Genomic DNA, 72,089 nt, shown 5'->3' on the forward strand with positions numbered 1-72,089 from the left:
CCCATAGTAGAAGCCGACAACAATCATACAACTGCTAAAGAAGTTGACAATTCAAAAGAAATGGAGCAAAGAGTTTCTGTCTTTGATATTATCAAGCCTTCAACTACTTGATCTTCAGACTTCCAAAGATTGAGTATGGCCATGATAGAAGAAGAAAGCCAATGTCCAACTCTACTGCAACTTGAACTTCAGCTTTCAAGAGGCTATGTATCTTCACATCAAAGAAAGATCGACCATCAACATCTGCTTTTGATCGTCTCAAAATGATAAACGATCAACTTAAAAGGAAGATGAAAACCTTGAAAGAAAGACCATTTTGTGAAGAAAACAACGATGAGAAGATTCACAGTTGTGTCCCTCCACACATGAAGAGGAAATTGTTGTTGGTTCTTGATAGTGAAGAAACTCATCATATTGACAAATACTACAAATGAAGAGGATGATCAAAGTCATGATGAAATAAGAGCTTCTGAAGTTTAAGTAAAAAACTCTTCGTCGCAAGAGCCTAAATTGCATGGTGCTTCTGGCTTGTATAAGCTTAAAAGGTGAACGACCCAAAAAAAAATAATCTCTTATGAACTACGTTATGACTTGATCCCTATCATTGTAAAGGGTATGTAGGTAGCTTGAAAGAAACTTCAAGTTCAGTCTAGCATAAAAAAAAAACATTTAAACTACGTCATGACTTGATCCCTTTCTTTAAGGGTACGTAGGCAACTTAAAGAAATTTAAGTTCAGTCCATAAAAAAAGGGTACCACAATCACCCTATGTATGGTGCTACACAACAGATTGAAGATGTTCATCCCTGTTGGGGGCAACACAACAAATTGAAGATATTCATTCCTTTAAGGAGCTAACACAGTAAATTAAAAGCACACACTTGGAATGACGCTTCGCTTCTTCTTCAAAGTCAAGTTCGGAGGTTTCACCACTTCCTCTTTGAAGTCAAATTTGGATGTTTCGTTTCTTCCTCTTCGAAGTTCAAGTTTGGTGCGACTTCCCTACTTCCCCTAAAAAAATATTATTCCCTACAGCTTTGCTTCTTCTCTAAAAGTTATTGCAGTTTTGCCTCCTCTACAAAGATGTTGGCGCTACTATTTTTTCATCTCAAGTTCGAGGATCAGATTGTTGCTTTGATGGTTGCACCGCTGTTTCTCCATCTCCAAATTTGATGGTTGCACTGCTGCTTGTTTGTTTCCAAGTTCGAAGGTTGCACTATTGCTTTTACAACTCTAACTTCAATGATTACATTGATGCCTCTCCATCTTCAAATTTGATGGTTGCATTGTTGCTTCTCTGTCTCCAAGTTCAAGGGTTGGATTGCATGACCCTCCATCTTCAAGTTCAAAGGCTTCGTCAATGTTCCTCCATCTTCAAGTTTTGAAGCTTCGTCGATTTCCTTTCATCTTCAAGTTTAGAGGCTTCTTCAATGCCCATCTACAAATTCGAAGACTTCGTTGATGCTCTTCCATCTTCAAGTGTAGAGGCTTCATCGATGCTTCTCCATCTTCAAGTTCAGAGGTTTCATCGATGCTCCATCTTTCATGCTCAATTTTGGAGGCTTTGCAATGCCATCTTCATGCTCAAAGTCGCAAAGTCAAGCCTACTGCCAAAGATTCATTGGTGCTTCATCAAACTCAAATGCGAAGCATTCGCCGATGTTTCGTCAAACTTAATTGCGAAGGATTCACCGATACTTCAAGCTCAAGTACAGAGGATTGCTTCGTCAAGCTCAAATGTGAAGGATTCGTCAATATTTCAAACTTAAATGCGAAGGATTCACCGATTCTTCAAGTTCAAGTACAGAAGATTGGTCGATGCTTTATTAAGCTCAGATGCCGATGATTCATCGATGCTTCATCGAACTCATATGCGGAGCATTCGCCGATGTTTCGTCAAACCCAAATGTGGAGAATTTGCCGATGCTTTGTCAAACTCAAGCACAAAGTTCTCGTCGATGCTTTTCCATCTTTAAGGTCAGAGGCTCCGTCGATGTTCCTCCATCTTCAAGTTCAGAGGCTCCATCGATGTTTCTCCATCTTCAAGCTCAAGATCAGCGTACATGGCCTGCTTCCATCTTTAAGTTTAAGATCGATGTGCATGGCTCCGCTTCCATCTTCAAGTATAAGATCGATATGCATGGCTCCACTTCCATCTTCAAGTATAAGATCGATATGCATGGCACTACTTCCCTCTTCAAGTTCAAGATTGATATGTCTGGCTCCGCTCCATCTTCAAGTTTAAGGTCAGTGTGCGTAACTCTGCTCCATTTTCAAGTCCAAGGTCGGTGTGCATGGCTCTGCTCCATCTTCAAGTTCATGGTCAGTGTGCATGGCTCGGCTCCATCTTCAATGTCCCCGTCTACGAAGTCATGACGCAGATTCGCTTCATCTCCAAAGTCGTGGCATGGCTTCGCTTCATCTCCAAACTAATGAGGTGGCTTCGTTTCATCTCCAAAGTATAACATGGCCCACTTCATCTCCAAAGTCTGGTGATAACGGGCAGAAATGCACGTTATCATAGTGCTAAGTTCTTAAACAATGTTGGATTGCATTAATAAAACATGTTAAATTACGTCCATTAAGCATCAATTTCATAATATTGCGGTCGCATGCGTTCATCACATAGGAACAATTGATTTTAGTGTTTTTTATGCAAAATATGCATTGATGCAATGCAAGGCTTTACGATGATTGTGTTTGCAAACATTCGTCCGAGAAGGATTGCCGCAACTTGGTTAGCGCAACATGGTGGGCGCATCTGGGTGAAAGGCTAATTAATCGCGATGGGACAGAAAGCTGATGGCAGTCGAATCCGAATTAAGTTGACAGCCGATAACGATCACAAGTACATTCAGCTTTCCGGTGACAAATATTCGGCGCATCAGTCAGGAGAATTAAAGCCGTTCCATCCGTGCAATCATGAGAGAGAAGCAGCCGTTCACCCTGGATGTTCTATAAATACCAAGGGCGACCTTCAGAAAAGGGGTTGATCAGTTCACCATTCTTTAGTTCGAAGTTTCATACGTCCTTGTTCATAGTTTTCTTTCGTTTTGAGGCAGACGCGAGAGAGGAGGTTGTGCCGATAGATCATTCTGGTAAGCTTGGGAGAGCGTCGAAAGCTTCAAGGACAGAGAGAGGGCCGACGCCTACGGAAGCGGGAACATCTTTAGAACCGAATAGAGATTACAGTGTAAAAGCCTCGGTCAGCAAGGAATTGCTACCAGGTTCTCTACCTTTAACTTCCATTGTTATTTGTACTCCACTCATTTATTGAAATGGAATCTACTTCTCTATATTTGTTCACTCTCTGTTATTTATGCATGAGTAGCTAAATTAGTTGAATGGGTTGAGAAGCATTTAGCTAACACAACTAGGGAATCTTCCCTCTATGAGATTATCTTGTATTATGAGTGCTTCATTCGTCCATTAGAGATACTCGAGAGGGTAGTCTAAGGACAGGATCTAGGCTTGGGAAGATCAAGTTAGAATTTAGGCTCAAGAGAGTCAGATTAGAATGCATAATCAAGAGATAAGAGCTTAGAAATAAGCACTGTTTGCTATTAACGCATCATATGCATCCTAGAGATAGGATATGATTGTGTGCGGTCACCTTGCCTTTATGCATCTTGCATCATCACATAGGACAAGAGTAGAGAATTAGGAATAAGCTCTATGGACACTTTTGCATTCAACACATGTGATAACGGGCAGAAATGCACGTTATCATAGTGCTAAGTTCTTAAACAATGTTGGATTACGTTGATAAAACATGTTAAATTGCATCCATCAAGCATCAATTTCATAATATTGCGGTCGCATGCATTCATTGCATAGGAACAGTTGATTTTAGTGTTTTTATGCAGAATATGCGTTGACGCAATACAAGAATTGCGATCATAAGAAACCATTGGTCGAACACAGTTTCACCGCAAGGCTTTGCGATGATCGTGTTCGCAAATATTCTCCTGAGAAGGATCACCGCAACTTGGTCAGCGCAACATGGTGGGCGCATCTGGGTGAAAGGCTAATTAATCGTGATAGGACAAAAAGCTAATGACAGTCGAATCCGAATTAAGTTGACAGTCGATAATAATCACAAGTACATTCAGCTTTTTGGTGACAATTATTCGGTGCATCAGTCAGGAATTAAAGCCGTCCCATTTGTACAATCATGAGAGAGAAGCTGCCTTTCACCCTAAATGCTCTATAAATACCAAGGGCATCCTTCAGAAAAGGGGTTAACCAGTTCAACAGTTAGAGATTTCATACTTCATTTTACTCGTCTTTATGTATAGTTTTCCTTTCGTTTTAAGGCGGAGTAAGAGAATAGTGGAGACACCAGAGATCGCTCAGGGAAACTCAAGAGAGAACCTTGAGGCGAAGAAGCAGAGAGTGGGCTGACTCTCGCGAGAGCGAGATTATCTTTTGAGCATGAGTAGAAATCAGTGTAAAAGCCTGGGCAGCAAGAGATTGCTTCCAGGCCCCTTTATTCTATACTTGCATTGTTATTTCGTACTTCATCTTCATATTTATACAATGGAAGTTTTATTTCTACATCTGCTCACTCTCTTAGCACGCATGAGTAGCTAAACTAGTCAGATGGGGTGAGAAAAACTAAGCTAACATGACTTAAGAAGTTCATTGCTTGCGATTTTCTTGTTTTATGTTGTGCCAAATACCCTTTAGAGCTACTCGAGAGAGAGTCTAAAGAAAGAACCTAATGACTCGAGAGAGCTAGGTTAGAATCTGGACTTGAGAGAGCAATATTAGAACTGCATAAACAAGAGATAGGGACTTAGAGATAAGCTCTATTTGTCAACCTGCATCGGATGCATCCTAGAGATGGGAATGATATTATGTGGTCGTCTTATTTGTGTGTGTGTCATTTCGTCATCGCATAAATAAGAATAGAAGCTTATGTGTATGTCCTATAGACTTAGCGCATATATCGCATGCGTTCTAGCCTTAGAAGTCGTGCCATTCGCACCGAGAGGTGGTTTATTATTGTATGCATGTTGTATGATCGAATAGCATGAACGCATCCTAGGAAGTGCTAGCCAAAACTTTTCTCAACCCGTTCACCGCATACTCATCGCATTTCCCGTTTATCAACTCTTTTCGAACTCTGCCGCATTTGTTCATTTTTCATCAATGCAAACAACAATCCCAACACTTTATTTATTTATCCGGTTACCACAAAGTCTTCATAAAAATTACCAACTTAACCTATTTTCAAAAGCCCCTGAGTTCGACCCTGGACTTACCAGGAAACTCAGTAGAATTTACACTTGGATTCCGTCGAGGGAACTTGAGTGCACAAAGCAATTTCACCATCACATATCATCCACATTTCCACTTCATAAAAATAAAGCATCAACATGCATCCTAGACTTAGGAGCATCGCATTTGCATTGGAAAATGACTTGCTGTGCATAGTTGTAGCATGATCGCATAGTCTGACACATTCCCAAGTAACGCTAGCTAAAGATCTTCTCAACTCGTTCATCGCATACTCAGTGCATCTATCACACAACTGACTTTTCTCAAATCCGCTGCATTTGTTTTTCTCATTAACGCAATCAACAACAAATCAACAATTTTTTTATTTGGTTACCACAAAGTTTTCATAAAAATTACCAATGCAATCTATTTTTACAAGTCTCTGAGTTTGACCCTGGACTTACCAGGAAACTCAGTGGAATTTACACTTGGATTCTGTTGAGGAAACTTGAGTGCACAACGCAATTTCACCATCACATATCATCCATAATTCACTTCATAAAATCAAGCATCATCTGGCGGGGCTCGCTTCATCTCCAAATTCTGACGAGGCTCACTTAATCTCCCAAGATTGGCATGGCTTACTTAATCTCCCAAGTCTAGCATGGCTTACTTAATCTCCTAAGTCTAGCATGGCTTGCTTCATCTCCCAAGTCTGGCGTGGTTCCACTTCATCTTCACAATTCATGTCAGTGCAACTTTGCTCCTTCTCCAAAAGGTTGGTACAACTTCACCCCCATGTTGATCGAGATATACCAGGGTAGACCTTTCCGGGGTCATCCCTAGGTTGATCGAATGGGAGAGTTGTAAGTCTTTCCAGGGCCCTCATGTTGATTGAGATATAAATAGGTAGACTTTTCCAAGGTCGTCTCTAGGTTGGTTGAATGGGCAAGTTGTAAGTCTTTTTGGGCCCCCCCATGATGACCAGAAAGCACAAGCATGAGCAATGATATAATAGATCGACCTTTCAGTGGTCGTCCCTAGGTTGATCGAATGGGGGAGTTGTATGCCTTTCCAGGGCCCCCATGATGATCAAGAAGCACGAGCACAAGCGGCAATACAATAGTTAGAACTTTCTGGGGCTATCCTAGGTTGATTGGATGGAGGAGTTGCAAGCCTTTCTGGGACCCCCCATGACGACCAGGAAGCACAAGCACGAGTGACGATACAATAGGTAGACCTTTATGGGGTCATCCTTATATATACCAAGGAATCAAACCACGTGGGCGGGCATTTCTACAAACAAAAAAAAAGGGGAAAAACATTGATTACAAAAGAAAGTTTGTGATGAAAAAAAAAACCCCACCCTTTAAAGTTATTGGCGGGTCAGTGAGATTAAAAAAATTGATGTTCCCTCAAATGCAAGTTGTGAATCACTTTAATGACTATAAAAAAATGGTAAGAGGGTAAGTTAGTGGGGAAAAAAAGAAAAAAGGAAAAAGAAAGGGAAAAAAAAAGAAGAAAAAGAAAAGAAAAAGAAAAGAAAGAAAAGAAAGAAAGAAAGAAAGAAAAACGAAAGAAAGAAAAAGAAGAAAAAAAGGAAGGACATTAAGTACCATGGAATAGAAAAGAACTATGGTTTATATGTTTCATGAGATGAACTATTAAAACTATAGGTTATAAATATAGTATGATAAGTTGGTTATCATTTATATTTATAATAATATTAATTATTGGATAATTAATTCTTTTTCTTTAATAACCAAATGAGTGGGTAGTTATTAGATTTTCATGGTAACCGTGAGTTAAAAGGAAAATTATTTTCCTAATTTTATTAAGTTTTGTCAAAAATTTGTTTTGAGATTTTCTCTCGCAAAAAGAAAACTCACGGCGCTGGTCAAATAAATATGGATTTACTATGCGACAACGTGTTTTAGTAAACGATCGTGTAGTGTTTTGTAGGCGACAGACACCGATCTAAACAATGAGCTAAATGATCGCATAGCTTTTGCTAGATGATCGCTTAGCTTTAGCTAAACGATTGGGCATTGACCTATGTGATAGGTTCCTGTCTTCTCCCACTTGCCTAATCGTGTACACGATTGTTCATTCCTTCTTCGTCTGCCTCAAAGCAAGTCCGAACAAAGCCCACCCTCTGGATTCTCACACCGAGAATACCAAGGTAACCTTCTTGGTGGTGTCATACTCAACTCGACACCGTCAAGGTTCTGTGGAGGTAGTTCGTGTTGTTGAGGAGTTCGTGACTAAGGCGATCGTAGAGGACGATTACGCGGTGTTCGTGCTGGGGAGCGGTCGTGTTGTTCGAGTGTTCAAGATTGTTATGTTCGAATGTTTGTGAGCAAGGAGCATGGAGACGAGTCTACAAATGTTCGTAGAGTATTCTCCTTGTTGATTTGTAGTTGTTCATGCTGTAATTTCTATATTGATTGTATAACCGCATGTTTCTATATGACTATAATTTGTAATGCTCATTCATGATTGTAATTTGGAATGATCTTATTTCCGCTGCTCATGGAAATATCGAGTTCGATTTCCTTCAGTCAATACCCTAGTGTGTTTTGATAACTAAATTTCTCAGAAGGGTAATAGTCAGTCTCGAACCATTTTATATTACAGTTTGTCCCGCTTGCTTTTGTGTTATCAAGTTTTGGCATTGTTGTCAGGGTTCGATGTTCTTACTTTATTTTAATATTGAGAAAACTTTGTCTAATATAATCTCTTTTAGGTATATATTACTATATTTTATTTTATCTTACTAGTTTTTTTTTCTAATGGATGTGACGTAGTAAGGGGCTAACCTTGTTTCTTTTGATTTAGAGATTGATAGAACTTTTAGGATAAACTTAAGGGCAAACAAGACCTAACCTAAAACCATGACAGAGCAACATGTGGAACCAAGAACAATCATAGGTTATTTCTAGCCAACAATTCCAATCACTCGGCCTGGAATCATGTATGCACTGATTGATACAAATAACTTTAAGCTCAACATTTCATGCATCCAGATGGCGAGAGATTGTGCGATTAAAGGGCATCTAATTCCAATCACTCAGCCTGGAATCATGCATGCACTTATTGATACAAATAATTTTGAGCTCAAACTTGGTCTCATGTATCCAGATGACAAGAGATTGTGTGATTAAAGGGCATCTATTTGAGGACCCCCATAAGCACTTATGCTCATTTCTGGAAATTTGCAACACAATAAAAATAAATAGGACATCATCTGATATTATATGCATATGTTTATTACCTTTTTTCTTGTAGGACAAAGCTGAGGATGGAGCATCACCACCTGAGATAATCTAACCCAGACATTCTTGAATAAATTTTTTTCACCACTAAAGACGATGGGGATGAGGATGAAGATGGGCACCTGCAGGAAAAACGAATGGAGTAATTGTTCGAGGTATGAGAGAGGTACAAGGAGCTCCTGTGAAAGATTCCACAACATTGATACCTAGACTGGCTACGAATCTAGTTGTTTTACAACAAATGGTCCAGTATGACCAAATCTATCTTTGATGTAGCCACATGAGGTTCTATCTTCTTCAAAATGGTTGAGGCAGCCTGAGCATTGCTAAAGGCCATCGCTGCCACAAGTTACAATTGGCAATAAGAGAGAGCTACTTTGATGGCGCAAGCCTTACAAGCTTGGTGAGTGTAAGGAAAATACCTCCTAGGTGCAAGTATAACTGTCAGCAAGTAATATAAAACTAAAGTATTCCAAGTATCGAACCCAAGAGAACGGCTAACAAAGCTTCAAATTCATTTAAGTACAAAATGAGAAATAAGTATGCAACTGAGAGGTAATCAAGTTTAAAAGATTTGATTAGGGTTTTATTTGTAAAAAGAAAAGTGAAGCAAGTAGCGAATTGAAATTCAAAATAAATGAAATGATAAAAAGTGACTATCTATTGTGCCTGTAACTGCCACTCTTTAAGCACAATGTGATAGGCCACATGCACTTAGAGTTGTCCTCGCAACCAATTTTTACAAATGATAAGTAATAAAAATCCAAGTTAAGTTCTTTTTTTTTTTTTTTTTATCATTTTCCAAAGATTGTAAGGAGGCTACACAAATGAAAAGCACTTGAAAAGTGCGTTCTTAGGCTTAGATTTTAGACGGTATTGTTACATCAATGAGTTTTTTTATGCCTTATTTATTCATTTTGTATGAAACAAGCAATTAAAGCAGAATAAGCCAAATATGATGTAAAAAGTCCAAAATACCCCTTAGGAAGGTCAAACTTTGACCTAGGGGAACCAAAGAAGTCAAAAAGGTGTCAAAAAATGGGAAGGAAAGCTAATGACAAGCTGCGGCACCATGCTTGATGCCAAAAACCCAAGAGGGCAAGGTAGAACAGTGTTGCAATGCTTCAACTATCATAGAGCGCTACATTTTCATGCACCCCGCGGTGGCCACTTATAGTGTTGCAGCGCTACATTGATTTCTACTTATTTTAGGTTAGTTTTTCCATCATTTGAAAGGAAGTTTTACTTAGGATCACTGAGGGCTTTCCACAGAGGTCAAGAGGTTGACACTCAGAGGAATTCATAGAGCCAAAACGATGGGACTAAGTGGAGGAGATCAAGAGGATTGGGTAGAGCACAGTGCCACGATGGATCACAAGATGCAGTCACAACCTTCTAGATGGAAGAATGCAAAGTAACTAGAAAATGCAAAAATTATGCCTAGGTTGCACCCAACATGCGGCCATAACTTCCAAAAAAAGAAGGTTTCCAGATTTTTCAAGATTTTCAATTCGACTTAAATCAAATAAAGTCTTCATTATTTTTGTCCAAACTGATAAGGAAAGGGTTACAAATAGTTTTTATGGAAACCTCAACTCATGAAAATCTATAAAAAGTGACATTTTCTTCCCTAAATCATCAAGCCTCATTCTCAGAAGAAACACTTTTATTTTATGCATTTTCTTTTCTTTTTCTATATGAACACTTTAGAAAATTATTGCTTTGATCCTCTCTTAGTTTGTAGAACCTTTCTCAAGTACTTGCTTCGTAAGAACAAGTGCAAAAGATTTGTGCATCTCGAAAGATATTGAACCTAGCTAGATCAATGAGCAAATTGGACAGCTTTCTTTAGTTTTTCTTTCTAACTTCTGTACTTCTAAAACACTTAACTTCCACAACAATACCTTCCAACGTATTTCTAACTTCTCTCTTTTATGTGTTATGCAAGCCCAAACTAATACTACCTGTTCGCACGAGATTTCAAGCGAAATTGTCTCGTGGAACTTGAATTTGAGTTGGTGTTGATGTTGATGTTGATTTGATGCGATGTTGTTTGATCTTTAGTACTTGATCCTCTGATTCTCTATCAGATGAATGTGTACACTTAATCTATAAATGTGGGGCGTGTGGATGTTCTTGAGCTTCGAGTCTTGGAAGAATGCTTGTATCTTCGAAGAACTTCAGTCTTCAGAATGCTTGTATCTTCAAAGGACTTCAGTCTTCAAGCGTGGTTAAAATGCTTGTATCTTCAAAGGACTTCAGTCTTCAGAATGCTTGTATCTTCAAAGGACTTCAATCTTCAGAATGTTTGTATCTTCAAAGGACTTCAATCTTTAGAATGCTTGTATCTTCAAAGGACTCCAGTCCTCAGAATGCATCTTCAAAAGACTTCAGTCTTCAAGCGTGGTCAACTTCAGGAGTCAAGAAGTCTTCTGATTGTAGAGAATTTCCTCTAAGCTCCCTGGAGTGTAGAATTATTAACCCCCACAAATGAGGAAAACTTCTCTATTTATAGAATTCTTAGGTGGGTTTCATCGGCTTAGGCTTAGTTGGTCCATGGACTTGGCCCTTGGGCCCAACTAATTGGATTTGGGTCTTATTTGATATTTGGGTTAAATTAAGCATATTTTTTTTGGCTCAATTGGACTTTTAAACCAAATAATAATATCAAATTGGGTCAAATTAATCTTATCTGATTCAACGGTCATGATAAAACCACGTGTGTCATCAAAATTTGTCTTCAATTTCAATTTGGGACACATGTCACCTCCTAGTTGGTCCTAAATTTGATAATTTGGAATTTCGTCATTAATTTAGTGAATAACGTGGCAATTTGTGATTGGTCCAAAATTTCTCGTTCAACAAATGTTCTTTCAAGATTTATGCACATATATGGGTGGATGAATCTCAAAAGATATAAAGTTGGAATCAAAATTCAAATATATTTGTTTTTGAATTTGACCTCAATTGATATGTCAAACAAACTATGAATTTAGTATATAAGTTTAACTCGAATTTGGGATAAATTTTGGAATATGGTCAGATTTTAATTTAAGATTTTACTCCAATTTGATTTGGATTTGAGATAAAGTTTGGGATATGCCCAAATTTTAATAAAAGATCAATTGAGATTTCTTTTCTTATCCACAATTTATTTTGATTGAAGATAACTCAAGTTTGTACAACTTGAATTTGGAACAAAATTTGGAATATGACCTAATTTTAATTTGAGATGAATTTTAGATCTTTCCCACAAGTTGATTTGGAAATAGGGATAAGAACCTAAATTTGGATGAGTTTGATATAAAATTTGGAAGATGCCCAAATTTGAATTTTACATCAATTTGAGATTTTATTCAATTTAGTTTGACGTGAGGATAAAAATATAAATTTGGATGATTTAGATTTGGGATAAATTTTGGAATATGTCCAAATTTTAATTTGAGATTTTATATATAGTTTAATATCAAATTGAACAATTTGATTTTGAATAAAATTTGGAATATAGCCAAATTTTAATTTAAGGAAAATTTGTGAGTTTTATCTCCAATTTAATTTGGTTAAGAGATAAAAAAGCTTAGAATTTTGAATTTAGTATGAAATTTAGAATATGGTCAAATTTTTAATTCAAGATAAAAAATTCAAATTTTATCCCCAATTTAATTTGATTTTGAATAAAATTTGGAATATGTCCAAATATTTTCAAGATAAATTTGAGGACAAAATCTAATAAAATTAAATTAAATAGAAAATTTGTTTAATTTAATTTGAAATTATAATAGAATCAAATTAGGAAATCTAATAAAAATCTAATATTTTAAACCAAATTTTTATTTGATTTGAATTTTCTAATTTGTTACGGAACCTGGGAAGCTCTATAAATAGGGACCTAAACCTCTCCATTATCCTCATCTCCTCCTCTTCTTCTACATTTTCTTTTATCTCCTTTTCCACTCCTTCTTCCAACGATTTTTTTTTCTTTTTTCTTTTTTTAAAAAAAGAATCTTTTCTTTCTTTTTTTTCATTATTTTTTTCTTTCATTAATATCAATCCTCCACTAGATGTATCTTATACATCATACCGATTATATCATATATAATCAAAATACCTCTTGTCAATTTGAACATTTCAAATCAACACCAAGAACTGATCCTCAACTGAATCCATTGAGCTACCAAGGGGGCCTTATGGACCTGTAGCTCGAAGCTCCAACGATACGTGAATAACTGACTAAACTCCACTAAAGACCGACAGTTGAACTCTCCTTACCACAGATATATTATGTGTCCATCTTAACCAATCAACAGTGCGACAACCGTTCATAGATCGCTCGTAAGTACAACTGGGTCAATAACCGATATGCCCCTATAGTTACATCTGTCTCCTTAAGTATCACTAATCCCTCTAATAAACATAAGTCATAGTCTTACTATGACTGAGTCTTCTCAAAGCTGTTGGCCACTATGTTCAAGCACCGGAACCAGCCTTTAAGGGAGCAATCTCTCTATATTCTTGCTTTGGGAAATGAGTGAATTCCATCTTGTGGATTGAGTTCCCAGCTCCCAAATTGAGTTGGCAATCTGGCCACTCTTACCCATACTAATCAAAGGACCGCCCTCAAAGGCAGGAGTGCCCAAAACACTCAGGATTGAAGTCGTGTCACCTATGGTCGTTTAGGTGAGATGTAAATCTCTAGTATCAACGACGTTATATACAGAGTCTAGTCATCTCGTGGTCCAGGTCTTATACAAACTCTTTGTATAGGATACACCCGCTCGCACGTCTCCACATGAATGGTCAGGATCTACCATCTGTAGTAGTTTACAACACTTGCAAACCTCTACAAAGTGGGCCGTATCCGTAGTGTCACCAGGATCAGGTATCTCACCTTAATCCTTATACTACAGACCTATTTAGGTTATTACTTAAGGCACGATCCACTTGTATATCACATATACATGCTTAAGTTCACATAAGATAACCGAGGAGCTTTGTTTATTGGATATGAGTAAATGCCAGAATTAAATAACACTTGTTTTATTCATTAAACAATATGTATCTTTACAAAACAACGAGACTCCGAGAGAATTAGGACACCAATCCCAATATTGACTTCATCCAATAGACCGATAGTTTCAATTGATTAACCATTCGACCGATTAACTTGATTACATAAGCCAAGAAGCCTAATGTTCAAGTATCCTTTTTCGAGCTTAATATTTTCTCACACCCAATTATTAACCCAATTCTCGTTGTAATTAACTAACACGTGTGTCACTAAGGTTCTTCATTATAAACCTTTATTGCTTTTCTATCATTCTCATGCCTAATTGAACAATAGCTTTGAAGCAACTCTTATCAAAGAGTACCTCTAAACGGAAGCAAGATCGTTCCAAAATTCATTTGACAGAAATACCGCAACCACGATCAAACAAACAAGTTATGCATTTAACAACAAATTGCGACATGCTTAGAACAAAACTTAAATACAAAGGAACAAGAGACATACCAGTTGAAGAACTCTTATTCTCTTTAAATCTTGCTCTCGTCAAGTTAGCAACTTTCGCTGTCGCTGAGATCGTCAGGTCTATCGTCCACAAAATCTCGCTGTCGTCTACCACCAAACGAACTTCTCACGAACTGGCAGCAAAGAGGACACAACCACTTGGAACCTTGGTATTCTCGGAGTGAGAATCCAAGAGGTGTGGGCTCTGTTGGATTTGGTAGAGGGAAGGAGGAAGGAATGATCGTTTACCACGACCAAGCAAGTGGGAGATATCTAAAGTCTATCGATAGACGGGTGCTTGATCATTTAGCAAAAGGTGCACGATCGTTTAGTAAAAAGGGTCTGATCGTTTAGACAATCGTTTAGTAAAATCGCTTGGGCACGCGATAGTTTAGAAAAGTCTATGTGATCGTTTAGGTAATCCGCGCGTGTACATGATCATTCAGGACAACTTGAGCTATCGTGTAGGCTTTCGTTTACTAGACGATGGGCAGTGTACTAAATCGGGGAGCGATTATCTGATCTCTTTGCAAAATGAAAACCATTTTCATTTTATCCTTCAGTTATGAAAACTAATTGCAACCTCCCACTATCTCATTTGGTTACGGAGAAAAAATCGCGAACAATTATCTTATAATTGTTTAATTAGAAATAAATATAATCATATTATATTTATAACCTATAGTTTAATATCACATCATATGCAACATATAAACCATAATTCTTTTCTCCTTCACTAGATATAAATCATATATATCTCATTTTCATCCAATTAATGTATCTCATACATCATGTCAACTATATCATATATAATCGACCAGTTTAATCATTATCATATATAATCAAACTCCCTCTTGTCAATTTGAACACCCAAAAACTGATTTTCAACTTAAATCCATTGAGCTACCAATGAGACCTTATGGACCTGTGACTTGAAGCTCCAACGATACTTGGATATGGACCTGCGGCTTCGTTATGATGGTGTCAAATGACATAATCTTGTAATCATTATATTTTTGTTATATTCAGAAAAATAAAATTAAAAGTTATAGAATAATATTTTTCAAGTACTATCATGCGACCAAATTAATATTAAACCTTAAAAAACAAGAAAATCATTTTTAATTAATTAAAAATATTGAAAAAGTATCCCAATTCCAATTTCCAAACAAGTATCCATCTAAGAAAACAAAATTCGATTTCAGTTCCTTCGTCGAAGTCGATTTGTATGTGTGCTTTGGCTCTGTTTCTTGCGCGCTCTGTGATCCCAACGGCAACATGGACGATGAATTGCTAGAGCTTCAGAGACAGTTCGAATTTGCGCAACAAGCCAAATCAAGCATTCGACTATCGGAAAGAAACGTTGTGGAATTGGTCCAAAAGCTTCAAGAGCTTCGTATCCTCGATTTCGAGCTCCTCCACACCGTCACCGGCAAAGAATATATCACTCCTGTACGACTATGTTTCTCTAATCGCATATAATTTTATTCAATCATACACTTGTTAATCGCATAATGCAAACAATTTTATTACAGATATATCTGATTATGTTAAACTGATGAATGCAATTGAAATTTCGTTAACTTGTCCAAATTGTACATTTTGAAGCTGCTTGGTCTGATTTTGCTCCCTCTTCGTAAGAAGCTTACTTCTTGAAATGTGGGATATATGCCAGTATCGACTTGGGATATATTAGGTTTTGAACAATGTGTTTTGCTGAAATGGAAATCTTCAAATTTCTTGTGTAATTTCTTTTAGCTGGAAGGAGAGATTATCGCAACTCAATTCTAGTTCATTTTGGACTGCAACTTCTTTTGTTCTAATGGCTTTTAGTACAAAATAGGAGCACCTGCGGCGTGAAATATTGGCTGAGATTGAGAAGTTAGGACGCATTTCTTTGATAGATCTTGCGGATACTATTGGTGTGGATCTATACTATATCGAGAAGCAAGCTGAACAGATTATATCAGATGATCCACGACTTACATTGATTCAAGGGGAAATAATATCTCAATCTTATTGGGATTCTGTGGCGGAAGAAATAAATGAGCGGCTTCAGGAGTCTAGTCAAATTGCTTTGGCTGAAATTGCTGCAGAGTTGCAAGTTGGTTCTGAATTGCTTGCATCGATGTTGGATCAACGGCTTGGGACGCTGGTAATTTCTGTTCTGCTATTATGATCAGCCAAATTTAGGATAAAAGTAAAAAAAAAATTCCCTGTGGTTTTGTGAATTTAGGTAAAAGGTAGGCTCGAAGGTGGTCAGCTATATACCCCAGCATATGTTGCACGAGTTTCTGCCATGGTTCGTGGTGCCACCAGAGCTATTACTGTTCCGACAAATTTAACTGTCATATGGAGCTCTTTACAGCAAATCTTGCAAGGCATTGACGGAGCTAGTGGCATAGCTGTTGATGGTTCATTTTTCCAGTCCCTTTTTAATGCAATTGTCAAGGAAAATGAGATTCTTGGATCACTTCGCGCTGGTGTTCATTGGACACCAAATGTATGCAATTTGACTTTCAATTTGTACATTTGCGTTTTTTATGGGAAATTTTCATAGATAAAAAAATGTTACAGAAATAACAAAAAAAAAAAAAAAAATAAATAATAAACACTGATAGACTTCTATCAGCGTCTATTGGTGATAGACTTCTATAAATTTTATCATTGATAGACACCGATAGACTTCTATCGGCCTCTATAAAAAAAGATTAAAATTTTGCTATTTTGTATAAATAGTTTCCCTTATTTTTCTATTTTTCAAAATCCCCATTTTTTTTTATCGAATGCTTATTTGCAGTTCAGTTATCTTCATATTTTTTCATGAGAAAAGCATGTGCTAGCTGATTGTCTGCTAATCATGGTAGTTATTTTTAATTACAATGGGGGGAAAAAAAACTAAAGTAGTTGGCAAGAAAGGAGATGAAAAAGAAAGAATCTGGGTTTATAAGAGAATAGATACGGCAGTAGTCATATATAGATTTCTTCAGTTCCTCATCTATATTTGAAAATCTAATGCAGTTGTTTGGTTAATGTGGAATTATAATGCAGATATTTTCCATTGCTCAAAAAGAATCCATAGATTCTTTCTTCTCACAGGTACAGAGCTCTTATTATTCTACTGTATTTATGTTGTGGAATTATGAGTATGAATTTCTTTCTCATTTCTAGAATCAATTTTGTGTATCAATTCATTTGAAAGGAAACATGGACTTCCTTTATGATACTCTTAAATATGAAGCTTGCGTAAATATTTGATTTTCATCCTGCTTCTATATGAATTTCTTTAATTACTCTCCTTAGTTTAGGTCAACTGGTCAATTAGTTAACTATTTTATAATCTCTTTTAGCTTTGAAGTGGAAGCCTTTATTTTTCCTTCTCTTTTTGGTAATTTTATGCTATTTATATGTTTGTCATTCTTAATAATAAAACACATGCATGGAGGTTATATATATTTTATGGTCAGTCGAGTGCCTAACCTTGCACATCACAGAATATACATTAAATCTTTGTAACTTATATACATATATTATAGTCAGTCCTAGTATCCTAATATTATTTAGATTTTAGATAAAAAGGTAGGTTATTTTATAATATGGGCGCTGTAATGACCACGAACTTTAGAAGGAAGGTTATGATTTGGTGGGCCAGGCAAAATGCAAATGAGTGGGCAGGATACAAATGTTAGGAACCAATGTAATATGGGCTACCTTTGTCCCACATCGGTTAGAATGGGATGACCAATGTGGTACTTAAATGCTTTGCTCTCTCACATCAAACTCATGGAAAAACTGAAGGGTTTGAAGTTCTATATTACATTATTAGTATTGTGAAGCGGAACAAAGAATCTTTTAGGAATGTGATTGATATGAAGCATAATATTCTTCAGCAGATCGTGCATATTGTTGAAGTTGAAGAGCAATGGCTTATTTCACCTAAGGTAATTGATGAAAAAACAAGGTTAAAAGCTTCTTTGCCGAAGTTAACCATTAGCGAGCAGTGGATTTTGAGGCAAAAGTGTAAGATAAAAAGGCTAAAAGAGAGGGATGAAAACACCTCCTTTTTTCATAGATGGTTTTTGGCAATGAAAAGTTGAGCCTTTATTGCTACTCTTGAAAGCGAGTCTGTGGAGTTGTTATCCTTTGAAAAAGAAGTAGAAAAAAAGATTAATGGTTTCTACCAGAATTTATATAAGACAGATAATGGGCCTTAGTTTACGGTGGATGGGATTGATTGGGATCAAGCGGTGAGTTTGGAGAGTTCCTTTGAAGAGGAAGATATCCGTTAAGCGATCAAAGAAATGGGCATCCTCAAATCCCCTGGTCTAGATGGGATGACATGGGAGTTTATAAAAAAAGAAATTGGAAAAATTTGAAGGCTGACTTAATCTAAGTGTTCCATGAATTTTTTGAAAATGACATCATCAATAAATGAGCTAACAACCAGGGTTGCCGAAATAAAAAGAAAAAATGCTCTCCCCTCTCTCCTCCCTTTCTCCCTCCCCCCGTGCCCTCCTTTCCGACCACCCCACCGGAGCTCATCATGCCCTCCCATGCCTTCCTTCCCTTTGACCGCCTCCCTCACCCTCTTCCTTTTGCTCACCCTCCAGCCCCTTCCCTCCTCCCGTTCTTCTTTTGTACCCTGTTTTTGCCCTGTTTCCAGCCATGGCCTTTAAATCCTGCCGCATCCTTGACCACACCTTCCTTATGGGGCAAGAAGGATCCGACTTCCTTTTAAAATATTTAAAGAAAGGACAGTCCATTCTTCTCTCCTTAACCTCAACTAAATGGCTCTTTGAGAGTTTTCGTACTTCTATATGGTTCCACCTTTGAATTCTTCTTATTAAAGGAAAGAGTTGATCAAAGCTTCATAAGGCTGGCCAAATTTCGTGCAAAGGAGAAATGGTTTGTAGAATGTGCTGTTTGGCCAATCACAGGAGGAAGAAAGAATATCTATGTCCCATTCGGCATTGAAAAAGCAGGTTGGCAAGATTTTAAGGATGTGATCGAAGGCTGCATCCAAAATTTCAGAGCACCCCCTGATTTCCAAGTTAGTTCTCCTTCACTTTGTCCCTCCCCTATTCAGAGGCCGGCCAGTAGTAACAGTCCTGCTCTCCCCTCTTGTGGTAATTCCTCTTCCGAACCTTTAGAAGCTCCCTGCTCCCCTTAACTTCTCCCCTTTCACCTTCCCCTGTTCCACCCTCAAAGAATCAAAGTAACCGCTCTTTCTGGACGAAGAAGAATTGTGATGTTTTGCCTGAAGATTTTAGTAATTTATGGATTATTTCAAGACTTCTTGCATCAAATGGGTGGAAGGAAATTGCCAAAGAACGAAGTGTCTAGGCACCAACGTTGTCATCAACCCTCTGTTTGCAGACAAGGCCCTCGTCAAACTCAGCCAAGGAGACCTCACCGAAAAAGTGCCAATACAGGGCAAATGGATTAAGTATGGCCCTTTTCATCTTCTACTGGAAAAATGGAATCCCCTTAGTCATGGAAGACCCTCAGTAATGCAAGGTTATGGGGGATGGATTGCAATAAAAAATCTTCCCCTAGATTATTGGTGTAGAAGTGCCTTTGAGCAATTGGGCTTATTTTGGTGGACTAACTGCAATTGCTTCAGAAACTCTTAATCTCATCAGCTGTTTAGAAGCTAAAATTCAAGTCAGGAAAAATCTATGTAGATTCATGCCAGCCACCATTGAAATTAAGGATGAAATTCGTGGAAGTTTTTACTTAAATTTTGGTGATATTACTTGCTGTCATCAGCCTACAAAACTACCTTTTAAAGTTCTGTTTAAGGACTTCTCCAACCCAATAGATTTAGTTCGAATACAAGAAGTCCTGAAGGATGAAGGTGTCACTTCCCAAATTGATTTAATTGATTTATCCGATTGGTCTTTCCTATTGTCAACCAAGTCCAAGCCAAAGTTCTCAAGAAGTCCAAATGCAAGAGCGGAAAAGAAGGAGTTCCATAAGCCACAGACTTTGAATTTCAATAGGGGAGAATCAGGGGAAGACGAAAAGTCACCACCTTTGGGTTTAATTAGTAATAACCCAGAATTTCAAAAGTCTTCATCCTTGAAAGAGGAGTTAAACCGCCCTTTTAAGCCCTGACGAGGGAAATCTATCAAGGATGGAAGTTGAAAAGTCCCCCTCCCCTGCCTTGTAGCTGCAGTCCTCCGAGAGGAATTTTTTTAAACTAAAGGAAGTTGAAAAGTCTTCTGACTTAAATGCACCACCAGCGAAGGCACCTAGTGTTAGTACTAAGGCCCCTCGTGTTCCACGGCCCGACTTTAACTCGCCTTCTGCCATTAAGAAGAAAGAGAAGGGATTCCCAGCTGACCTCTCCCTTTTTGAAACTGAAAAGACACTCGCGCCAAAAAGAAAAAAGAAAACAAAGTTATTTTTCCCTTGCAATGTGGTGCTCCCTTCAGCCTCTTCCTCTTCTGAGCATGCCTTAACCACATCCGAAACCCAAGCGACCTTCAAGCCTTTTTCTTCTCCCGTCCCCTGCCTCAGCACATAACCATATCTCCCCCTTTTAAACCAACCCCACCCCCCCCCCCCCCCCGTCCTAACAGAGCAGCCGATTCCTCTGCCTATGCGTCCCACAAGCCTCCTCCTCCCTTTAGTACTAAACCACCTCCTAAACCCTACAAAGCAAACCATAAGCGGCTGCATAGAGCACGCCACCCCTCTTGCCTCTTCAAAACTTTTCCCAAGCATTTTATCAAAAGAAAGTATCTAAAGGAACATTCCAAAAGCCTTGGCTTCACCCCCAAATCAGTGTCTGGTTAGCTCCAAGAAGCCAGGAATCCTTCATTTCCAGAACACCCTCTTTTTACAAGGTCAGAAAGTCAAATTTCTCTCCTCCCATCCAACCTGGAGGGGCCATTCCTAAAAGGAACTCCCAATTTTCCCCCAGAAGCTTCAGTAATCAAAGAGAAGGATAGCCCTCTTGACTTCCCTTTCAGTATTAGTAGTAAGGAAACTGATTGGATCAACAATTCAAGAGATCAAGAAGAGCCAAAAACAGAAGCATCCTTGCTTGTTGACCAAAATACTCTGTTTCAAACAGAGGAGGACATTATTTTTTAGGTAAAAGCCCTTAGTCCTACCCACCCAACCCCCCATCAACCCCTTCTGACCTCCCAACACATCTATTGAGTATAGTCACTAATTGCAACCTAATTCTGGATTGAATTTTGGTTGGCCCTGAACCCTGATTTCGAAAAAGATGAAGATAGTATCCTGGAATACAAGAGGCCTCAAAGATAGTAATAAAAGGCTGGTCCTTAAACGATTCCTAAAGAAAATTAACCCCTCAATAGTGCTAGTTCAAGAATCCAAAAAAGAAAATTTTGATGCAAGTTTTATTAAATCTATTTGGAGTTCCAAAGATGTCGGATGGGATTTTGTTGAATCTTTTGGTGCTTCTGGCGGATTGTTGACAATGTGGGACACAAATATGATTTCGGTATTAGAAACCCTCAAAGGTGGTTACTCCCTTTCAATAAAATGTACCACTTTTTGTAAAAAGATTTGTTGGGTCACTAAGGTATATGGGCCAACCGACTACAAAGAAAGAAAATTTATGTGGGAAGAACTACTTTCCTTGGTAGCTTATTGTGAAGAGGCATGGTGCATGGGTGGTGATTTTAATATCAATAAGATGGGCACATGAGAGATTCCCCTTGGGTCGAAGCACTAGAGGTATGAGAAAATTTAATAAGTTCATTGAGCAAGCAAAACTCATGGAAATTCGGTTGAGTAATGGGAACTTCACTTGGTCAAGGGAAGGTGTCACTGTTTCAGGATCCTTAATAGACCGGCCCGAATTTTTTCAGATCACTACGCAATTTTACTAGAAGCCGGTTCTTTCAGCTGGGGTCCCTCATCTTTCAAGTTTTGCAATAGTTGGTTACTCAACAAAGAGTGCATCCAAATTATAGAGAAAGCATGGTTTGACAGTAAAGCGCATGGATGGGCTGGATTTGTACTAAATCAGAAGCTGAAAGAAGTCAAAACAGCAGTAAAGGTGTGGCATTACAGCAATAAGGAAGAACTAAAAAAGAAAGAGGAGAGGCTGCTAGCAGAAATTGAAAAATGGGACACTCTTGCTGAGATTTCCCCCCTTTCCAGCAGTGACTATGCAGTTCGGTCTTCATCAAAATCAGAACTTATGGCCTTATATAGGCGGGAAGAAATCAACCTATTACAGAAAAACAAGTTAAATTGGCTCAAGCAAGGAGATGAGAATACAAGCTTTTTCCATAGATTCTTGGTAGCAAAAAAGAGGAAAAACTTTATAAATGAGTTAGTTGATGAGCAAGGAGTGCCAACAAAGTCGAGTGCAGAAATTGAAAGCCTAATAATCAATTATTACAGCAGTCTTTTTCTAAAATCCCCAGGGCAGAGGCATCTTCCAATAAACTTAGATTGGTCTTGTGTGAATTTGAATTAGAATCTTTTCTTGCAAACTAATTTTTCAGCCACAGAAATCTTCTCAGCTATAAAAGCCCTTGGCAAAAGCAAAGCTCCAGGCCCCGATGGCTTCACTTCAGAATTCTTGCTGAAATTTTGGTCTCTTCTAAAGTCAAGCTTCCAAGATACCTTTGATGACTTCTACAAGAATGGTAAGATCAATGCTTGCATAAAGAACAACTTCATATGTTTGATCCAAAAGAAGAAAGTAGCAATTAAGGTCAGTGATTACAGACCCATTAGCTTAACCTCCTTAATATACAAAGTCATTGCTAAGGTGCTAGCTGAGAGATTGAAAGGGATTATGCCCAACATTATTGCTCCCTCCCAATGCATTCATAGAAGGAAGACAAATTTTGGATCCCATCCTTATAGCCAATGAATTTGTTGGAGAGTATACAAAAAAGAAGAAGGGAAGGATCCTTAAACTTGATATGGAGAAAGCATTTGACCGAGTTAATTGGGAAAAGCAAAGCTCCAGGCCCCGATGGCTTCACTTCAGAATTCTTGCTAAAATTTTGGTCTCTTCTAAAGTCAAGCTTCCAAGATACCTTTGATGACTTCTACAAGAATGGTAAGATCAATGCTTGCATAAAGGACAACTTCATATGTTTGATCCAAAAGAAGAAAGTAGCAATTAAGGTCAGTGATTACAGACCCATTAGCTTAACCTCCTTAATATACAAAGTCATTGCTAAGGTGCTAGCTGAGAGATTGAAAGGGATTATGCCCAACATTATTGCTCCCTCCCAATGCATTCATAGAAGGAAGACAAATTTTGGATCCCATCCTTATAGCCAATGAATCTGTTGAAGAGTATACAAAAAAGAAGAAGGGAAGGATCCTTAAACTTGATATGGAGAAAGCATTTGACCGAGTTAATTGGGATTTTCTAGAAAAAGTGTTACGGTCCAAGAATTTCAATCAGAAATGGATAGAATGGATCATGGGATGTGTCAAAAACCCACTTTACTCGATCTTCATTAATGGGAGACCAAGGGGAAGAGTGGTTGCTTCAAGAGGGCTAAGGCAAGGTGATCCCCTCTCCCCTTTCCTTTATCTTCTAGTCAGCGAAGTATTGAGTGCTTTAATTTCCAGACTCAACCAATCCGACATTATTGAAGGTTTTTTATAGTAGGTAAAGAGCAAGTTCAAGTCTCCATACTCCAATTCGCGGATGATACCTTACTGTTTTGCAAATATGATAGTTCTATGCTTTTAAAACTTAAACATATATTGGAGTTCTTTGAATGGTGTTCAGGGCAGAAGGTAAATTGGGATAAATCAACCCTCTATGGCATCAATGTGGACGATAGTGACCTCTTTAATACAGCAACATCTTTGAATTGTACGGCTGACCATCTTCCTTTTTATTATCTAGGGTTGCCTCTAGGGGGTTACCCGAAAAAAGCCTCCTTTTGGCAGCCGGTCCTAGACAAAGTACAAGCTAAACTTGACAAGTGGAAGAGATTTAATCTATCTAGGGGAGGAAGAGCCACTCTATGCACTTCAGTCCTCTCAAACCTTCCAATTCATTACTTGGCCATCTTCCTCATGCCCGAAGGAGTAGTATCTAAAATGGAAAGGATAATACGAAGCTTCTTTTGGGAAGGCAACAAGGGCAGCAAGCAAAATCACTTGGTTAAATGGGAATTGGTTAAAAAACCTATAGCAGATGGTGGTCTAGGCCTTGGTGGTTTCAGATCTATGAATACAACACTCCTTGCTAAATGGGGATGGAGATTTTTCAATGAGGAAAACTCTCTTTAGGGCAAAATTATAAGAAGTATTCATGGTAAAGATGCATTTGATTGGCATACAGCAGGAAAAGGTGGTAGAAGCTTGAAAAGTCTATGGATTAGCATCTCAAAGACTTGGCTTAAGGTAGAATCTTTGGCCACTTTCAAGCTTGATAATGGCAGCCGAATTGCTTTCTGGTTAGACACTTGGGAAGGATCTTCCCCTTTCAGCACCCTTTATCCAAGCTTATTCAGAATCACCATACTTCCCAATGGTTCAGTTGCTGATCATTGGGACAGTAGTATAGCTTCTTGGTCCATCACCTTCCGAAGGTTGCTCAAAGATGAAGAAGTGTTGGCCTTCCAAGACTTGTTGGAAAAAATTGTAAGTAGAAGTCCTTCTCACTCTTTTGATAAAAGAGTGTGGTCCATCTCAACCATTGGCCTCTACACCGTTAAATCCCTTAAAGTATACAAACACCATTCTCCCCTTGGAAAAGCCCCTCTTCTCGGCTATTTGGAAAACAACGAGTCCAAGAAGAGTCAACATTCTCATTTGGATTATGCTTTTCGGTCAGCTGAATATAGCTGAAGTTCTTCAAAGAAAACAACCAGCATCCTCCCTTTCTCCCTCAGCTTGCCCTCTGTCTCCAACACAGTGAGGACTCCCTTCACCTCTTCTTTACTTGCCCTTATTCAGATTGGTGCTGGAAAAAACTGCTGTGTTTTTTCAACTTTTCATGGACCTTGTGCAATGATTTCAAAAGCAATGTGTTACAGCTCCTAGCCGGCCCTAATCTCCACAACTCCACCCGTCTGCTATGGTGTAATGCAATAAAAGCCCTCTTGGCAGACCTCCATAACAAAGCTATTAGATGCCAAGACCGTTTTGAAGCCGCCCGCCGTCAAGCCTCCTCTTGGTGCATCCTCTCCGATCCCTTCCTTCCCTATAGTCTTTCAAATTTCAATCTCAACTGGGGGGCCTTCATCTTCACCCCCCCTTCGGACAGCATTAATCACTGCCAGATTTCAGCATTACTCATGTTCCAGCTTTCTCTCTCCCCCCCCCCCCCCTCTTCTTTGAACTTTTTATTTATTTCCATAAATTTTAGGCCACTGTGTTGGCTTTGTTTTTAGATCTTTATTTTCGATTTTACTACGGTTATTGTTCCCTCATTTTGTAATCTTCTTATTGTCTTTCCCAGTTATAGGTTTGAATTGGAAGTGATGAGGGTGCTAAGGGAGTGTCAACCTAGTTAAGACGTCCGGGTGCACCTCCTGATCCTTTTAGAAGCACTTGTATTTCCGTTTTGCTCATTGTATAACTCTCTTGTACTATGAGCCTTAGCTCTTCTCTATATATTAATATAATGAACCGTTTCCTTTTTTTAAAAAAATAAATGAGCTAACAACATTAAGCGTCGGAGGCCCTTTTTTAGTTTTTTGGTGGTATGCCCTTTGAAGGGCAAGCAAAGATTCTTTGGTCTAGTGGGGTCTTTGCTCTTCTTTTGAGACTTTGGTTTGAAAGGAATTCAAGAATCTTCAACAACTATGAGTCCAATGGGGAGGTGTTTTGGGATCCCGGATCCTGTCATTCTTTGTGCTTCTTCTTGGCCTATTAATCTAATTTTTTTTTGTAATTATAGTCTATCTCAAATTGTCATCAGTTGGGCTTCTTTTTTTGTAACAATTTGGGGTGTGGGGATATCTCATATCCCTCTCTTTTTGTAACCAATCTTTTGATAATGAAAGTTTGTTTCTGAAAAGAAAAAAAAACCCCTAAGAAGAAGATTGTCCCGAGAGTCAGTGACTTTCGACCCATAAGCTTGATCTCCCCTTCGTATAAAATCATAGCATATACAGCTAAAGTTCTTGCTGAAAGACCTAAAAAAACCCTTTCTAATACAATAAGTGATTGTCAGGTTGTCTTTGTGAAAGGCAGACAAATATTGGATGCTATCTTGGTGGCGGCTGCAGAGATGGTAGAAGATTGAAAAGCTTCTAACTTTGTCCTAAAGCTTGATTTAGAGAAGGCTTATGATAAGGTTAGCCGAAATTTCCTTGATGCGGTTCTGAAATTGAAAGCCTTTGGTAGAACTTGGAGAAAATGGATTAGGGGTTGTTCAAAGTCCACCAACTTCATTTTGTTCAATGGAAGACCGAGGTGAAATTTTCAACTTCTAGGGGTCTGAGGCAGGGAGATTGATCTCCCTTTCTTTTCACCATTATTGGAGATACTCTTAGTCTAACAATTCAATTTTGTCTTGAGAAAAGGATTTTGAAGGGTTTTATTGTCGTGAAAAACACTGAAGTTATCATTCTTCAGTATGCTGATAAATGATAATACAGTGGTTTTTTACCCAGATGAGACTTCTCTTTTGAGAAATTGGTGGGATATTTTGCATATTTTTTGGGATGGTTCTTGTCCGACGTTGAATGTGGCTAAAATCTCACCTATGGGTTTCAATATGGGTAAGGAGGAAGTTGAACAATAGGTCGAAGCGTTTTAATGTAAAATGGAAGCTTTTCCAATTAATTACCTTGGTATTCCTTTAGGCTGGAATCACCGCAGAAAATCTTTTTGGGATCCGTTGATTCACCAAGGCAGTTGGATGTTTGGAGAGGTTTGAATTTGTCTAAAGGAGGGAGAGTGGCTCTTGTGCAATCAGTTCTGAATAGCTTACCAATTTATCTTTTCTTTCTTCTAAGGTCCTCGAAGTTGGTCATTCATGTGCTGAAGAAAATTCTTAGAATTTTTTTCTGAGTTGGTGGTATGTACAAACCGGGAAGCAATCTTGTTAACTGGGAGTAAACAACCTTGCCTATTCCCCTTGGAGGGTTGGGGGTCGGGCCTCTAACACACTGCAACCCCTCTTTCTCACCAAATGACTGTGGAGATTCAGGCAAAGCAAATCCATTATGCAAAAGGGTTATTGCTAGTATTTATGGGAGGCCCCTTTTGGTTGGGCAACTGTTGAGTTTAAAAAGAAAAGCAGAAATAGTTCGTGGTGGACATTGCTAAGAACTATCTTCTTCCTTTCTTTCTTTTCTTTTTATATTTAATTTTTTTTTTTTAAAGAAAAAAAAAAGAGAAAATTTCAAGATGAATTGTGGGAAAACCATTTGCTTTTGGGAAGACATTAGTGTGGATCAAAACCTCTGAAGGAGAAATTCCCTGACCTGTTTGTTGTCTCTCACAAAAAAGAGGCCTCCATTTAGGATTGTTGGGATAATGATAGACTAGCTTGGAATGGGCCTTTGAAGAGCTCTTTTTGAGAGAGTTAAATAGTTGGGTAGCTTTGGTAGATAGACATAATGTCGTGCAGCTGGGGGAAGGAATGGACAAAATTTTATGGTCCTTAGAGGTATCTGGAAGTTATTCATGTAGATGGCTTTTCAGTCTCTTTCTTATAAAATTCCCACTTTTGATTCGAACCTAATTAGTTCGTTTTGGAAGAACTAATGCCAAGAGTGTCAAAGTTTTTCTTTGGTTGGTGGCCTTCAAAAGTCTAATTATTGATGATAGATTGCAAAGAAAATAAAGAGGTTGGTCTCTTTCCTCGTGAAGGTGTAGGCTGTGTTTAGGAGGAAGTGAATCAATCGACCATTTGTTTCTTCATTGTGTTTTTACCACTCAGGCGTGGAATTTTCTGGAGGGGCTCCTGGGGATTTCTCAAGAAGGTGGATGACTGGCTTTGGGAGGGAATGAATGGCTGGAATTTAAAAGGAAAAGCCAAGGTGGTGGGGAGCTATGTTTTTAGAGCCCTCCTATGGCATCCTTGGAAAGAAAGGAATGCAAAAACCTTTGAAGATAAATCCTTACAGTTTGATATTTTTGTAATTTTCTACGAAATTCAGCTTCTTTGTGGATATTGTTTCATACTAAATTATTTTCCAATTATAATCTATTGATCTCTAGGGAGGTTCCTCTACCCCGGCCCTTAGGTTGTACCTTGCCCCTTTTTGGAATATACTGCTTTGATGTTTCTTATAAAAAAAAGTGCATAATACATATACTATCTTATGTATTAGGTGAGTTCTTATTAATATTTTGCCTAAATTTTCTACTATCTTTCTTTCTGCTTTCATCTTCTCCCTCCAAATCCATATGGAAAGGGATTTTTTTCATCTCTTATCCAAAAACAAAAAATGTACTTCCTCTCATTTTATGCTAGAGCCTATTAGTTACACTTTTGCAAGATTTAATTGTGCCTATAACTCAAAACTTGGAGAAGTTGGGGCTTATGAGAGCTTTGGGAAATATTTTTCCTCAGTAATACTATATGCTCATTTATGTTATTTTATAATTTAATGCAGAATTCTGTTATAAGCTATGATTTTCTGCGAAAACTGGGGATTCCCAACCCCATTCAGTTCTTGCAGGTATTTAATTTCTTTTATCTTGAGTTTGTGTTTTAAAATAATGGAATTTCTGTGCTTACATCATAAACTTATGATAGAGATCTTTCCTCATTCTAGTCCAGATATCCTGATGGAATACCTTTAAGCACTACATTCATTCATCCTTCAATAATTGAAATGTTGGATTCTACCGTTGAAGATATCCTTGAGCGTGGTAGCTGGTAAGGCTTATCTTGTTGTAGATTTGTAATATAGTTAACTTGTCTTTTGTATTTGTTGTTCATAAATATTTGGAAACCATCATGGGTTGGCCTAGTGGTAAAAAAGGAGACATAGTCTCAATAAATGACTAAGAGGTCAAGGGTTCAATCCATGCTGGCTATCTACCTAGGGATTAATTTCTTATGAGTTTCCTTGACACCCAAATATTGTCGGGTCAGATGGGTTGTCCTAGGAGATTAGTCAAGGCACGCATAAGCTAGACCGGGCACTCATGGATGTTAAAAAAAAATAAATATTTGGAACTAATTTCATTTTAAAACATTATTTAGACCTATAAATACCCAAGGGCTGAAAGGAACTTGATAGGAATGTCTTACAATAGATTTTCCTTTATTTATAACTCTTTCTTAATGATTAATTTACCTTTTATGTAAACAGTTATGTGCATGTTTTTGTTAGACCTCCAATTATAAATACATATAAGAGAAAGGGTAGAAAGTGAATTGTACCTAAGATCCTAAATGAAGAAGAGAATAATAGTGTAATGGGGGGAAATAACCATGAGAAGGGACCACCATGAGGCTGTAGGAAGGTAGGATGACAGTGAGGAGGGACCACCATGAAGCTATATAACTAAATAAGGAAGGTTGCAGGAAGGAGGGATTTTAGTAAAAGGCTGAAATAGCTTTTTGGGGAAGGAGAGTCTAACAGCCCTCTCGAATTGGCTGGTATCGATTGTTTTCTTTCTCTTCTACATTGATCTACGTCCTTGTGTGAAGATCGAGTACTTTTTCATTTCCCTTTTTGTACTGGCAATACAAGCCTTTTTCCATATATCATTATATCTACATCAGAGCTTGTGCTCTGTTATTTGTCTTGGTTGTGTTAGGTTTTACTGAGTGCAGGGAACAGATACCTAACAGTTTTCCTTACATGTGTTTTCTAATGGTGCAGGACCAATTCTCTTCTTGTACTTCCTTCGTCATTTGAGCCCCAAGATGCTTCTAAAATTTTGTTATCTTGCCCATCTGTTCAGGTAGCTCTAAAGGTGAGCATAATTGTGAAGTTGTGTTATTGCTCATTTAACAACATGGAGAACTATAAGATTGTTATGTTTCTCTTGCTTTGCAGTCTAATAAAGCTCTCATATTTGGAGATTCATTTATATTCAGCAATATTTTTATCAAGGTATGGCTTTTTCTTTTATAATTTTGTTGTCCTTCAGTTTCATAAAAAGAATCTACGGATTCCTTCCATCTTAATTTGAGTTGTAATTCATTACTAGATGTTAGTTGCTTTTTATTGGTGCAGGGATAAACACCCTTTTAATCATTTTAGCTTGTCTTATTTAGTCTCCAATTGGAAATGTTTCTTGTAATTGCCTAATGACTTTTGGAGTTCTTCCATTCTTCATTAATCGATGAAATGTTTCTTATCTAATAAATAAATAAATAAATAATAATAAAAAAAGATGTTAGTTCTGTACTAGTTTACAATCAGTTAACTAGTCTTGCCAGGATTGCTAGATTATACCATGCTGGAAAAGTGCTTGGGGACTTTGGAGGGTGAGTAAGGTTTGTGGTTGTTACATGATAGCTTCGGAGGTTGATTGTTGAACAAACTTTATCAACCATTTTGAATGATTTGAGCGTTGCATTGTAGATCTCGTCATCGGACTTTAACTTGACCTATATTCTTTCCTTTGTCTCTTATCTCTCTTCTCTGAAAATTAAGGAGTTTGCATTTGTAGCCACATCCCCAAATTATGTGAAATTTGTGGTCAAATTTCCTAGAAGATGATGGATAAATGACTCTTAAAAAGTAACATAAAACTAGTATGGAACATTGAAAGAACTCTTGAACTTAGTTCCATTCTTTTACTTATTTGTTTAAATTGGTATATTACACAATCTTGTATCTTCATACCAGGATCTATATGGTCGCATGGAGAAGGAGATGGAGACCATAAATGTCCCAGGATCTTCTACTGGCATTTCTTCTGTAGATTCACTGAGCAGTAGTAAATTTGGAAATGATCCAAGCATGTCTGCTGAGTCAATTGAAACGGGAAATGATATTGGTAAAACTGGAGAGATCGTGGAGAAAAAGTCAAAGAAAAAGAAGGGTAAATCATTTGGAAATACTCAATCTATAGCTGCCGATGGTGCTCTAGATGACCACGAAACTTCAATGAAATCCAAGAAAAACCAGAGGAAAGCTAAGGCTACATCCAATGTGCAAGTGGCAGAGACTAAAGCAGGGGGTAAAAAGGAATCAGTTAAAGCAAAAGAGAACAATATTAATTACCCTACCGAAGAATGGGTTATTGAGAAGATCAAGACGCTGATACCTGATCTTGAGGAACATGGTTTGAAATTTGTTTTCAGTGGAACTCAAAATTTTGTAGTATTTTGCTTTCATTTTGGTACTTGTTCTGACATACCAAATTATATTAGGCATAGATGATCCTGCAATAATCCTCCAACCTTTGGTAAATCATCTTAGACCTATGCTGAACAATTCATGGAAGGAGAGAAGGAAGGCACTATTTACGGAAAATGCAGAAAAAATGAAACGCTTACTTGACAATACCCAACAGAAACTTGACGAGGTAAATACAGTTATATTGCCCTATGTTGGTGGTATCATATGAATATTTGATTTCAACTTTGCATTCATTCTGTTTTTAACGGGTAATAAGTTTGTGAAGTTTGTGATATATTATTGAAAACCTACACAGAAGAAAATTGTATGTTAAGCGTAAGCTTGCATTTTTCCATGCAGCCTTTCTTAAATTTGCAGCTGTACGAAAAAGCTTTAGATTTATTTGAAGATGACCAGTCAATTTCTGTAAGTAAAAAGTTTGGTAAATAATTTTATAAGAGATGTGAATGTGAACTGGGTATGATCACAAAAGGGATATTGATAATGCTTTTACAGGTCATTTTGCACCGGCATTTGTTAAGAACAACAGCTGCACCAATCGTGGATATGCTTTTTCATAACTTGGTAAAGTTATAAACTCTTTTAATACTTTAATTGGATCCAGAGTGATTGATGAGATAATAATTAGTATTTTCTTTGTGCTGTGGATTTCTAATGTAGGACTTGTACAAAAAGTTGAAGAATGGAATAGAAGTTGCAGAATTGCAGAATTCTGAATCAGTCTCACTTAATACAGGAGAAAGAACTACAATTGTATGAACAAAAACCTTTACATGAATCATGATATAACAATTTGGAAAAGAAAAAAAAAGGACAGATTATCATGTTCTTTCTTTCTTTTAAAACATCTAAGACACTTGAGCTTGTTTTCATGAAACAATATGTTTAGAGTCGTAATTATGTACCTGTGCTTTTTAGGCTAAGAGCTTTCCTGGATCTCTATCAAATAAGGCTGTCACTGCAGCTGAAGCTTTGGAAGGGAAGGTAAGTGATTGATTGCCAAGAAGATAATGGTCGTTGTGACATGTATATTATTATTTTTTATTTGAAATAAAGCAAAACAAAATAAAATAAAAACCTATTGTTGAGAAATTGAGAATGATTTTCAATACTTTGGAAAATTTTTTGTTAGATAATTTGTCATATTTCTTCTTCCACATGGTCTGTCTCTCTGTCTTTTTGTTTTTGCATTTTTTTGCATTTTTTGTTTTTCTTTTTTGTTTTTTTGTTTTAAATGTTCCTTGTATTCTTTCGCTCTTTCTCAATGAAAGTATAGTTTCTCATCAAAGAATACTGATTACTAAAGTCCTTGTCTGTCTTTTTATTTCCTTTTTTCCATCTTGTCTTATCTTCTGTTCCTAGATTTCGACAGCCACCTGCCAACATCTGTGAACTCTGAAATTGAACATTAAATCTCAACAAAATTTTCTATTGTTGTCTAACATCACTGTCACTTTTTTCACTCACATTTGTTTGTTTGTTAGAGAACAATGCGATACCATTTCTTTTCATTCTTTTTTAAGAATTAAATCAAATTATAAACTTCATTTTCAATCAGGTATGTTCATTTTGTTGTACTTGATTTAATTGGAAAACTTCATTTAGTACATAAACTGAATATTCAGTTCAACTTAAGTTGGATTTTGTATTTTATGCCTTTTCAAAATGAATAAATTTTACAACCATATTTATTTTATTTGAAAAGATAAATTAACATGTTTTTTTTTCTAAGTTTCTTCCTGCAGCACTAAAGCTTTATTCCTTTATCGCTAAAGTTGCCACTTGTTTGGTTTTCTGAAATCATTATTTTGGCTTTTCAGCATAGTATTGATTCCAGCAACTGTACTCGTTGTAGATATAGCGTACCTGTTTAATGCAACTTATCTATTGAAGAAGCTGGTGTATCTGTGTTCTAGCATCTAAGTACTAATTAATAATTTGGAAGGACAATGTATGTGAATGTTATGACCCAGAGTTTTAGTGTTCTATTTAACAGCGGGTGGAGACCTTCATAAGTGCACTGGGGGATTTAGTAGAAGAGAGGTAGCCTTTGTATTTATTTAGTATTTACCTCCATAAGAACGTAGTCATTACCACACTTTGCTGAGCATATGAATCTGCATTTGGTTCAGTGGATTGATCTTGAAAAAACTTGACAAGAAATTGGAGAGGACTCTTCTGCATTCATATCGTAAGGTAAGATATTCTGTAAGTCTGATTTTATTGTTCCAAAGTTTGAGACTTTTGGACTCCCATTACTACGAGATTTTATCATTTTACTCAGTTTTTTTCTTTCCAAATAACGATTTCTTTCATAATACAAATGTACAACATTGGTTCTTAAGTAACTAGGACTTAAAATTTCAATTTAGGAAAGAAGTCTATATTAAGGAAAGAATATTACATCTTACTATCTGGAATTATAACAATCATAAAGACCTAACAGCTAAGGTAAAAAAGGCAACTGTAGATTATTTATAATAAAGTTGTTAAAATGAGTTCTCATTCGACACTCTTCCTCAATCACTATTTTTTTTCTTCTTTTTTGTTTTTCAATGGTCAGGAGTTGACATCTCAAGTTTCTGCTGAAATGGATCCAATTGCTCTTCTACCCAAAGTTGTTTCTCTTCTTTACATACAGGTTCGTTAAGCTTGACTATAAAATGAATTAAACTAATTGTTCACATAAATCTCTTTGCTCTTCGGCTTGTTGATCTGGTTTTCTTTTGAATAGATTCATCATAAAGCTCTTCAAGCTCCTGGAAGGGCAATCTCTGTTGCTATTTCTCGCTTGAAGGTATGTTTTCGTAAAAATTGATTAAAAAATGATAAATTTGTTGCCTGGTTCGTAGAATATCCAGCTGTTATCTATTTTTTTTTATCAGAGTAATTGTGCTTGTGGAAATGAAATAGAAAATTATTGTGCTCATATGTTCATTGGGTAAGAAACTTAGAGTCCGATTTATAGACAAGATAGCAAGAATTTCCTGTTGTACTCATGGAAACCAAAATGTCACTATATTTAGCTATTCATGCTGTTGGGCCTTGCTGCAAGAACTACTGTTTGCAGAACTTAGTGTTAGGGCTATGAAAAGCAAGTTTTTTATGACTGAAAATGGGGAATAAGTTGATTTAACTACTGGAATTACACTTTCGAGAGGTAGATTTGAGATCTTTCCTCTTGGTCATGCGACACATGCAAAAGATAGGATAAAGTGACTACAATACAAGTAATTGGTCCATATAGGTTTAAAAATCTTTCTTCAATCATTATGTTAGAGCATAGGTTTTTATCTCCGTACTTAATATTTTCAAATTAGTTGCTGCAATTTTGTAGGTTTGGTTGAGAGCAATATCAACAAGTACTGATGTGAGGCGGCTAGAATTCTAGACTAGACTCAAGCTTTTGAACTAGTTTTGAAAACAATACTTGTTTGGCTTTTTCATTTTTAGGAAACTCTGATCTTTTTTAGACTGAACAAAAAAACAAAAAAACAAAAGGAAAAAAAGGAAAAATAACCAAAAAAAAAAAAAAAAAAAGAGGAGGGAAGGGACAGAAGGCACAAACCCTGGGCTGGGATGAGGGAAACAAATCTTGTTGGGCTTTTTTATTAAGCACTACATTTAGACTAAAGACCGAATTTCATCCAAACAAAATGAATTTTGGAAATAGAGCTATAGTTTTTTTTCTTTATTTCCTTCCGCTACTCCATGTTAGCTAGCATGTAATCCTCAAGGAGTCGTAGATGCTCTCTTCAAATAATTTTGACTGAATTTGAGGGAATTCTTCTCAGCATGAATTTGCTGAGAAGACTAGCTTTCCTTTTATTAATATTTTGGAGAAAATGCAACATAAACTGTGCTGTTGGACTTAGAATTACTCTCTTATTTCCAAAGGAGGTAGACATGCCTATATTCAATCAATTCTCTCTAGTATGCCACTTTACTTGCTTTATTCAAATTACCTTGTAAGGTAGCCAAGTTGATTGAAAAGTCCTTCAAAGAATTTTTCTAGGAAGGTGCAAAGGTTGATGGTAGTATGCACAGTGTCAATTGAGAAAATACCCAGTTAACCCTCCAAATGGGTGGTCTGGGAATTGGTAGTCTTAAGCACATAAATTCAGCATTATTAGCCAAATGGATTTGGCATTACCTCTGTGCGGAACAAGCTCTTTGGAGGAAAATTGCTTAAGCAAAATATTATCCAACCCTTGCCAACTATCAGTGACCTATTTCTTCTACTCCTGATTCAACCAAAGCTCCTTGGAGATCCATTTCATCACTGAATACTTTGGTTAGGAGTCATGCTGTTCTTGTCATTGGTGATGGTCAACGGCAATGCACTCTTTTTTGGCATGATACCTGGTCTCGAGGCGCTGCTCTTGCTTCGCTTTGTTAACCCCTTTTTTTCTTATCCACTATTCCTAGTAACTCAGTGACTAGCATGTGGAACTCTGAAAGAAAATCAGGCTTGGAACCTTGGGCTTTGACTTCATCTTAATGAAGTGGAAATTTCAGAATAACTCACACTGTCTACATTTATCTTTAATCACTTTAAATTCGAGTAAGGCCTCTTGAAGTTGGCCTCTTGATCCATCCAAATACACAGCTTTTGGAGTAGTTGCTCCAGATTAGGGGAAGGGAAAACAATCCTCTGTTTATAGTGTTTGGAAGGACAATTATCGTAAGATAATCTAAGCTTTTTTATGGTAGCTTAGTCATGGTGGCGTAAACACAACGGGTTGCCTTAAAAAACCCTTGTTATATTTCTCTTTCTTCTCCTTGGTGTGTTATGTGCAAAACTCGATCTGAGTCTCATTGCCACCTCTTTAGTACTTCCTGATTTGCTCAAAAGTAATGTAATACTATTTTGGAGAGTTTTGGGTGGTTTATGGTTAGACCTGGAAACATCAGTTGATCTCCTCTCTTTGATTTTTGTGGGACACCCGTTTCCAAAGATGACAAGTAGACTCTTTGGATTGCTCTCGATCGATCCTTTCTTTAGATTCTTGGGCTTGAACAGAATGGATGAATATTCAGTGACAAATCTTCATCTTTTAATAGCTTATTGGATTTGATCTTTTTTTAACTTTATATTGGTGAAAACACATGCATCCTTTTGATTGAAGCTTTCAGTCTTTCTAATTTAGTTTCTAACTGGAGAGATTCTATCATAATCCTGCTAAAAATTCTTCTCCCTTTCTATTTCATATAAATTATTTCTCGCAAAAGGAGAGAGAGATAAAGCTTACCTTTAATTAATAATACTCGGTCAATGATGGACAAAATAATTTGTTACAAAGGCAAATTATGGCATGGAAAAAAAAATCAGAAGAGCATGATTATTAGTGATTGCTCAACGATGCTCTGCATCTTCCAATGCAAATTCCAGTACATTTGGAGAGAGAACGAACAAAAAATATCCAGCTTATTATTCAGACTGTCAGCTCAGCTGCTGCTTTCAACATCTTCCAAAGTATTTGGTTTGTAAATATATGACTTTATGTTCAGTTCATACTTGCTGTTGACTCGTGAAACCTTCACTTTTTGATAGACTAGCCGGCTAGGTTAATCTGTTATCATGCTGTTAGGATACCACCTAACAAGAACACTCAAGAATAACAATGAATGACAAAGAACACTAAAAGATAGATTTGTATTACGATATCAACGAAGAAACTACAATATACCATAGCCTTTTGAGAGGGCAACTCTCTCCCAGAATTTCTTAAAGGAAATCCCATAAAATTCTTCAAACCTTTCTCCCAATCCACTCCCTCTATTTATAACTAAAAGCTCTAACAAATTTACTACCTATTTACTAATATACCCCTTCTAATAGCCATACTAATATTTTACTAATAAAACTACTATTTCCATAACTAGGGGTCTTCCACATGCATAGATTGAATCATTAATTTCATTTGGGACTGCTAAGGCTTCCCCTCTCTGAAGTTATGTGCTAATTTTCAGGATAAACTGGATGATTCGGCATTCAAGATCTTATCAGATTACCAAACTGCAACAGTGACCCTGCTGTCTCTTATTTCAGCTGCTGTCGGTGATGTAAGTAGTATTTTTCCTTCTCAGATTATTGATTTAGCATTTTGACCCTATATGTCTAGACTTGAGCAAAGAGAACAAGAAACTGCCATTGTGAACTAGGAAGACTGAAGTCTTAAGATTTACTAATGTGTTTTTATCCAACATGTAGTAAGCCTCCTGACAATCCAAATCTAGCTGGATACATGCTAGTTACATTAGTGTTAGAGGTCTATAATTCTTTGTTCATTTTATTTTACCATAAAGTCAAACCATACTTGTCAAATGAAAAGGAAAGAGAGGAAAATTATCTGATTTGATAACTATTTGGTTTTTGAAAATTATACCTGTTTTCTCCCAACTTCTTTACAATAGTTTTCATCTTTCATAAGTTCATACTTGAATTTATAGCCAAATCCCAAAAACAATTTTTAAGGCCTTACTTGATAACCATTTGTTTTTTATTTTTGGTTTTTGAAATGTTAACACTATTTTCAATCCACCTATAAGTTTCTTTGTTTTGTTATCTACTTTCTAACAATTTATAAGCTTAATTTTCAAATATCAAATGTTTGTTTCATACTCTCTATGCACTTATATACTTGTCAACGGAGAGAAAAAAAGAGCTTCTACGTTATATATAATTTCAAGTTCTGTTTAACTTCTATTTCTTTATTCTCATTTAAATTATTTTTTCCTCACTACTCGGTGCATTTTTTTTTTTTCACATACTTTTTCTCTATGCTCACTCTTTCACTCACTGTCAACCTTCCCAGCAAATTGTAATATATTTATTATTTCTAAAATAAAAATAAATACATTTATAGAAATTACTTCCTTTTTCACTAAGTGATTGCTTAGGGACCTTAGCGTACGATCTGGGCTGTTTCCCTCTCGACTTTGGATCTTAGCACGCCAAACGTATGTCAATCTTAAAATACTTAAAAAATCCTAAATACAAAATGATTGTGAAGGACATGACATTTTAGTAGAACATAGAAATTTGTTATCAAACATACCTTAAATAATACGTAAATTTGGTTTTGTTTTTGTATTTTTTTCCTAACCATGGTGGTGTGTTCCTGATCTTGTGTCGCTAAAACTATACAATTTAGTGAATAATTTTATGCAATTTGATGAATAATTTTGTAGAAATAATATTAAGATTCAATTATCTTCTCAAAAAATATATATTTATATATATATAGTTCAATAATCTTTTCAGTTTATCTTTTTTCATGTTCTCAAAACAGGAAGCCTTTTCATTTCTTTTAACCTGGGCGTTAGAAATTGCTAAAGAATACACTAATCAGTGTTGCTATACATGTAATCTTTCAGGAAGACGACTGTTCATCTGACAGAATATTGACCAAAAGGGAGTTTTTGGAGAGTCAAATCCCAGCACTTAAAGGGTTGGTTTCATCTACCTAATTACATCATACGATCGATGGTGTCTTGTGGTATCCTATATTGCAAATTTTCAGTAAGTTCTCTAACCTAATACCCTTGGAAACAGAATCACATTGGGTAGCAACACATCGTCTAATGATATCAGAACTCCTTTGACATAATTTTAGGATGACCGACGGTATGTTTTACGTGTATGATAAAGTCGAGAAATTATTGGAATTGGCCTTAAAAATGTGGTTGATCACTCGCTCACTTGTTTGATAAAAGAAACCGCTATAAATAATAACACCATAGCATTTTAAACAATATCATCTATGGCGTTGGTCTAATTTTGAATTTAATAGGCTAATAGGTGATCGTATTTCTTGTTTTTAACCAAGTTTCTTCATATTAATCTGTCTGTAATAGAATGCCAAAAATTTCTGTATTTTGGGGGCAGTTAGCAGTTGCCACTGGTATACTTTCGTGTGAGTAAATAGATGAAATCATACTCTTCTTTAGAAGCTTATAAATTTCGATGGTGTTACTCAAATTAAAGTACGTAGTGGAGTTTGCAGGTGTTATAGTTGTAAATGTGAATTTTATAAAAATTGTATCATTGGAAAAGTTTATATTGGGTGAATATCAATTTGTACTCCTAAATTTTTGTGAGTGTAGCAATTAAAACTCCAAATTAATAATGGTATTAATTTAAATCTTGGTTGAAGTGATGAAACTCAATAGACTCGTATGTGTTAGTAACCTAGATTTTTAAAAATAAAAATTAAGCCTTAAGTAATCATTTTGTTTTTTGGTTTTTGGTTTTTTTTTAAATTTAGGTCTATTTTTCTTCTCATTTCTTATAATGATCTGCATATTTCTTAAGTATAATTGTTGAATTCTTAGTCAAATTTCAAATACAAAAACAAGTTTTTGAAAGTTACTTTTAGTTTTCAAATTTTTATTTGGTTTTTTAAACCATTAGTAAAAAGTAGATAACAAATAAAGAAATTTGGAGGTGAAAGTAGTGTCTATCAACTTGATTTTAAAAAATAAAAAGAAAAAAATCAAATGGTTACTAAATGGGGTATTGGTTTTTTGTTTTCTATTTTTATAAATTAGATCAATAAACATCACTTCCATTTATTAGTTTTTTAGTGTCTTGTTGCCTATATTTTAAGTGTTGGTTCAAAATCAAAACCATTTTGTTTAAGAATAGTTTTTAAAAATTTGGTTTGTTTTAAAAAATTGGTTAGTAATTCAAATGTTTACCTAAAAAATATTAAAAATTAAGGACGAAAACAAATGTAATTTTCAAAAATTAAAAAGAAAGGGCAAAATGTACTTTTGGTTCTTGAAGTTTAGATTTTATATTTATTTGACACTTGAAATTTTAAAATTGCACTTAGTCCTTCGCGTCTGTAAAATAGTTGTAAATACTTCCTAACTTAACTTTTAAGTTATGTGCTTACGTGATGACATATTAATTGTTTTTGGACTTGAAAAATCAATTAAAAATGTATTATAAATATTGATTCCTTTAGCCCTAAAAGTGAACTAGGGCGAATGAACTGAACACTTGATGGGATTGACGGTGCATTTTAAGCATTTTCATGGTGGACTGTATTTTCACCCTGAAAATCTTTTGAAATTTTTTCCTGCAATTTTTCTCACTTGGTGGACTTCTTGAAAAAAAAAAAAAAAAAAAAGCAATTTTGCAATTTTTCTGCACTGGTGGACTATATTTTATTTTAAAATTTTCTGCAAATTTTCAATATCACATTCTGTCAAATTTCTACAATTTTTCAAAAACAACAAAGCCTCCATTTTTCAATTCTTCTGCAATTCTTAGGACTTAATTGAGGTCTTGTACGGTAATCTTTTCATTTTGGTTTTTTGAAAATTAAGTTTACTTCCTTCCCATTTTTTATCATGATTTGCATCTTTAAATATAGTAGTTAAATTATGAGCTAATTTTTAAGAACAAAAACAAATGTTTGAAAGTTACTTTTTTTTTTTTTTTCTTCAAAATTTGGTTCAGTTTTTTAAATAATTGATAAAAAGTAGATAATAGAAGACATTTGAAAGTCGAAGTAATGTCTAGACTTAATTTAATGACACGAGAAATTCTTCAATTTTTAAACCCACTAACTTTTCGCTTGATTCTCCAATCTCACCTAAAAACAGAGACAATGCTTAAAATCTGGTCCACCAAGTGCTCCGATTCCAACCGGCCAACTGTGGCCATCCTACAAAAGAATAGAAAACCCGAGAAGATTGAAAAGAGTTGAAGAAGAAATAACGATTTGCGATTTGCCAACAAATAATTATCAACTTGGGTTCAATAATTTTAGGTCTATATTGTTTCATCTTAATGTTATTGATTTTTTTCTTTAAGAAAATCCTAGTCAGCAAGCCCTTGATGCCAAATCATTTTTCTGTTTTCCTTTAACGCTATATTAGAAGAGAGGGACCTTTTGAATTCATTCTTAAACTCAGAGACTAAAAGGTTTTATTTTCAAAACTTAGAGATCAAATACACCTGATACAGAAAAACTTAGAGATTAAAAAAACAACTTTCCCTTTTTTAGTATAATTGGATAGGTGGATTCGAATCACATACTTCGTGGTTTCTAATATACTCGTATTGCTAATTATGCAGAGGGATGTTCACATTTTATGAAATTGAGCTAATTGTTTGTAGTGAAGATACAATTCAAATATTTTTTTTTTTCGTTTTCTTTTTTGCTTTGGCAACTGTCATCTTTTAAGGGATAATATTTGTCATTTTTCGTCAGTTTTAAATTGGTACCATGGGCCAATTCTAAAGAGCTCATTATCGTTTTAATTTCTATGAATCTTGATAAGAAATTGTTCTAGTGATAAAATTCCAAAGATCCAAACTCCTAATAACAAAATAAAATAGTCTATAGCACCCAAAATAAATAAATAAAAGAGTTCAGAGATTGTTTTGTTGATATATACCCAAAAAATTGAACTCATAATCCCTAAATAAAAATAAAATGAAATAAAAACCTGTAGCACTCAAAAGAAAACAGAAAACCCACCATGATTAATGGAAAGCACGTGATGAAGCCAAAACATTAATCCCACAATAAAAGAAAACCTTCTGCACCCAAAAAAATAAAATAAATAAAAAACAAGAAACCTGTTAATTGAAAGCATATCATGAAAACAATTAAGTTAGAGTCATCGTTTGTCAATTTAATTAACTAAGAATGATCGATATTCAAGTCAACCAATTTTCAGTAAAAATAGATTTCCAAGGTGTTTTGTTCTTGCAACTTGGTATTTTTTAAAGGGGTAGCATTGGTCATTTTTTGTCATTTTTCGTCGATCAGAAAAGGGTTTCAATGGTTCTTTATAAATAACTCTTCTCGCTTTAATTTTCGTGTATATTGATATATGAGATTTTATTTTATTTTATTTTTTTTTGGGAGATAAAGCCTCAAAGATTTAAACTCATATTCCCTAAATAAAAAACTTATAGTACCTAAAAAGAGATCAGAAATTCCCAAACAATTAATTGAAATACGTGGCAAAAATAACAAAGTTTTTAATACATTCAACACACTTCTTTGTATACATAATCTTATAAATAAATAAGCAAAGGATAATCTTTTAAAAAAATCAAATTGATGTCAATCAAAGATAAAATCAAATCAAGTTGATGACGAGTTAGAAAATTAGAATACCGACCACAGTGCTACAAATATACTTTTTTTTTTACAATAAAAAAATCATTTATAAATTATATCCTTTCTATAGCTAAAGTAGACGAACAGATTTCAATGATCTAGATATCTACCTATTGAATTTCACGATGGTTGTTGTCATGTAAAAGACAAGGATACGGGTAGAACAATGTTGTGAAGAACACTTAAAGATCAACTTTATCAATTTGAAGGTTCGTGCAGTTGATGTTTCAAGTATAGGGAGATATGGCAAATCATTGTCGTTGAATAAAATGCATTTGAAGCATTAATTTTCTGATGTGGGAATAAGTGTCAATGTTGTAGAATCAAGGCCTGTGTGGCACTGACGATGGTCATCATTCGTCCAAAGTTTTACATAGGTTAATTACCGATTGTATTTTGAAAGCCAAATCTAATGAAGAAGTTGCTTTTTGTGATTCTTGTCAACTTGGTAAAACTCATGCATTGCCGTTTTCTAACTCTACAAGTACAGCCTCAAATCATTTTGATCTTATTCACACTGATTTATGGGACCAACTCCAGTTTCTTTTACCAATGGATATCGCTATTATGTTCTGTTTGTTGACGATTTCAACATATATACATGAATATATCCACTCAAACAAAAGAGGAATACTGTTAATGCTTTTAATCATTTCTTAAAGTTGATTAAAATTCAATTTAATACGGTAGTCAAGGTGCTACAATCGGATAATTGAAGATATAATCTCAACGACTATATTTTTCCTCTTCAATCAGTCTGCTTAACAATCTTGTAACAGAAATGTAAACCTATATATATGAGTTACATTCAAATTACTTACAATCATTTTCAGTTTGTACAAGATCTATAAGAAAAGAAAAATATTTATCTTTCTAGTAGTCTTCAATAAAGATTGAACTCCCTTTCCGTGGATTTAGGCACCACCTTGCCGAACCACACATATCATTGTATAGATTTATTCTTTCTCTTCATCTTTACTCCATTGCATGCTTGAATTACTTCTTCATTATCTCCAAATCTTGCCAAGAACAAAATAGGGTTAGAGAGAGTTGAGAGGGTTTCAGTATCGTGGGTTAGAGAGAGAAAGAAAGTTTTGTTTACCTGAAGCAGATTTCCATTAGCTCATCAGAATACCATCAGATCTATGTTAGTGGTCTTTTCCACGTGTTGATCTCTAAGCTGAGGTTCGTGGATCTCCCAAAGCCTTTCCTTTCACCTACCACATTGAATTGGATCAACCTTCATCTCTACTTGGGCCTAGAATTCAATAAGTTGGCCCAACAAATTGGTATCAAAGCAAAAGACACATAAAGATTTCAATTCTTGGAGAATCAAGATTCAAGATTCATACACAAATGGCAGTAACAAGATTTGAGGTGGAGAAATTTGATGGAATAAGAGACTTTTGTCTTTGAAAGGCCAAAATTAAAGCCATCCTAGATCAGTAGAAGGCTCACAAGGCCCTTCTTGATCCATCCACTCTCCTAAACACTGTGACAACTCAAGAAAAGGAAGATTGGGAGCTAGCAGCCTATGGTACGTTAGTCCTAAACCTAAGTGATTTTAAGGCAAGTCCTTTATCAAGAGACAACCTATAGGATTTGGACAAAATTGGAAGACTTATATGCTACTAAAGATCTTCCTAATAAAATGTACTTTAGGGAGAGATTTTCACCTTTAAAATGGATTCATCAAAATCACTTTTTGATAATCTAGATGAGTTCAAAAGAATTGTTGCTGAATTTAAGAATCTAGGGGAGAAAATAGGAGATGAGAATGAGACATATGTGCTTCTAAATTTCTTACCAGAGTCCTATAGGAAAATAAAAAATGCATTGAAGTCTATTGATGCAATTATATCTGCTCTAAGAACAAGGGAACTTGAGCTGCAAATAGTTAAAAAGGAACAACCAAGTGGTGAAGGGTTGTTTGTGAAGTGAAACATCAAACCAAATCAGTCAAAGGATAGAAAACAACAACATACAAAAGAAAACAAGCCAAAATAGAAAGTTAAATGCAAATATTACAAAAAGAAATTTGATCAAAGACTGCTTCATTCTTAGAAAGAAAAAGAGCCCAAAGGCAAGCAACTAGAAGCCTCTGTAGTAGAAGGCTCCTACATCTACTCTCATGCACTAGCCTCAACACTTGACAAGGCCAATTATTTTAACCCTCTTGGAAACATGATTGGGTCTTGGATTCAGGATGTACCTACCACATGACACCTATGAGACCCTGGTTTAACACCTACAAAGAGATTGATGGAGAAATGGTTTACATAGAGAACAACAAAGGCTGTAAAATTGAAGGCATTGGATCTGTCTCTATGAAACTCAAGGATGGAACTATCAAACTACTCAGAAATGTGAGATATGTTTCCTTCTAAAGAGAAACTTAATCTCCTTAGGAATGTTGATGCAGTGGGGGTAAGGGTGGAACTCTTGAGATTCTAAAAGACTCAAAGGTGATCCTTGTTGGGGAGAAAGTTAATGACTTGTTTGTGGTTAGAGGTGTTGAGATGATGATAGGGGCATATGTTGTCACACCAAATGATATGACAGAAGCTGACATATGGCACAAAAGGCTGTCTCACATAAGTGCTAAAGGGATGGAAGTTTTGTCTAAACAGGAACTTCTACCCAAGGGAATTTCAGACAAGCTAACCTTTTGTGAACATTGTGTTTTGGGGAAAGCAACTAAACATAGCTTTACCAAAGCACAACATTCAACAAAGGAAATTTTTGACTACATGGCTCGAGGTACTTACTTTCCTTTATAGATGACTTCTCAAGGAAAAGTTGGGTTTTCTTAAATCAAAAGACCAAAATTTTGAAAAATTTAAAGAATGGAAACTCATGATTGAGAAGCAAACCTCTAAGGAAATTAAATACCTAAGAAAAAATAATGGGCTGAAATTTTGTAGTGAAGAATTCAATAAATTTTGTAAAGAATCAGGCATAACTAGGCACAGGACAATCAGATATACATCCCAATAGAATGGGGTAGCAGAGAGGCTTAATAGGACTATTATGGAAAAGGGTCAGATGTTTACTCTCAGTGAAAAGTACTAGGCTGAAGCTGCAAGCTCTACAGTGTACACCTTAAATAGGTGCCCATATACATCCCTAAACTTTTTAACCCCTGAAGAAAAATGGTCCAAACATCCTCTTAACCTAGCAACCTAAGGGTATTTAGATGTGTTGGTTACATACATCAAAATCAAGGAAAACGTAAGTCTAGGGTTGTGAAATGTATGTTTATAGGGTTCACTGAAGGTGTAAAGGGCTTTAAAATGTAGAATTCTGTTGAGAAAAGATTTGTGATCAGTTGGGATGACACTTTTAGAGAAAAGGAAATGTTCATGCAGAAAAAGAAGACTACAGTTGAGATACCTCAGAGTCCTACCACTAGAATTGAGGTGGAGGCTTCTAAAGATAAGTCCACTAGTCATGATCCTCCTAATGATTCAGAAGAGGAAAAGGAAACTACAGGACAGCTGATAGAACATACTAAAGCTCAACCTGATTTAAGTCAATACTCATTAGCAAGGAACAGATAAAGAAGGGTGATTGTTCCTCTAGCTAAGTATACTGAAACAAACTATATGAACCTAGTTTTAAATGCAACTATAGCTCCAAATGACCAAGAACTAGTTAACTTTGAAAAGGCAGTAAGCTGCCCTGATGCTAGAAATTGGATTGAAGCTATATGTGAAGAAATGCAATCACTAAGTGTTAATAACACTTGGACCCTAGCTCCTCTTCCTAAAGGATGCAAGCCTATAACATCTAAATGGATCTATAAACTGAAGGGGGACACTTCTAAAGAAGAAAAGCCTAGATATAAGGCAAGATTAGTAGCTATAGGATTCACACAGAGGGAAGGCATTGACTACTCTAAGATTTTTTCACCTGTAGTAAAGTAAACCTCAATCAGACTCTTGTTATTCTTAGTTGCTCAACACAACCTTGAATTAGACCAACTAGATGTAAAAACAGCTTCCTACTGGCCACTTAGATGAGGTCATTTACATGGTTCAGCCAAAGGGTTTTGAAGAAAAGGAAAAAAGAAGACCTCTACTGTCTTTTAAATAAGTCCATCTATGGTCTTAAGCAGTCTCCTAGATGCTAGTACAGAAGATTCAATGACTACATTATGAGTATTGGGTTTCAGAAAAGCACCACTACAAGAATTTTGGGTTTTAATGTCGGTTGAAAAAAGTGAAATTGGATGTATAATATCGGTTTTTTTTTTTTTTTAAAAAATGGATCTTTAATGTCGATTTTAAACCAACATTGAAGATGGGTTACAATGTCGGTTTAAAACCGAAATTAAAGACCTCTTTTTTTTTTGTTTTAACTTTATTAAACAAATATCTTCTCCATTTCATATCAAATCCTCTCTCTCCTTTCACTTCTTTCTTACCAAATCCTCTCTTACCAAACCCTCTCTTACCATACCCTCTCTTCTCTCCTTAGTTTGGTGTGCACATCACTTTCGATCGTCGTCGTCACCGGTGTTGCTTGGATCTCTGTCGTCGTGGGGTTCATCCAGTGGTGGGTCATCGTCGTGGGTGTTCTTCGATTATTTTACGGTTGGTTTTCGTCGGCACGTAAGTGTTCTTCGCCGGCGTGTGAGTGTTCTCCTTTGTTATTTACGTGTTTTTTCGGTGGTTGTTCGTCGTGGTTGGCTTTGTTCTCCGAGTGTTCTCCAGTTGGTTTTCTGGTGGTTGTTCGTCGTGGTTGTTCTTTTGGTGGGTTAGCTCACCATTCGTCCAACTAGTTTCGGTCGTAGAGATGGGTCACCGGTGTGGATTTGTAGATTTAGTTGTGAGTTTTTCTGATCCGGTCGTCTATTTACCCGATCTACTCGTGGGTCCTCCAATCCGCTCGTCGGTGTTGTAATTTTGTTAGATCTGTCGTCTCAACTTTGTTCGCAAGGTCTGGTGCTCGCCGACGTTCCAATCTTCGAGCTTCGGTTTGGATCTCTTCAAGTTTGTGGGTTGTTTAAATTGTTTGCTTGGAAAGATAAAATTTTATTTTTATATGAATTTTCAATTTAGTAATTTAAAGTTATTTTATTCATTTTATTTTTATTTTAATGATTAAGTTTATTGAAATTTTGAAATGTTGAAATTAAATTAGTTGAAGAATATATATTTGGTTGGTAGTCTTGCTTGGTGTAGTTTAAGTGTATATCAAAATCCTTTTCTTTCAATTATATATAAACTAATTTGGTCTTACTTGGTTGATTAAGTTTGATTGGTGTAGTTCAAGTGTTATTTCATTAATTGTATGTTTTGTTCCAATGATAAAGCTTCTTGAAATTTGTCGATGTTGGAATGAAATTAGTTAAAAAATATGTACTTGGTTGATAGTCTTGTTTGGTGTGGTTCAAGTGTATATCAAAATCATTTTCTTTCAATTATATATAAATTACTTTGGTCTTACTTGGTTGATTAAGTTTGATTGGTGTGGTTCAAGTGTTATTTCATTAATTTTATGTTTTGTTCCAATGATTAAACTTCTTGAAATTTTGAAATGTTGGAATTAAATTAGTTAAAGGATATATAATTGGTTGGTAGTCTTACTTGGTGTAGTTTAAGTGTATATCAAAATCCTTTTCTTTCAATTATATATAAACTAATTTAGTCTTACTTGGTTGATTAAGCTTGATTGGTATGGTTCAAATGTTATTTCATTAATTTTATGGTTTGTTCCAATGATTAAGCTTCTTGAAATTTGTTAATGTTTGAATGAAATTAGTTCAAAAACATGTACTTGGTTGATAGTCTTGCTTGGTGTGATTCAAGTGTATATCAGAACCAATTTGGTTTTAGGTCTTATTATTGATTATGGTTAAATTTACAAGCTTACGGTTACATAATTTTCCTTTGTTATTATTTATTTTTTTTGTATATTAAGTTGCATATTTTACAATCATGGATAATTCATGGATGAAAATGAATAGAATATCAGCTGAATATGGTTTAGGGGTTGAGATGTTTATTAAAAATAGTCTACAACATTCAAATATATCGAATATCATGAGTTGTTCATGTTTGAAGCATGTGAATACAAAGACTCTAAATGTGAACACAATAAGAGATCACTTATTTTTTAATGGTACATATCAAATTATCAGACATAGATTTTTCATGGTGAATCATTACCGATTAAGTGAAACAATGAAAATGTGTCTATTAGTGAAAGAGACAAAGTTGATGAGGATGGTGTTGATATTGATGACACAATTGGTATGTTTGAGGCTACATACAACTATCTTAATGAAAATCTGATAATTTTGAAGAATTATTAGATGATACAAAGAAACCATTGTATCCAAATTGTAAAACTTTTTCCAAAATATCTACATTGGTAAAGTTATATAATTTGAAAGCTAAATTTGGATGGAGCAATAAGAGTTTCACTGAGTTGTTGGAATTAATTCATGACATATTACCTAGTCCTAATGAAATTCCAACTTCTACTTATGAAGCAAAAAAGATGTTAGGTACTCTTGGAATGAAGTACGAGAAGATTCATGCATGTAGCAACGTGTTGGGTTTTATGTACTAAAAATTCGCAGTTTGTAAAATGATAAACATTTTCTATTATCAATATACTTGTTATTGATCTCATAAATTATATGAAAGTCTAAATCCAATAAACTAAGAAACCATGACTATTGTATGAGTACTTGAACTTTATGTGGAGACATAAGAGTGAATCATGTTCGAGTAAATAGTCAAAATGATCTATGGTACATGAATGAGATTGGGTACCTTATTCTGGTAACACCATTGGATGCGACCTACTCTGTAGTTGTTGCAAAAAGTTGTAAAGTGCTACATACGATGTGATCCTAATTTGTACATGTTATGACATGAGGAGTGGGGGCGTCCTATGCAATGAGTTTGCATAAGATCGGGACCAAGAAATAAGTCACTCTTACTTTATAATGCTGTTTACTATTTAAGATTGACTATTTCACCTAGATGACCTAGGTAACTCGATCTTAATCCTGAGCTAACTATGAACTCCTATTTATTCAAGATTACCCTTAGATTTGCATAGTTGAGGGTTGGCTCAACAACACCTGCTCAATAAGACTCCCATTTCAGGGGTAAGACCGAATAGATAGCTGGGGACATAGGGTCCAAGATGGAGTTCACGCCTACCCGATTTAGGGGTAGGAGAAAGGTTATTCTCTCAAGTAATGAATCTAGGTCTTGAACAAGGGGCCCCACCCTCTCACTGAGCTGAGAGAGTTTGGTTTGGTGATTGGATCACAAACCAGTTGTTCATTAGAGGATCAGTAGGGACTTGAGGAATAAGACATAATCTCGGGGGTAAAATAAATATTTGACCCAACCGTTATTACGAACAACCTGGGTCGACTAGCTGATTATGGTTAAATCATGTGGACATAATATATCTACAGTGAGGGGAGTGCAACTATGGGCTTTAGTGGAGTGACCCATTAATTAACGAATGGAGATTAATTTGGTCTAATGAGTTTCTAATTAATCTTTGATCATTGAAGCCCATGATCTGTACGTCCACGAGATCCCCTACTAGCTCGTAACGGACTAGCTTTAAAATAGCGTGATAAGTTAATTTGAAACGTTCAAATTAGAATTAAGGGAATTAGTGATTATATGAGATATAATTATGTTTAATTTTAGAATTAACCGAAATAGGAGAATTTATATATTTAAATATGATTTAAATATATAAAGATGGATATGTGTTAAAATTAATTTAATATTTGATATTAAATTAATTAAGTTTTATTTAATAATTAATTTATGAAATTAATTAATTTTTTATTTTTAAAATCAAATAGATTTTTTAAATCAAAATTTTTATTTAGATAAAATTGGAAAAATTGGAAAACAAAAACACAAAATGGAAAAATGTATTTTTCCATTATCCATCACCAAGTAGCTCACACATATTGCATTGTCTTGGCCTTGTCTTCTCCAAGCATGAGCTACAACTCTTGTAGCTCTTCTCTTTGCATGTTGATCTGCAATATAATGAGAAAATTGGAGTGAAAATCGGGCATGCAATCTACAGAATTTTGAGAGAAAATTCGGTTTGAAGAATAGTTCTTCAACAAGGTTGCTGCAGTGTGCTTTTTTCCTTCATCCCTTGATTCAAACTTGTTTTGAGTCCCACAAATCAATCTAGAGCACCAAGAGAATAGTGGGGAAGGTCTTGAGGTGGTCTATAACAAGATATGAAGAAGATTGCAACTGGAGAAGGAGCTTTGAAGAAGTTCTACAAGAGGTATGTCTTGAAACCCATTTTTCTGTAGAAGCATGCTTTATATTATGCCAAAATTAGTGAATTTGAGTGCTTAAATGATCCTTGTACTTCCGCTGCAATTGTTACAATCCTACACAACGATTGTTGCTTGTTTAGAAAATAACTCTCTAATGCAAATGTATGCTCCATTTGTGGTACGTCAAGATGGAAGCTTCATAAAAATTTAAAGGAAAGGGCTAAGAATATCCCAGCAAAAGTTATGTGGTATTTCTCCCAAATTCCAAGATTTGAAAGAATGTTTCGAAGTAAAGAAACATCAAGTTTATTGACGTGACATGCTAAAAAAAAAAAAGAAACTGATGGTTTATTAAAACATCCCAAAGATGCCCTATTGTGGAAAAAAATATACAATTTGTGGCCAGAGTTTGGGTTAAAACCTAGAAATCTTTGTCTTCCTCTTTCGACAGATGGGGTAAATCCACATGGTGATCATGGTAGTAGATATAGTTGTTGGTCAGTGATGTTAGTGACGTACAATCTACCTCCATGGTTGTGCATGAAGCAAAATTTTTTTATGTTGATTGCACTAATATTTGGTCCTAAACAACCAGAAAATGACATAGATGTTTATTTAGCTCCATTAGTAGATGATTTGAGAAAAAACTTTGGAAAGATGGGGTAGAATGTTACGATGCATATGAAGAACAACGTTTCATGCTTAAAACTATTTTATTATGGACCATTAATGATTTTCCTGCGTATGGTAACTTGTGTGGTTGTATGGTTAAATGATATCATGCATGTCCAATTTGTAGAGAGAAAATTTCATCCACTTATTTACAAAAAGTGAAGAAGATGGCATATCTTAGGCATCGTAAGTTTCTACCATGCCATCGTCCATATAGGAAAGAACAGAAAGCTTTTAATGGCACACAAGAATTAGAATTTGCTCTAGAACCATTAAGTGGGGAAGAAATTTTTGCAGAAACAAGTAAGTATCAATATTCATTTGGTAAGAAAACTATAAAGGAAGATAACAGTGGAGATAACCCTTCAACTTATTGGAAGAAAAAATTTATTCCTTTTGAGTTAGAATACTGGAAGTATCTTGACGTGTGGCATTATTTAGACGTGATGCACATTCAAAAGAATGTATGTGCAAATCTTATTGTCACATTGCTTGACATTCTTAGTAAAACGAAGGATAGAATAGAAACTTGATTATATTTGGTGGAATTGAACATTAGATCAGTATTAGGACCTCAAGTAGGAGATAGAAAAGTCTTTTTACCTTCCATATGTTATACATTAACACGAGCTGAGAAATTGAGCTTTTTTAAGATACTATCAGAAATTAAAGTACCTGAAGGCTATTCATCGAACATTCAAAATTTAGAGTCGCTCACAGATTTGAAACTTTACGGACTTAAGTTTCATGACCATCACGTTCTTATGCAACAATTATTACCTGTAGCCATTCATGATATTTTACCCAAACATGTAAGACTTGCAATTACTCGTCTATGCTTCTTCTTTAATGCTATATGTTGCAAAGCGATCGATTCATCTCAGTTAAAGGGTATGCAAGAGGATATAGTTGTCACTCTATGCCTTTTAGAGAAATATTTTTCACCATCATTCTTCACAAAAACGATACACTTTGTAGTGCATCTCGTAAGAGAAGTTGAGTTTTGTGGACCTATTTATTTGTGGTGGATGTATCTTTTTGAACGATACATGAAAGTGTTGAAAACTTTTGTATGAAATAGAAATTGACCTGAAGGATGTGTTGGAGAAAATTATATTGTCGAAGAGACTATAGAGTTTTGTTCTGAATTTGTATCTGGTGTTAATTCTATTGAACTAAACTCATCAACAAAGAAAGAGAACTCAAACATTGCTAGAGCATTGTCTGCTGCTTTTTTTATCAGATAGAGTAAGGATGAGTTGGATCAAACTCATCTTTATGTCATTCAAAATGTAAATGATGTGCTTCCTTACGTCGAGTATATAGATCTTCATCTTATTCTCATTTTAGGTTACTTGATTATTCAATGATCTACTAACTTTGTCATTTATAATAGGTAACGTATGGATATTTTTTAGCTCAATTCTGGTAGAAGTAAAGGTAGAAAGTGTCTTATGGAAGAGCATAATCGTATATTCAGTCGGTGGTTGTCCACACGGCTAATCTCTAGAAGCCTACTATTTGATGTATAATTAAATGTTAACTACTGAACTATTATAAAATATATCGTAGGTTGCACTAGCTCTTGAAGTTCCCAAAAATTTCATATCGCCTTTTTAAAGATGGATAGCTAATGGACCTTGTCCAACTGTGGCAAAATATTCTTGTTATGTGGTCAATGGTTACTATTATCACATAAAGAATTACGATGATATTAGAAGGGTTCAAAATAGTGGAGTTAGTATAACGACTACCACAATACAAGTCTCTAGTGCTAAGGACAAAAGCCCTGTCATGTCAGATATGACCTTTTATGGTGTAATACAAGAAATATGGGAGCTTGACTATCCTGGATTATCATTTATTTTAATCAAATATAATTGGGTTGAGAATAGAAATGAAGTCAAAATAGACGAGTTTGGGTTTACTATTGTGGACCTCAATTGTATTGGACATAAATCAGACCCATTTATTTTAGTCTCTCAAGCTAAACAAGTCTTCTATGTAAAAGACCCTGCAAATTCGGGTTGGTCAATTGTTTTAACATCTCCATAACAAACAATTGAAGATGATTTTTATGAAGATGAAATAGGAGATACGCTATAAAAGTGTGGTTATGGAGGCATGCAAAGAATGCCCAATGTTGATACATCTATTGAGATTGATGATACAACATGCACATACATTAGAAATGATTGTGAGGGTAGATGGGTAGATAAATAATGTATTAAACATGGTATGTCATTTACTATGGTTATATGTATTTAAATATTAAGATTATATGTTTTTTATGTGAGTAATGCTTTTTTTTTTTTTTGCAGATTGACATGGAAAATTCAGCAAGTAACAATGAGGATGATAGAAATATGATCCCACAAAAAAATAGCAGAATAAGTATTCCACATGGCCAACTACTATGTCTGAGTTGACACAAATAAGAACATCTGGGCAACGGTTGGCCATTGATTATAATGAACATGGACAACCAATTGGATTGGGTGCAAAGAAGATGCAAAGTTATATAGGAGTTTGTGTTCGACAACAAATACCTATAACGTATAATTCTTAGAAAAAAAGTTCCAAACCATCTAAAAGATAAACTTTTTAATTGTGTAGCGGTATGTTTTCTAAAACTTTAATTCATGTGCATAGTAGTTTATTAGTTTATTGTTTACTACTTTTTTCATTGTGCAGATGTTGTTCGATGTGGACTCTAAGTCCAAACATGGTATAATCATGTCTGCATCTAGGAAGTTTCGGACTTTTAAGACCACATTGACTCAAAAGTTCATACTTCCATTTAAAGATGAACCCTCGGTCTTGCAATTTTCTTCCCAACAATATTCTTATATAGATCAAGATCAGTGGACATCGTTTGTTAATGAACGATTGAGTGAAGAATGGGATGTAAGTCATTCTAAATAAATGTCAATATTATCATTGTTTTGATAGGTAACTTCAACTAGATTTGTTGTACAAGAAATCACTCGTCTTCAAAAAGAAAGAATGTCGAAATGTGTATATATAATCATCACATTTCTCGTTAGAGTTATGCGAATCTTGTCCAAGAACTAGTAAGTTTTTCAATTTAAATCTTTTATTTTAATATGTTTATGCAAATTAAATATGTATGTTCATGTAGAATATATCGAGTGATCTTCCTTATCGGGCGACTTTATAGAAAGAAGCATGAAAAGGAAAAAATAATGAATACTTTGATGAAGCCATTCAAGAATGTGCCAATCGAATTGTAAGTTTATATTGTGCAAAGTTTAAGATGACATATATATAATGTTTGAAACTTGTGATGATATAGATATTGTATGAAAATTGTAATATGTTTTACAGGATAAATTGGCCAAAGTCTATAAAGGTGAAGACGTTTTGACCAAAGCATTAAACATTGGGGACGTGTTAGAGGAGTGGGTGATTTTGTTTCCCATTCCCAATATTTCAAATTAGTAAAACCAAAGTTCACAATGAGCCAAGAAATTGAAGAAAGCTCTAATGAAAAAAATGTTCGGCATGGTAAAGTATCAAGAGAAAAAACTCATAGCAAACAATCTCATAAGTCCAAATCATCTATTGGAAATGTCGCATTTAGTGCATCTGAAGAAGAAGATACTGAGAAAATGCCTACAGAATATTTGGAGGTAATTTATTTGTTGTAACTTTTAAATTTTAATCATATTGTACTTAACCATGCATGACATTAGTTCTTTAAAATTTGTTAAGGGGACACCATGCCACTTGGCTATAGGAACTCTAGATAATATTTTTGCAGTAGTCACAACATTTGATGATGATGTGTCATGTTTAACTATTAAAGTACTAATTGACATTGTCATGGGAAAAGATTTGCCAATACCAATTCCTGTGAAGGGAGAAATAGAGTCATTAAATCAAGCAATGGGCAACTTCGTAACATGGCCTCGTGAATTTGTAATTATGGTTGATGAGAAAAAAGAATGCCTCTTTTTTAGTATATGAGTTTAGTTATTTAATATTTTTTATACTTTGAATTTTTGTAACTTTGGTTATGGTAGGACCATTCAATAATTAAGAGCTTCCGCCACTCCTTCAAATATACGGACACCAATGGTACCATCAAACTCTTGAATGGACATGCCATGCATAACATGGATGATGTAGACATGATCCATATCAATTTGAATGAGCATATATTTGGAAGAGACAAATTTGTTTATTTAGGCCGCGATGATCTGATCCAATATTGTAATATGGTTGAAATAAGTTACATGTGTATTTTGATATACATTGCTTAAGTATTACTCATCTAGATTCACTCATGTATATTTTATTTCATGTATAAAGAATAACTTTTACTTTGTTTAGGTATCTTTGGGATGAATTTGGTCGTGATATTACGAAGAAGTTTCTTATAATTGATCAAGCAAGAATGTCTCCACATGTGAAGTCTTAAGATATTTGATCCAGAAATTTAGCCAACCAACTAGAATTGGCTAATTTATTCAATATAACACAGGGTAAGTAAATACAAGTTCTTTAGTTATTTTTAATTTGCATTATATGCGTACTAATATTTCAAAATTGTTGCTTATTATAGTTATCATTGGATATTGATTGTAATCAATCTACAAGAAAATTGTGTTAATGTTTTGGACTCTATTCGAAGTAAGGTTCAAGAGAATTTTCATGGAGTTATAAATATGTAAATGTAATTGAACTTTCTTAGCTCTTAATTGAAGTATTTATGTTTAACTAATGTTTTCAAACTATTTAGTGGATTTAAAACATGGCAAGCCAAGCACGATCTCCAACACCATCGATCTTCTCCAAAATGGAAACCTGTAAAGGTAAATTTGCACTAATTTTTTTTAACAATTTATGTTCATTTGAACATAAGAATAATTGTTTTTAACTTCTTTATATGCAATGCACCCATCAATTAGATTCTGTAGGATATGGGTACTATGTGCAAAAGTATATACACGAAATAGTACATACTCCTACTACTCCCTTTACTAGCCTCGTACGTAAATTATTTATTTTTTATATACTAGCTTTAATTTAATAAATGATGTAAACTTATGTTGAGTTTATTTTTTTTCTTTTTGTAGTTCAATACAAAAAATGCATATACCCGAGGAGAGATTGACGTAATTTGGACCCAATTGGCAAGTTTTATTGGCCGATTTGTGTAAGGATGTACTTCTTATTTTTTTTTTTTGTCTCAATAGAATATAAATGCTAGCTTATAATGAATCTTGACGATTTTTGAGTAAAATATGTAAGTTTAGAATGAATTTGACGTACTAATCGTTGGTTTGTGGATAGACGAATTGTTATCTAACCATGATCTGTTTATTGGAAGATTTATGTATAATTTTTTTGTTTATGGGGTATTTGGTGTAAGTATTCATGGAAGTACGAATTGATATTTGTGAATGAGAGAAATGATTATCATAGAGGTGGTTGATAATTATAATTCTTGTTCTATGAAAGTGTGTTATCGATATACAAATGTTGGTTAGTGTGTTTATTTCATATTTGATGAGTACTTATAGAATGGATTGGAAATATTAGTTCTTTTTTGTGGATAAATTATTATAGAAGTGTACTTCATTGCAGGTAACTTTGTATTTAGTTTTGTGGTAGAGTGTATTGTTCTGTCTATTGTTATATTTCAGGTTTGAGTTTATTGAATTCATAGGTGGAAGACAAATATTGTTGACTTGCCATGCAAAATATAATAGGCACACATTACAATGAACAATTTTTTATATTTTTTTAATAAAAAACAATGACAGATATTTCTTGACCCAACACAAGACATATAATATCGTTTTAAAGTTTTTGACTGATATTAAAAATGGACTTGACAACGAAATTTAAAAAAAAAACGGACAATAATTGAAAAAAACGAACATGGATTCTGGGTTTCAATGTCGGTTTAAAGGGCTTTAATGGATTATGGGTTTCAGTTGACAAATGATATTAAAGCCCTTTATTGTCGGTTGCAACCGACATTAAAAACAACCGACATTAAAGGGCTTTAAAACTGTCTTTAATGTTGGTTTAAAGCCGACATTAAAGCCCAAAATTCTTGTAGTGTACCTATGACATTTGCACTTATGTGAACTCAACTACCTATAGGAACAAGGTGTGCTACTTCTCTATGTGGATGATATGTTGCTAGTTAGGAGTTCTAAAGAAGATTTAAGTCATGTCAAAAATCTCCTAAAGAGAGAGTTTGACATGAAGGATATGGGTCAATCTAAGAAGATCTTTAGGATTGAAATTGACAGAGACAGGGGTTCCTCTACACTTAGCATTAGTCAAACTAATTACTGTGAGAAAATCATCAGAAGATTCAAAATGTCTAATCTAAACCTGTAACTATACCTATTGCTCAACATTTTAAACTATCCTAAGCTAATTCACCTAAGGAAACTGACTTGGAACACCTAAATCAGATGCAATTGGTTCCTTGTAGTCAGGCAGTAGGAAGCTTGATGTATCTCATGATTCTACTAGGTCTGATTTATCCTATTGTGCAAGTCTAGTTAGTAGATACATGTCAAACCCTGGAAGAAGGCATTGGGAAGCTACCAAATGGATACTTAGGTATTTAATCTAGTCTAAGCTAATCTACTAGAGTGTTAAAGAGACAGAACTTGAGCTATATGGGTTTGTTGATTCAAATTTTGCAGGGGATCAAGATAAAAGAAGGTCACTGACAGGTTATCTCTTCCTATATGGATCTAATCTACTAAGTTGGAAGACTAATCTACAATCAATTACAGCCCTATCAACTACTGAAGCAGAGTACATGACACTTTCAGAAGCTATAAAAGAAGCATTGTGGTTAAAGGGCTTGATGTAAGACTTTCGCATCAAACAAATAGTAGTTAAGATCTACTGTGATAACCAAAGTGCTATCCATCTTCCAAAAACTTATAATACCATGTAAGAACAAAACATATAGACATAAAATTTCATTTCGTTAGAGACAGGATTGAATAAGGACAAATCGAAGTATTAAAAGTCCATACCTCGGTGAACGCAACTGACATGCTTACCAAACCTGTCTCGAAGCTCAAGCTCATCAAGTGTCTTGAACAGATCAGCTTCATGTTACCTGAAAACGGGTAAAAATTAGTCAGATTTGGAAGGAAGGGGACTACTAAGTTGAGATTAAAGTGGAGATTTGAAGATATAATCTCAACGACTATATTTTTCCTCTTCAATCAGATTGCTTAACAAACTTGTAACAGAAATGTAAACCTATATATATGAGATACATTCAAATTACTTACAGTCCTTTTCAGTTTGTACAAGATCTGTAAGAAAAGAAAAATACTTATCTTTCTAGTAGTTTTCAATAAAGATTGAACTCCCTTCCCGTGGATGTAGGCACCACCTTGCCAAACCACGTATATCATTGTGTAGATCTCTTCTTTCTCTTCATCTTTACTTCATTGCATGCTTGAATTACTTCTTCATTATCTGCAAATCTTGCCAAGAACAGAATAGGGTTAGAAAGAGTTGAGAGGGTTTCAGTATCATGGGTTAGAGAGAGAGAGGAAGTTTTGTTTACCTGAAGAAGATTTGCATCAGTTCATCAGAATACCATCAGATCTGTGTTAGTGGTCTTCTCCACGTGTTGATCTTTGAGCTGAGGTTCGTGGCTCTCCCAGAGCCTTTCCTTTCACCTACCACATTGAATTGGATCAGCCTTCATCTCTATTTGGGCCTGCAATTCAATAAGTTGGCGCAACAATAATGGAGGTGAATACACCAAGGTTCATCAGATATGTAATAATGTTGGCAATGATTCTCGATTTTCTTGTCCTTACATATTCGCCCAGAATGGGCGTGTTGAATGTCGATATCGCCATGTGGTAAAAATGAGTCTCACACTACTTGTTTAAGCGCCATTTAGCTTTTGGTGGGATATGTTTGTCACAACTGTATTTCTCATCAATGGATTACCGACTCCGATTATTCAAGGTAAATCTCCGATTGAGCTACTACTTAACGTAAAATTGATTTCTAGGTCTAAATTGTTTTTATTGTGCTTGCTTTCCGTACTTCAGGTCGTACCGACATCAAAAGTTTCAATTTCATTCTGAAAAATGTGTTTAGCTTGGGTGTAAGCCAACACACAAGGGATATTGATGATATAGTCTTGGGAGAACATTCATATCACCACATATGAAATTTAACGAGTAGGGATTTCCTTTTGCTTTCTTTTTTGACAAGTGATGATCCAAAGTGAGCTTTTTTTTCTTCACCATTAGCTTTCAATTAACCGATGTAGGATTCTTGTTTCTCTTTGGGAACTATGTAGTTTTTTTTTTTTTTTTTTTTTTTTTTAATTTAGGTTATGGGTTTAAATCTTTGGAGTTTTATGACTAGAAAAATATGTGATTAATATACGAGGAGATTTGGCAAAAAATAGCCAATGCTACTCCTTTAAAAAATACTAAAAAGTTGTCCGTATCAACTTTTGAAATGTGTTTTTTACTTAAAAAAATGGGTTCAATTTAATCAAATATGAATATCCACGTAAGTTAAATTGGCAAAAGATGATTCCAGCTCAGTTTTTTTTCACCATATGATTTCAATTAACTATTGGGTTTCTTTTCTATTTCTTTTCCTTGTTGAGTAATTGCAATGGGTAGAATTTTTAGGAACAATAACCAAGTATATAATATTATTTAAAAAAAAATGTAAATATAGACAACGATAGTCTTCTATCGTTGATAGACTCTTACAAGTGATATGATCTATCACTGATAGACTATTTAAATTTGACTATATTTGCATTTTTTTTTATATTATATTTTGTCTACTAATACTTTGAGTCTAATGTCTATATTTGCAATTGTTTACTTTGCTGAATGTCATTATAGCTTTTTTTTTTTCCCTTTAAAATTGGAATTATAGGATTAAATTTTTAGGGTTTTATCACTAAAACAATATCTTACCAAGATACCTGGACTTTAAAATGAGAAGAACCTCTTTAAATATGGCCACTGATATCCACTTAAAATCGTCAAAAAATGAGCAATGTTACACCTTTAAAAAAAATACCAAATAATTTACCAATATATATATATATATATATATTTTTAAAAATATGTTTCTATAGTGAAAAAATGGTTCATTTTCATCAAAATTTAATCCCCTCATTTGAATCGACAAACATTCATCTTAACTCAATTTTTTTCACCAAATGCATCAAATTGGGGAAAATTGCAGTGGGTAGTAGTTTGAGTAAGTTATTTTGTAGGTGTGTCACTCATATTTGATGTTTTGCAAAAATGGCAAAAACATCAAATATGAATTTCTAATTATTTTTTATTACATAAATTCCTAAACAATTAATTGATAGAGAGAAGTGACGACTGGTGATGGTGACTAGACAGAGGTAAGTGGCGGAGAGATGGAGTGGTGGTCGACAAAAAATGGAGTGAAGTTGGTGAAAGAGAGATGTTAGGGAAAGAAACGGTGACCAACAAGTGGCGGTCGACAAAGGTAAGCGGCAGGGAGGTAGAGCGGTAGCTAGTTGATTGTTTTAGGGGGAGGGGGGGGGGCCCCCCCCCCCCGTCTGCTACTTTAGAAGAAGAAGTTCATGTCTTTTTTTTTAAAAAAAAAAAAAAAAATTCTAAGTGTATCAAGGGTATTAAGTATATCAACTGTACATCAATAGTGTATCAAGGGATATCAAGTGTAACAGATGTATTATCAAGTGTACTAGTTACATTATTAAGTGTATCAGATGTATCGAATGTATCGAATGTACCAAATGTATCAAGTGTGCATCAAATGTACCAGGTGTATTCCTACAATTTTTTTTACATTTTCTATTTTAAATTTTGGGTTGGACTTGTTTTTTTTGCTATTTTTACAAAACTAAAAAATTTGGACAATGAGCCTAATATTTAAAATTTATTTTGTCCATTTTGCAACTAGCCCTTAAATTATACTTTGTGGGATTCTTTTTGTTTAATTTTTGGTGGTATAAGTTTTTTATTTAAGAATTCTAGGTTTAAATCTTGGGATTTATCACAAGAACAATCTTTAATCAAGACAAACAAAAATTAAAATGAGAATGGAGGTTTTTAGAAATGGCCGATGTTAACCATTTCTAAAATTACCAAATAGATTCAAGAGCAAATAACTTCTGAAATGATCATGGAACCTAACTTAGATTTTTTTCCCCCCACAAAATGCTTCAAATTAATAATTCTACGGGTTCTTGTTTCTTTTTAAGTCTTTATTTAGAGGTTATGGGTTTAAAACTTTTGGGTTGTATCATTGGAACAATCATCGATCAAGATACATAAAAAATTAAAACGATAAGGGGAGCTCCACAGAAATGATCATCAATGGTACTTCTTTAAAACCGATGAAAAAATAATCAATGCTGCCCCTTTCAAATAAGTTCAAATAGTTGCTTAGAGTAATAATTTTTAAAAATTTATTTTTTAAATAAAAAGTGAGTTTATTTTCCCCCACAATAACATGCATTGACAAACGATGATCCTAACATAGTTTTTTTTTCTTCCGATGGTTCAAATTAATGGGGGGGGGGGGGGGGTTATTTCTTTTTTAGTATTGAAAGTGTTGGAATGCCTTGAATTTGTTTACTGTCACTTCAAATAATCAAGTATGGGAATCTCATTGAGTAGTGTGTTATATAAATTCTCTAACCCTAGAGGCGTCGTTTGTATTTTCAGAAAATATTTTCTTTAATAATACAATTCTCTTTTTGCCCCATGCACGTAGCTAACACATCGTTAGTGAACCTGTCCCGTGGATGTTGTAGACATAGCTAATAAACCATTAGTGAACCACATATATCTGTATGTGTGGAGAAATACAATAGATCAATTTGTTCAATCTCAGAAGGTAGTGGAAAGGACTCCACCAAAAAGTCATTAATATAATTGTTATTTTGTCCTTTGTGTAATTAATTACATTTTCTACCATGATGTGTATGTGGTCCCCTCATCTCTTGTCATTTACTATAGCCTAGGGTTTTCCATTCTTTTGTATAAATTCACACCTATGCAATTGTAAAGATATACAAAAATAATATCAAAAGGAAATTCTTTACAGACGGCTACCCTATCTTCTTTTTCCTTTTATAGCTCTCTATAGCTCAGTTGTAGGCCTTATTTAGTAGGTTGATTTGGTATCAGAGCCATGACCAATGCCTCATCCAATACATCCAACATCAGTAGCTCGTTTATCAGTCCTACTTATAGCAGTCCTCTATTGAATCAACTTTTAAACCAAATTACAACAATCAAGCTTGATCGAAGCGACTTCTTGCTATGGAAGAACTTAGCTCTCCCCATTCTGATGAGTTATCAACTGGAAGGATACTTAACTGGGGAGGACATTTGCCCTCCAATGATGGCTTTACCGACAGCAGCAGAGTCATCGACAAACTTGACCACCGGAACCCCTATGCAAGCTGAGTCACAACAAGAGGTTGTGTCTGGAGCTTCAAGCTCCTCTATGATCTCCTCTATCATGGTAAGTCCTCTGTATCATTCCTGGGTAGCCACCGAACAACTCTCTTGTTGGGGTGGCTTTATAACTCTATGATTGTGGAAGTTGCAAAGCAAGTTATGGGTCATGAAAGTGCCTAAAGTCTGTGGAATGCCATCTAGGAGCTGATTGGAATCCAATCTCGTGCTGAAGAAGACTACCTCAGCCAGGTATTTCAATCTACACGTAAGGGTTCAATGAAAATGAGTGACTATCTGCGAGTTATGAAAAATCATGCAGAAAATTTAGAGCTTACTGGAAATCCTGTTTTGCTTTGATCGCTGGTGTCTCAAGTCTTAATAGGGCTAGATGAAAAGTATAATCCGATTCTGGTCACAATTCAAGGAAGAGCTAACATGAAATGGTCAGATTTACACTCTGAACTATTGAGCTTTGAAAAATGTCTAGAGTTGCAAAATACCAGCAAGTCAGTCTCTCTTGGCAGCACCTCTTTTGTGAATCTTACAACTACTCATGGGTCCAACTCTAGTTAAAACAAGCAACAAAGTGGTTGCCAATACTCGTCCTTCTTTTCCAAACAGTGGACGTAAAAGAAGTTCGTGGTTGAGGCAGAGGTCTCTAGAATGGTGGTAATAATAGACCTACCTGCCAAGTATGCTTTAAACAAGGGCATACTGCTCTCACTTGCTATAAACTGCTAAACAAAGGTTTCTCTTCAAATTAGAACAATGAACAGAACAATCGAAGTCAGAATTCTAGGCAGACCTTTGATGGTCAAAGTCAACCAACGAACCAAGCTTTTACAGTAGCTCAAACCAACAATTCGTTTATAGCCACTCCTAAGTTAGTTGCTAATCCTGAATGGTATGTAGACAGTGGAGCTTAAAATCATGTGATTAGGGATCCAAACAATATGACCTACTCATCTGAATATGGAGGTACTAAAAAAGTTACTGTAGGTAACATGTGTGCTCTCCCCATTTCTCATGTTGGTTCATGTTCCTTAGTTACACATAATGGTTTGATGGATCTGAAAAATGTGTTATGTGTTCTTGAAAAAGCAAAAAATCTTATAAGTGTTTCTAAACTAGCACAAGATAGCAAAGTGTTAATTGAAATTCATAATGACTGTTGTCTTGTTAAGGATGCCCATACGAGCAAGGTGGTGTTGAAGGAGGAACTCAGTGATGGATTGTACAGACTAAGGACAACGAGAGCCACTGGTAGTGCTTCAGGTTCGGTCGATCCTTACTTGAATTCGGATGGTAAAATAATGGCTTGCTCTGCTGTTGTTCAAAATAGTAGTGTTAATGTTGCAGTGTCCAAGGAAATTTTGCATAGACGACTTGGACACCCCTTTCTAAAAGTTTTAAATGATGTAGCTAAAAAATGTAAATTGCCAGTGAAAGTCAATGAAGTTTTTAACTTTTGTGAAGTGTGTAAGTATGGAAAATCTCATGCTCTCCCATTTTCAGCCTCTTTATCACATACTTCAGCACCATTTGATTTAGTATACTCTGATCTATGGGGTCCTGCATCAGTTATGTCCTCTGATGGTTATCGTTACTACATACATTTCCTTGATGATTTTAATAGATTTGCATGGATTTATCCCTTAAAATTAAAAAGTGACACAATTGCTGCCTTTTCTCACTTCCTTAGTATGGTGAAAAACCAGTTTGGAACGTTTATTAAAGCTTTTTAGTTAGATAATGGAGGGGAATATAAACAAATACATCAAATGTGTACTACCTTAGGCATTAAATCACACTTCTTTTGCCCTTATACGTTAGCACAAAATGGTAGGGCGAAAAGGAAACACCGACACATTGTTGAAATGGGCCTAACATTATTGGCCCAAGCCTCAATGCCTCTACATTTTTTGTGGGATGCGTTTATGACCTCAAGTTTTATAATCAATGGGTTACCTTCAATAGTTCTAAAGGGGCAGTCTCCAATGGAGAAACTTATTCATAAGCAGTTAAACTTTTCATATTTGAGAATACTTGGTTGTGCCTGGTACCCGTGAAAATATTAATCTCAAGACATATTGAATTTGATGAATTTTTTTTCCCTTTTGCAACATGTTTTGGATCTGATACATCATTGGAGGTTGCAGCTGGCCCAATTAATTTCAACTCTTATCCACAACCACCATGGGATGACCAGCTTGCTGGTACCCTTTAGCCCAAGCCCACTATCAGCCTCCATGATCTTGTTAACCCTCAACCGCTTAGAAGCCTAAGTTAAACTCAGTGTCCCCACAACCCAACTTTAAGCCCGACTCTGTGCATCCTATCTTCCCCACTGAAACCTGGCTTACCATCTCCCCCATCTGGTCGCCTGTGTTCTTCCCCAACGCTAAATACACCTAACACGTCTACCTCTTTCCAAACATTCAACTCTACCCCTGATCAAAACTCTAACATTTACCTAAACTACGCAAGGCCATATATGGCCTCAAACAGGCACCCTGCACTTGAAATACAATGTTAAAGAACACTCTGACCTCATGGGGCTTTGTGAATAGTAGAGCTAACACCTCCCTGTTTATTTCTCGACATGGGTCCTATGTTGTGATTTTACTGGTCTATGTTGATGATGGGATTATCATAGGAAACAACCTTCAACTAGTAAATAATCTTATTGCCTTGTTGGATAACAAGTTTGCTTTAAAGGACCTCGGACCGTTAAACTATTTTCTTTACATTCATGCCTCCCGTCTCAGTTCTGGGTTGTTGCTCACCCAGTTGAAATACATTGATGATCTATTAATTCGGTTGAATCTATCCTCTCTAAAGTCAGCACCAACTCCTTCAGCCGTGGGTAAACACTTTTCTATATCTGATGGAACTCCGACCTCGGACCGTTAAACTATTTTCTCTACATTCATGCCTCCCATCTCAGTTCTGGGTTGTTGCTCACCCAGTCGAAATATATTGATGATCTATTAATTCGGTTGAATCTATCCTCTCTAAAGTCTGCATCAACTTCTTCAGCCGTGGGTAAACACTTTTCTATATTTGATGGAACTCCATTGTCCGATCCTTTTATATATCGAAGCACAATTGGTGCACTCCAATACTTAACAACTACACGCCCTGACATTGCCTACATTTGAATCATCTGAAATAGCCCACAAACATTCACTGGCAAGGTGTTAAACGGGTGCTTCGCTATCTAAGTGGCACCAAACATCTAGGCCTTTTAATCACACCATCTGAAGATCTTGCCATCACTGCTTACACTGATGCTGATTGGGCATCTAATATTGATGACCACAAGTCTATTGCTGCCTACTGTATGTATTTGGGTAACTCTCTAGTCCCTTGGTCCTCCAAGAAGCAAACAGCCGTTGCACGTTCGAACACGGATTCTGAGTATCGGGCTTTAGCCCATGCCTCTTCCGAGATAGTTTGGCTAAATCAACTACATCGTGAACTTGGTGTTTTACTGCCGTCAAAACCAATTCTCTGGTGCAACAATATAAGTGTTGGGGCTTTAGCTAGCAATCCTGTGTTTCACACAAAGACCAAGCACATTGAAATCTATGTCCATTTTGTTCGTGACAAAGTTCTTGAAGGTGCTCTTGAAGTTTGTTATATTTCCTCTCCAGATGAGGTTGCGGACAACCTCACGAAACCTTTGTCTCACTCTCAGTTCACCTTTCTTCGCTCCAAACTCGGGATAACTGAATTACCTGCTCGTTTGCAGGGGGATGTGAAGGAATACAACATACCAATTTGTTCAGTCTCAGAAGGCAGTGGAAAGGACTCCACCAAAAAGTCATTAATATAATTGTTATTTTGTCCTTTGTGTAATTAGTTACGTTTTATGCCATGATGTGTATGTATTCCCCTCATCTCTTGTCATTTACTATAGCCTAGGGTTTTCTATTCTTTTGTATAAATTCACACATCTGCAATTGTAAAGATGTACAAAAATAATATCAAAAGGAAATTCTTTACCGACGACTGCCCTATCTTTCTTTTCCTTCTATAGCTCTCTGTAGCTCATCTGTAGGTTTTCTTTAGCAAGTTGTCTGTGTGTTGATTCTTTTACGTTCTTTTATATTCTTTAATTGCTGTTTTCATAATAGAAGATTTTTTAGTTAGAAATTATCAACGTAAAATGATAAGAGAGCTCTTTTGAAATGGTACGATGAGTGGTACCCTTTACAACTTTCCAAAATTGCTAATTAATAAAAGTTTTGAAATGTGTTCTTCATTTGAGAAATGGGTTCACTTTCATCTAATTTAAACATCTCCTACTAGAAAATTTACAAAATCCTAACTCTTTTCTTTTTCTTTTCACCAAGTGCTTCAAATTAGCAATCGTGGCCACGTTTTAATTATTATTTAGGGTTTAATTATTGGCCCATGGGTTTTAATTACTGTTTCTTCTTTGGTGCTGTACACTTTTATTTGGGGATTATTGGTGTAAATCATTGGATTTATATCACTCAAATAATCTCTATCAAGATACACAAAAAACTAGAATCATATGAAGCTCTGTAGAAATGGTCAATGCTACCCTCTTCAAAAATCGCCCAATAGTTGCCATCACAAAAAGGTTTTGAAATGTATTTTTTTTTTTTTTTTTTTAGGTAAGAAATGGATTCATTTTCACCAAATGTTTCAAATTAATGGCAGGAAACGAAAGTTAAAATCTTGCCAGCTTTATTGCTTAAACAATCTCTGATCAAGATATACATTAAGTTTAAACAATAAGGGAGCTATTTACGACTTACGAATAGTTCCCAATCGCATTCAAAAATTACTTTAAAATGGTTTTACTTAAATAAAAAAAATGGGTTCATTTTCATCAAACTTTGGCATCCCCTTAGTAAATATACCGCCCGTCACACTAGGAGCTGGCCATGCTTGAAGTCGTGACCTTATAACTTAGCTTTTTACAAAATGCTTTAAAATAGCCTTTGTCGAGTGACTAATTTCTTTTTGGATGCTGGAGTTTTTTTTATATATATTATTTTTATTTTTTTATTTAAATATTTATGGTTTAAATCTTTAAGATTTTATCATAGAATAATATCTGAATAAGATATACAAAGATTAAAACGATAAGAGATACTTAGAAATAGTTAAGGGTTCCTCTATAAAACTGACCCAATGTTATCCCTTTCAAAACTGTCAAAACATTTCTCTCAGCCAAAAAGAAAATAAAAAAAAAATAAAAAAAAAAATAAAAAAAATTTTGAAATATTATTTTACCGAATGGTTCATCTTCATCAAAGTTGAACATCTCCATCAATTGAATGGGCAAAAGATGATCCTAACTTTGTTTTTTACACGATGTCCTTTTAATAATAATTATGGGATTCTTGTTATTGTAGGAATAAACAGAAATATAATAGAGAACAATAAAAATAGGAAACATTGGAATTTAAGTAGAAAACTCTAAATTTATAAAAAAACCACGACTCACAAATATCGAGCCTAAATATCCCTGTGGTTGGATTAAGACCTAGCTGAACCAGATCAAGGGTCCTAACCGAGTCCGACTGACCTTTTTTGGCGGTAAATATTTCTCAGAACATGGAGTGTGAATCAAACCCATGTTTGAATTGAAAAGAAATCCACTATCTGAAAAATTGCTACAATCACAGAGAATAAATTCTCTATCTCGATCTCAATTATAAGAGCACTCTCTCAAAGTATTTATACTATTCACACCATTTTTTCACTCTCAAACTAGAGAATATGTAAAGGAAATTTAACTAAAGTTAATACATCTAAGCTTAAAGTGTTTGTAATTGTGACAACTTGAAACTAAAGACATAGACTCGAAGTTTACTTTCATCTAACTAGACCATCTACCTTAGTAAAATTGACAAACGAGGATCCTAATTCAATTTTTTTTCAGCATGTGCTAATAGGATGAGATTTTTTGTTTCTTTTTTTGGTGTTATAGTTTTTTATTTATTGATTATTGGTTTACCACTACTACAAAAGTTGTATTACTTGACATTTTTTCGTGATCAAGTATCAGTGTTACTTGACATCAAGTAATCCAGTGTCAAGAATAAGAGAAATTTTTTGACTGCCTAAAAGTATTAAGCTGTAATTTACTTGATTCGTTATAACTGTGAAGCATATGAGATCTCTTGACTTACTTTAAATGTCAAGTATCTAAATTCTTGACATTTATTATGGATTAAGGTTTTCATAACTTGACAGTTTTTACTTGTCAAATATAATTTTTTCTTGACATCCAAAAACTGACAACTAAATGAATACTTGATACGTTTTGCTTATCAAGTTTGTATGTGTGTTTTTTTTTTAATTGTACTATTAGAAATTACCTATATAATTGCTCATGTTTTGAGGTCCAGTAATCACATTGATATATATAAGACAAACAATATTCATCAACCAAATTAACGACATTTCCAATCTTGTCATCCATATAAACAAATAATATATATTCACAATTTTATGTCAACAACAAATAAAACTAAATTCCCACCAGTTTAACAACAAAGAAAATCAAGTTTTTCTCTTCCATATGAAATTTGATGAATGATGATTACAAAGAGTAATGTTCAAATACTACCATAAACCAAATCAAGAAAAAAATATTAAAACTAGTATCGAAGGCTTGATGGTCTTTGATTACCTTGTCAAGTTGGTCATAGATTTGGCAAAGTAAATCACCAATCCAACGACATCCAACGCCTTTTAACCACTCATCCAAACGACAAGGTAAATCTAGTGATCTTCAAATCATTCGACGACTTCAAAACCAAGTTTCGGATACCCAATCTATACAAGTTGAAGTGAAATCATAATTATTAAGAAGAAAACTTGATACACTACTTTAAATTACTTTAACTTTGTATCTAGTGTTGTGGTTCTATAATTGGTTGGTTGATTTTGCAAGAATCTTTCCGAGAAATCTTGAATTTTACTAGTTGATATCCGAAAATACTAGAAATGGAAGGTACCAACTCTAAAGTCATGCCTAAAAGAGAAACTCTAAGTTCATATCACATTGATACACAAAATAAAAAAAATCCCAAGATCCTTCAATATAATAAAACTTAATACTAACACATAGAAAGATAACAATTAAATGCCACTACAAGAAAAAGAATGTCTCCCGACGCTTATACTCGCCGTCGGAAGATCGGTCGTTGGAAGATAGGGTCTCTCCCGACGACGTAAGGGACCGTCAGGAGTAGGTCCTATCTCTCGATGGTGAGACATTACCCATCGGGGGTTATAGTAACTCTTGATGAAGTAATTTATTCGTCGGAAGTTAGTAAATAACTCCCGACGAGGAGATCCGGTATATATTCCAGATCGGTCAGAAGTCCTTTCTTCTTCTTCCCCAATCTGAAAACCCTAGCCCTTTTGACATACGACTGTGCGATCTCGCCGTCTCTCGCTGTCTCCATCTTGATCTTCGCTATCTCCATCTTCGCTGAGCCGTCTCCATCTTCGCTCGCCCTTTCTTCTTCCGTCTCCATCATAAGGTTGTAATTTTTCCCTCAGCTTTTAGAAACTTATATTCAACATCTTTGTGCTGTCTACTTTGATTGATGCATCTTTGGTTTTGTGTAAAGCTTGAGTTTGATTTTGATTTTGGGTAAAATCAACATCTTTGATTTTGTGTAAAGTTTGAGTTTGATTGAAATTTGATTTTGTGCTTGTCTACTTTGTTTGATTTTGTGTAAAGCTTGTACTTTCATAAGGTAATTATTTTTATCTCAGCATTTTAGAAAACTTATATTCAACCTCTTTGTGCTTGTCTACTTTGTTTGATTTTGTATAAAGCTTTGAGTTTGATTGAAATTTGATTTTGTGCTTGTCTACTTTGTTTGATTTTATGTAAAGCTTGTACTTTCAATTGTGTAGCGATTTAGTCTAAAATTAGTAATTCAATATGAATACTTAGTTTGAGAGTAAAAACAATTTAATTATTAATTTAAACAAATTTTCTAAATTATACTTAAAGAAATTCTTCAATGACTCTTTATTGTTTTTATTTACAAACATCCTTCAATGGCTCCAACTTGAAAAAAATTTAGTTTAAGTGTCATAGGCAATTAAAGAGGGAAATTGAGGCCTTTTTTGGGATTTGGATTTGGATTGCTATTGGAAAGAAGAGAAGCTTTGGGCATTTGGATTGCTTTGTTTGGGATTTTAGGAATCAATGAGGTTGGAGATGGAGAAGACGGTGAGAGTGAAAACTTGTTAACTCCTTTTTTTTTTTCCAACGGTTGTTAAGAATAAGAATTTTGATCTTTTTTTTTTTTTTTTTTTTTTTTTTGGAGAATATTGAGGCCTCGTTTTCCCAAAAATTACAAAACTACCACTAGATTTAATAGCTTTTTGATTCCTAGTTAAGTTAAAAGATATAGGTCCTTCATCTAAAAGTTAAACATTAAACCTATGATAGACATAAACCTATGTATACATCACCTCATCACCTTAAATAATTTTGTATTAAATTAATCAAAAATCATGCTTACTAAAGGCTTTGTACTTTGTCCTCTAATACCGATTATTGTTTTGGATTACAAGTTGGTGAGAAAAGATTTATTTTTAAGGATGAATAAAGAATGGATTAAACTAAGAAATAAGTTATCAGTGGAGTATAGAGATAGAGTATCCCAGTTTTTAGATATGGCGAAATTTCATGTTAATTATTCGAGACGAATAAGATGTCCATGCAAGAATTGTATGAATTTAATTTAGAAAAAATTAGATATCGTGGAATGACATCTATTAACATATGGAATATCTCCCTCATACTGTGAATGAGTATATCATGGAGAGCCAGTAAACTTATCTAGAGGTTTGAAAAGTCATACAACTCATTCAATATACAATGTTGAAGTAAATAGTATAGAAGGTAATGTTATCAAAGAAAATGAGATGTTGAATCTTATAAACGATCTACAAGTTCCAATTGAAAAAGAAGATGCAAATGAAAAAGGAATTGAGAATGAAATGTCCTCTAATGGTCAAGAAAGAGATACGACGAACTTATTCGAGGATTTAATGACAGAAGCATGTAATGAACTATACCCTGGCTGTTTGCAATTTTTCGTCTTTGAGCTTTTTAGTGAAGTTGATGCATATCAAAGTTCTCAACAGCTGGAGTAACAAATTGTTTGACATGTTGCTTCACTGGCACCGCTATACCTACTTCATTTTATGAAGCTAAGCGAAAATTGCATGA

At 35.1% G+C, this 72,089-nt stretch overlaps 2 protein-coding genes and 1 long non-coding RNA gene across 4 annotated transcripts; 2 read left to right on the forward strand and 1 right to left on the reverse strand.

The window, feature by feature from the left end:
• Positions 1–15,092: 15,092 nt before the first annotated feature.
• LOC120083067 (E3 UFM1-protein ligase-like protein) lies at positions 15,093–39,017 on the forward strand. Of its 2 annotated transcripts, none has more exons than XR_016531265.1 (20): positions 15,093–15,456; positions 15,848–16,159; positions 16,241–16,507; positions 17,056–17,103; positions 28,548–28,613; positions 28,710–28,813; positions 29,769–29,862; positions 29,946–30,002; positions 30,744–31,182; positions 31,271–31,425; positions 31,599–31,664; positions 31,755–31,823; positions 31,920–32,012; positions 32,178–32,243; positions 33,080–33,302; positions 33,392–33,455; positions 33,823–33,900; positions 33,994–34,056; positions 37,233–37,325; positions 38,640–39,017. XR_016531265.1 is itself a non-coding variant. In XM_039038596.2 (20 exons), exons 1-20 carry the CDS (start codon positions 15,283–15,285, stop codon positions 38,730–38,732), a joined length of 2,448 nt encoding a protein of 815 aa, XP_038894524.1. In that variant the 5' UTR covers positions 15,093–15,282; the 3' UTR covers positions 38,733–39,017. The 2 variants fall into 2 exon arrangements, 1 of the variants encoding a protein (XP_038894524.1); XM_039038596.2 differs by having other exon boundaries at positions 33,256–33,302.
• A 4,032-nt stretch (positions 39,018–43,049) lies between these two features.
• On the reverse strand, positions 43,050–43,632 carry LOC150034433 (uncharacterized). Its single transcript, XR_016531600.1, has 2 exons — positions 43,512–43,632; positions 43,050–43,428 (listed from the first exon to the last, which is right to left on the reverse strand). It is a non-coding gene; the product is annotated as an uncharacterized LOC150034433 (long non-coding RNA).
• An 18,938-nt stretch (positions 43,633–62,570) lies between these two features.
• LOC150034434 (uncharacterized) lies at positions 62,571–66,680 on the forward strand. Its single transcript, XM_090316731.1, has 4 exons — positions 62,571–62,906; positions 63,044–63,091; positions 64,027–64,548; positions 66,018–66,680. The coding sequence occupies exons 1-4, from the start codon at positions 62,571–62,573 to the stop codon at positions 66,678–66,680; spliced, it is 1,569 nt and encodes a 522-aa protein (XP_090172857.1).
• The last annotated feature ends 5,409 nt before the right edge of the window (positions 66,681–72,089 follow it).

The sequence above is a fragment of the Benincasa hispida genome, chromosome 8, assembly GCF_027475165.1.
Source record: "Benincasa hispida cultivar pf3 chromosome 8, pf3_genome.v1.1, whole genome shotgun sequence".
NCBI classification, from domain to species: Eukaryota; Viridiplantae; Streptophyta; class Magnoliopsida; order Cucurbitales; family Cucurbitaceae; genus Benincasa; species Benincasa hispida.

Excerpts from the sequence above, each read along its gene's own strand:
- LOC120083067 (XM_039038596.2), top strand. The coding sequence starts at position 15,283 with ATGGACGATGAATTGCTAGAGCTTCAGAGACAGTTCGAATTTGCGCAA. Across the intron at positions 16,160-16,240 it reads ATCAACGGCTTGGGACGCTG|GTAAAAGGTAGGCTCGAAGG; the intron begins GTAATTTCTGTT and ends TTGTGAATTTAG. Across the intron at positions 31,183-31,270 it reads ACCTGATCTTGAGGAACATG|GCATAGATGATCCTGCAATA; the intron begins GTTTGAAATTTG and ends AAATTATATTAG.
- LOC150034434 (XM_090316731.1), top strand. The coding sequence starts at position 62,571 with ATGACCAATGCCTCATCCAATACATCCAACATCAGTAGCTCGTTTATC. Across the intron at positions 62,907-63,043 it reads CTATGATCTCCTCTATCATG|GAGCTGATTGGAATCCAATC; the intron begins GTAAGTCCTCTG and ends AATGCCATCTAG. Across the intron at positions 63,092-64,026 it reads AAGAAGACTACCTCAGCCAG|GATGCCCATACGAGCAAGGT; the intron begins GTATTTCAATCT and ends TGTCTTGTTAAG.